The sequence below is a fragment of the Engystomops pustulosus genome, unplaced genomic scaffold (genome assembly GCF_040894005.1).
Source record: "Engystomops pustulosus unplaced genomic scaffold, aEngPut4.maternal MAT_SCAFFOLD_199, whole genome shotgun sequence".
Lineage (NCBI taxonomy): Eukaryota > Metazoa > Chordata > Amphibia > Anura > Leptodactylidae > Engystomops > Engystomops pustulosus.
The window spans coordinates 142,410-204,037 of record NW_027285079.1 but is presented as its reverse complement, the minus strand read 5'-3'; the positions used below and the strand labels follow the sequence as shown (position 1 = coordinate 204,037).

The following is a 61,628-nucleotide window of genomic DNA, read 5'->3' as shown; positions in this document are numbered from 1 at the left end:
ATAGGATCTGTATACAATTATACACAGGGGGAATGTACAGCAGTGATCAGTATATGGATACAATGTACAGGTTATAGGATCTGTATACAATTATACACAGGGGGGAATGTACAGCAGTGATCAGTATATGGATACAATGTACAGGATATAGGATCTGTATACAATTATACACAGAGGGGAATGTACAGCAGTGATCAGTATATGGATACAATGTACAGGATATAGGATCTGTATACAATTATACACAGAGGGGAATGTACAGCAGTGATCAGTATATGGATACAATGTACAGGTTATAGGATCTGTATACAATTATACACAGGGGGGAATGTACAGCAGTGATCAGTATATGGATACAATGTACAGGATATAGGATCTGTATACAATTATACACAGGGGAGAATGTACAGCAGTGATCAGTATATGGGATACAATGTACAGGTTATAGGATCTGTATACAATTATACACAGGGGAGAATGTACAGCAGTGATCAGTATATGGATACAATGTACAGGTTATAGGATCTGTATACAATTATACACAGGGGAGAATGTACAGCAGTGATCAGTATATGGATACAATGTACAGGTTATAGGATCTGTATACAATTATACACAGGGGGGAATGTACAGCAGTGATCAGTATATGGATACAATGTACAGGTTATAGGATCTGTATACAATTATACACAGAGGGGAATGTACAGCAGTGATCAGTATATGGATACAATGTACAGGATATAGGATCTGTATACAATTATACACAGGGGGAATGTACAGCAGTGATCAGTATATGGATACAATGTACAGGATATAGGATCTGTATACAATTATACACAGGGGGGAATGTACAGCAGTGATCAGTATATGGATACAATGTACAGGATATAGGATCTGTATACAATTATACACAGAGGGGAATGTACAGCAGTGATCAGTATATGGATACAATGTACAGGATATAGGATCTGTATACAATTATACACAGGGGGGAATGTACAGCAGTGATCAGTATATGGATACAATGTACAGGATATAGGATCTGTATACAATTATACACAGGGGGAATGTACAGCAGTGATCAGTATATGGATACAATGTACAGGATATAGGATCTGTATACAATTATACACAGGGGGAATGTACAGCAGTGATCAGTATATGGATACAATGTACAGGTTATAGGATCTGTATACAATTATACACAGGGGGAATGTACAGCAGTGATCAGTATATGGATACAATGTACAGGATATAGGATCTGTATACAATTAAATACACAGAAAGAGAGGGAATGTACAGCAGTGATCAGTATATGGATACAATGTACAGGATATAGGATCTGTATACAATTATACACAGGGGGAATGTACAGCAGTGATCAGTATATGGATACAATGTACAGGATATAGGATCTGTATACAATTATACACAGAGGGGAATGTACAGCAGTGATCAGTATATGGATACAATGTACAGGTTATAGGATCTGTATACAATTATACACAGAGGGGAATGTACAGCAGTGATCAGTATATGGATACAATGTACAGGTTATAGGATCTGTATACAATTATACACAGGGGGAATGTACAGCAGTGATCAGTATATGGATACAATGTACAGGATATAGGATCTGTATACAATTATACACAGAGGGAGAATGTACAGCAGTGATCAGTATATGGGATACAATGTACAGGTTATAGGATCTGTATACAATTATACACAGGGGAGAATGTACAGCAGTGATCAGTATATGGATACAATGTACAGGATATAGGATCTGTATACAATTATACACAGGGGGAATGTACAGCAGTGATCAGTATATGGATACAATGTACAGGATATAGGATCTGTATACAATTATACACAGGGGGAATGTACAGCAGTGATCAGTATATGGATACAATGTACAGGTTATAGGATCTGTATACAATTATACACAGAGGGGAATGTACAGCAGTGATCAGTATATGGATACAATGTACAGGATATAGGATCTGTATACAATTATACACAGGGGGAATGTACAGCAGTGATCAGTATATGGATACAATGTACAGGATATAGGATCTGTATACAATTATACACAGAGGAGAATGTACAGCAGTGATCAGTATATGGATACAATGTACAGGATATAGGATCTGTATACAATTATACACAGAGGGGAATGTACAGCAGTGATCAGTATATGGATACAATGTACAGGATATAGGATCTGTATACAATTATACACAGAGGGGAATGTACAGCAGTGATCAGTATATGGATACAATGTACAGGATATAGGATCTGTATACAATTATACACAGGGGGAATGTACAGCAGTGATCAGTATATGGATACAATGTACAGGATATAGGATCTGTATACAATTATACACAGGGGGAATGTACAGCAGTGATCAGTATATGGATACAATGTACAGGATATAGGATCTGTATACAATTATACACAGGGGAGAATGTACAGCAGTGATCAGTATATGGATACAATGTACAGGATATAGGATCTGTATACAATTATACACAGAGGAATGTACAGCAGTGATCAGTATATGGATACAATGTACAGGTTATAGGATCTGTATACAATTATACACAGGGGGGAATGTACAGCAGTGATCAGTATATGGATACAATGTACAGGATATAGGATCTGTATACAATTATACACAGAGGAGAATGTACAGCAGTGATCAGTATATGGATACAATGTACAGGATATAGGATCTGTATACAATTATACACAGAGGGGAATGTACAGCAGTGATCAGTATATGGATACAATGTACAGGATATAGGATCTGTATACAATTATACACAGAGGGGAATGTACAGCAGTGATCAGTATATGGATACAATGTACAGGATATAGGATCTGTATACAATTATACACAGAGGGGAATGTACAGCAGTGATCAGTATATGGATACAATGTACAGGATATAGGATCTGTATACAATTATACACAGAGGGGAATGTACAGCAGTGATCAGTATATGGATACAATGTACAGGATATAGGATCTGTATACAATTATACACAGGGGGAATGTACAGCAGTGATCAGTATATGGATACAATGTACAGGATATAGGATCTGTATACAATTATACACAGAGGGGAATGTACAGCAGTGATCAGTATATGGATACAATGTACAGGATATAGGATCTGTATACAATTATACACAGAGGGGAATGTACAGCAGTGATCAGTATATGGATACAATGTACAGGATATAGGATCTGTATACAATTATACACAGAGGGGAATGTACAGCAGTGATCAGTATATGGATACAATGTACAGGATATAGGATCTGTATACAATTATACACAGGGGAGAATGTACAGCAGTGATCAGTATATGGATACAATGTACAGGATATAGGATCTGTATACAATTATACACAGAGGGGAATGTACAGCAGTGATCAGTATATGGATACAATGTACAGGATATAGGATCTGTATACAATTATACACAGAGGGGAATGTACAGCAGTGATCAGTATATGGATACAATGTACAGGATATAGGATCTGTATACAATTATACACAGGGGGAATGTACAGCAGTGATCAGTATATGGATACAATGTACAGGATATAGGATCTGTATACAATTATACACAGGGGGAATGTACAGCAGTGATCAGTATATGGATACAATGTACAGGATATAGGATCTGTATACAATTATACACAGGGGAGAATGTACAGCAGTGATCAGTATATGGATACAATGTACAGGTTATAGGATCTGTATACAATTATACACAGGGGGGAATGTACAGCAGTGATCAGTATATGGATACAATGTACAGGTTATAGGATCTGTATACAATTATACACAGAGGGGAATGTACAGCAGTGATCAGTATATGGATACAATGTACAGGATATAGGATCTGTATACAATTATACACAGAGGGGAATGTACAGCAGTGATCAGTATATGGATACAATGTACAGGATATAGGATCTGTATACAATTATACACAGGGAGAATGTACAGCAGTGATCAGTATATGGATACAATGTACAGGATATAGGATCTGTATACAATTATACACAGAGGGGAATGTACAGCAGTGATCAGTATATGGATACAATGTACAGGATATAGGATCTGTATACAATTATACACAGGGGGAATGTACAGCAGTGATCAGTATATGGATACAATGTACAGGATATAGGATCTGTATACAATTATACACAGAGGGGAATGTACAGCAGTGATCAGTATATGGATACAATGTACAGGATATAGGATCTGTATACAATTATACACAGAGGGGAATGTACAGCAGTGATCAGTATATGGATACAATGTACAGGGTATAGGATCTGTATACAATTATACACAGGGGGGAATGTACAGCAGTGATCAGTATATGGATACAATGTACAGGATATAGGATCTGTATACAATTATACACAGAGGGGAATGTACAGCAGTGATCAGTATATGGGATACAATGTACAGGATATAGGATCTGTATACAATTATACACAGGGGAGAATGTACAGCAGTGATCAGTATATGGATACAATGTACAGGATATAGGATCTGTATACAATTATACACAGAGGGGAATGTACAGCAGTGATCAGTATATGGATACAATGTACAGGATATAGGATCTGTATACAATTATACACAGGGGGGAATGTACAGCAGTGATCAGTATATGGATACAATGTACAGGATATAGGATCTGTATACAATTATACACAGGGGGGAATGTACAGCAGTGATCAGTATATGGATACAATGTACAGGATATAGGATCTGTATACAATTATACACAGGGGAATGTACAGCAGTGATCAGTATATGGATACAATGTACAGGATATAGGATCTGTATACAATTATACACAGGGGAATGTACAGCAGTGATCAGTATATGGATACAATGTACAGGATATAGGATCTGTATACAATTATACACAGAGGAGAATGTACAGCAGTGATCAGTATATGGGATACAATGTACAGGATATAGGATCTGTATACAATTATACACAGGGGAATGTACAGCAGTGATCAGTATATGGATACAATGTACAGGATATAGGATCTGTATACAATTATACACAGAGGGGAATGTACAGCAGTGATCAGTATATGGATACAATGTACAGGATATAGGATCTGTATACAATTATACACAGGGGGGAATGTACAGCAGTGATCAGTATATGGATACAATGTACAGGATATAGGATCTGTATACAATTATACACAGGGGGGAATGTACAGCAGTGATCAGTATATGGATACAATGTACAGGATATAGGATCTGTATACAATTATACACAGGGGGGAATGTACAGCAGTGATCAGTATATGGATACAATGTACAGGATATAGGATCTGTATACAATTATACACAGGGGGAATGTACAGCAGTGATCAGTATATGGATACAATGTACAGGATATAGGATCTGTATACAATTATACACAGGGGAGAATGTACAGCAGTGATCAGTATATGGATACAATGTACAGGTTATAGGATCTGTATACAATTATACACAGGGGAGAATGTACAGCAGTGATCAGTATATGGATACAATGTACAGGATATAGGATCTGTATACAATTATACACAGGGGGGAATGTACAGCAGTGATCAGTATATGGATACAATGTACAGGATATAGGATCTGTATACAATTATACACAGGGGGGAATGTACAGCAGTGATCAGTATATGGATACAATGTACAGGATATAGGATCTGTATACAATTATACACAGGGGGGAATGTACAGCAGTGATCAGTATATGGATACAATGTACAGGATATAGGATCTGTATACAATTATACACAGGGGGGAATGTACAGCAGTGATCAGTATATGGATACAATGTACAGGATATAGGATCTGTATACAATTATACACAGAGGAGAATGTACAGCAGTGATCAGTATATGGGATACAATGTACAGGTTATAGGATCTGTATACAATTATACACAGGGGAATGTACAGCAGTGATCAGTATATGGGATACAATGTACAGGTTATAGGATCTGTATACAATTATACACAGAGGGGAATGTACAGCAGTGATCAGTATATGGATACAATGTACAGGATATAGGATCTGTATACAATTATACACAGAGGAGAATGTACAGCAGTGATCAGTATATGGGATACAATGTACAGGTTATAGGATCTGTATACAATTATACACAGGGGAATGTACAGCAGTGATCAGTATATGGGATACAATGTACAGGTTATAGGATCTGTATACAATTATACACAGAGGGGAATGTACAGCAGTGATCAGTATATGGGATACAATGTACAGGTTATAGGATCTGTATACAATTATACACAGGGGGGAATGTACAGCAGTGATCAGTATATGGGATACAATGTACAGGTTATAGGATCTGTATACAATTATACACATGTAGTATACAACCTGCCCCCATGTAGCATGCAGCCAGCCCCCATGTAGTATACAGCCTGCCCCCATGTAGTATACAGCCAGCCCCCATATAGCATACAGCCAGCCCCCATGTAGCATACAGCCAGCCCCCGTGTAGCATACAGCCAGCCCCTGTGTAGTATACAGCCAGCCCTACGTAGTATACAGCCAGCCCCCATGTAGTATACAGCCAGCCCCCATGTAGTATACAGCCAGCCCCCATGTAGTATACAGCCAGCCCCCATGTAGTATACAGCCAGCCCCCTTGCAGTGTGCAGCCAGCCCCTGTGTAGTATACAGCCAGCCCCCATGTAGTATACAGCCTGCCCCCATGTAGTATACAGCCTGCCCCCATGAAGTATACAGGCTGCCCCCAGGTAATATACAGCTTGCCCCCATGTAGTATACAGCCTGTCCCCAGGTAGTATACAGCCAGCTCCCATGTAGTATACAGCCTGTTCCCATGTAATATACAGCCTGCCCCCATGTAATATACAGCCTGCCCCCATGTAATATACAGCCTGCCCCCATGTAATATACAGCCTGCCCCCATGTAATATACAGCCTGCCCCCATGTAATATACAGCCTGCCCCCATGTAATATACAGCCTGCCCCCATGTAGTATACAGCCTGCCCCCATGAAATATACAGGCTGCCCCAGGTAATATACAGCCAGCCCCCATGTAGTATACAGCAAGCCGCCATGTAGTATACAACCAGCCCCCATGTAGTATACAGTTAGCCCCCATGTAGTATACAGCCAGTCAGCCCCCATGTAGCATACAGCCAGCCCCCGTGTAGTATACAGCCAGCCCCCGTGTAGCATACAGCCTGCCCCCATGTAGTATACAGCCTGCCCCCATGTAGCATACAGCCAGCCCTCATGTAGCATACAGCCAGCCCCCATTTAGCATACAGCCAGCCCCCATGTAGCATGCAGCCAGCCCCCATTTAGTATACAGCAAGCCCCCATATAGCATACAGCCAGCCCCCATGTAGCATACAGCCAGCCCCCATGTAGTATACAGCCAGCCAGCCCTCATGTAGTATACAGCCAGCCCCCATGTAGCATACAGCCAGCCCCCATGTAGTATACAACCAGCCCCCATGTAGTATACAGCCAGCCCCTATGTAGTATACAAACAGCCAGCCCCCATGTAGCATACAGCCAGCCCCCATGTAGCATACAGCCAGCCCCCGTGTAGTATACAGCCAGCCCCCGTGTAGCATACAGCCTGCCCCCATGTAGCATACAGCCTGCCCCCATGTAGCATACAGCCTGCCCCCGTGTAGCATACAGCCAGCCCCCGTGTAGCATACAGCCAGCCCTCATGTAGCATACAGCCAGCCCCCATGTATCATGCAGCCAGCCCCCATGTAGTATACAGCAAGCCCCCATATAGCATACAGCCAGCCCCCATGTAGCATACAGCCATCCCCCATGTAGTATACAGCCAGCCCCCATGTAGTATACAACCAGCCCCCATGTAGTATACAGCCAGCCCCCATGTAATATACAGCCAGCCAGCCCCCATGTAGCATACAGCCAGCCCCCATGTAGCATACAGCCAGCCCCATGTAGTATACAGCCAGCCGCCATATAGCATACAGCCAGCCCCCATGTAGTATACAGCCAGCCCCCATGTAGCATACAGCCAGCCCCCATGTAGCATACAGCCAGCCCCCATGTAGTATACAGCCAGCCCCCATGTAGCATACAACCAGCCCCCATGTAGTATACAGCCAGCCCCCATGTAGCATACAGCCAGCCCCCATGTAGCATGCAGCCAGCCCCCATGTAGCATACAGCAAGCCCCCATATAGCATACAGCCAGCCCCCATGTAGCATACAGCCAGCCCCCATGTAGCATACAGCCAGCCCCCATGTAGCATACAGCCAGCCCCCATGTAGCATACAGCCTGCCCCCATGTAGTATACAGCAAGTCCCCATGTAGTATACAGCCTGCCCCCATGTAGTATACAGCCAGCCCCCATGTAGCATGCAGCCAGTCCCCATGTAGTATATAGCCAGCCCCCATATAGCATACAGCCAGCCCCATGTAGCATACAGCCAGCCCCCATGTAGCATACAGCCAGCCCCCATGTAGTATACAGCCGCATGTAGCATGCAGCCAGCCCCCATGTAGTATATAGCCAGCCCCCATATAGCATACAGCCAGCCCCATGTAGCATACAGCCAGCCCCCATGTAGCATACAGCCAGCCCCGTGTAGCATACAGCCTGCCCCGTGTAGTATACAGCCAGCCCTCATGTAGTATACAGCCAGCCCCCATGTAGTATACAGCTTGCCTGCTTGCAGTGTACAGCCAGTCCCATGTAGCATACAGCCAGCCCCGTGTAGCATACAGCCAGCCCCCGTGTAGTATACAGCCAGCCTTATGTAGTATACAGCCAGCCCTATGTAGTATACAGCCTGCCCCCATGTAGTATACAGCCAGCCCCCATGTAATATACAGCCAGCCCCCATGTAGTATACAGCCAGCCCCCTTGCAGTGTGCAGCCAGCCCCTGTGTAGTATACAGCCAGCCCTATGTAGTATACAGCCTTCCCCATGTAGTATACAGCCTGCCCCCATGAAGTATACAGGCTGCCCCCAGGTAATATACAGCCAGCCCCCATGTAGTATACAGCTTGCCCCAATGTAGTATACAGCCTGTCCCCAGGTAGTATACAGCCAGCTCCCATGTAGTATACAGCCTGTCCCCATGTAATATACAGCCTGCCCCCATGTAATATACAGCCTGCCCCCATGTAGTATACAGCCTGCCACCATGAAGTATACAGGCTGCCCCAGGTAATATACAGCCAGCCCCCATGTAGTATACAGCCTGCCCCCATGTAGTATACAGCCTGTCCCCATGTAGTATACAGGCTGTCCCCAGGTAGTATACAGCCAGCTCCCATGTAGTATACAGCCTGTCCCTATGTAATATACAGCCTGCCCCCATGTAATATACAGCCAGCCCTATGTAGTATACAGCCTGCCCCCATGTAGTATATAGCCAGCCCCCATGTAGTATACAGCCTGCCCTCATGTAGTATACAGCCTGCCCCTATGTAGTATACAGCCATCCCCCATGTAGTATACAGCTTGCCCCCTTGCAGTGTACAGCAGCCCCCATGTAGCATACAGCCAGCCCCCGTGTAGCATACAGCCAGCCCCCATGTATTATACAGCCAGCCCCCGTGTATTATACAGCTAGCCCCCATGTAATATACAGCCAGCCCCCATGTAGTATACAGCCAGCCCCCATGTAGTATACAGCCTGCCCCCAGGTAGTATACAGCCAGCTGCCATGTAATATACAGCCAGCCCTATGTAGTATACAGCCTGCCCCCATGTAGTATATAGCCAGCCCCCATGTAGTATACAGCCTGCCCTCATGTAGTATACAGCCTGCCCCTATGTAGTATACAGCCATCCCCCATGTAGTATACAGCTTGCCCCCTTGCAGTGTACAGCCAGCCCCCATGTAGCATACAGCCAGCCCCCGTGTAGCATACAGCCAGCCCCCATGTATTATACAGCCAGCCCCCGTGTATTATACAGCTAGCCCCCATGTAATATACAGCCAGCCCCCATGTAGTATACAGCCAGCCCCCATGTAGTATACAGCCTGCCCCCAGGTAGTATACAGCCAGCTGCCATGTAGTATACAGCCTGCCCCCATGTAATATACAGCCAGCCCCCCAGGTAATATACAGCCAGCCCCCATGTAGTATACAGCCAGCCCCCATGTAGCATACAGCCAGCCAGCCCCCATGTAGTATACAGCCAGCCCCCATGTAGCATACAGCCTGCCCCCATGTAGCATACAGCCAGCTCCCATGTAGTATACAGCCTGCCCCCAGGTAATATACAGCCAGCCCCCATGTAGTATACAGCCAGCCCCCATGTAGCATACAGCCAGCCAGCCCCCATGTAGTATACAGCCAGCCCCCATGTAGCATACAGCCTGCCCCCATGTAGCATACAGCCAGCTCCCATGTAGTATACAGCCTGCCCCCATGTAGCATACAGCCTGCCCCCATGTAGCTTACAGCCAGCCCCCATGTAGTATACAGCCTGCCCCCATGTAGTATACAGCCAGCCCCCATGTAATATACAGCCAGCCCCCATGTAGTATACAGCCAGCCCCCGTGTAGTATACAGCCAGCCCTATGTAGTATACAGCCTGCCCCCATGTAGTATACAGCCTGCCCCCATGAAGTATACAGGCTGCCCCCAGGTAATATACAGCCAGCCCCCATGTAGTATACAGCTTGCCCCCATGTAGTATACAGCCTGTCCCCAGGTAGTATACAGCCAGCTCCCATGTAGTATACAGCCTGTCCCCATGTAATATACAGCCTGCCCCCATGTAATATACAGCTGCCCCCATGTAGTATGCAGCCTGCCACCATGTAGTATACAGCCTGCCCTCATGTAGTATACAGCCTGCCCCTATGTAGTATACAGCCATCCCCCATGTAGTATACAGCCTGCCCCCTTGCAGTGTACAGCCAGCCCCCGTGTAGCATACAGCCAGCCCCCGTGTAGCAGACAGCCAGCCCCCGTGTATTATACAGCCAGCCCCCGTGTATTATACAGCTAGCCCCCGTGTAATATACAGCCAGCCCCCATATAGTATACAGCCAGCCCCCATGTAGTATACAGCCTGCCCCCAGGTAGTATACAGCCAGCTGCCATGTAGTATAAAGCCTGCCCCCATGTAATATACAGCCAGCCCCCAGGTAATATACAGCCAGCCCCCATGTAGTATACAGCCAGCCCCGATGTAGCATACAGCCAGCCAGCCCCCATGTAGTATACAGCCAGCCCCCATGTAGCATACAGCATGCACCCATGTAGCATACAGCCAGCTCCCATGTAGTATACAGCCAGCCCCCATGTAGTATACAGCCAGCACCCATGTAGCATACAGCCAGCCCCCATGTAGCATACAGCCTGCCCCCATGTAGCATACAGCCAGCCCCCATGTAGCATACATCCTGCCCCCATGTAGCATACAGCCAGCCCCCATGTAGCATACAGCCAGCCCCCATGTATTATACATCCTGCCCCCATGTATTATACATCCTGCCCCCATGTAGCATACAGCCTGCCCCCATGTAGCATACAGCCTGCCCCCATGTAGCATACAGCCTGCCCCCATGTACCATACAGCCTGCCCCCATGTACCATACAGCCTGCCCCATGTAGCATACAGCCTGCCCCCATGTAGCATACAGCCAGCTCCCATGTAGCATACAGCCTGCCCCCATGTAGCATACAGCCTGCCCCCATGTAGCATACAGCCTGCCCCCATGTAGCATACAGCCTGCCCCCATGTAGCATACAGCCTGCCCCCATGTAGCATACAGCCTGCCCCCATGTAGCATACAGCCTGCCCCCATGTACCATACAGCCAGCCCCCATGTACCATACAGCCAGCCCCCATGTACCATACAGCCAGCCCCCATGTACCATACAGCCAGCCCCCATGTACCATACAGCCAGCCCCCATGTAGCATACAGCCAGCTCCCATGTAGCATACAGCCTGCCCCCATGTAGCATACAGCCTGCCCCCATGTAGCATACAGCCTGCCCCCATGTAGCATACAGCCAGCCCCCATGTAGCATACAGCCTGCCCCCATGTAGCATACAGCCAGACTCCATGTAGCATACAGCCAGCCCCCATGTAGTATACAGCCAGACCCCATGAAGCATACAGCCAGACCCCATGTAGCATAGCCAGACCCCATGTAGCATACAGCCAGCCCTATCTAGTATACAGCCAGCCCCCATGTAGTATACAGCCAGCCCCATGTAGTATACAGCCAGCCCCCATGTAGCATACAGCCAGCCCCCATGTAGCATACAGCCAGCCCCCATGTAGCATACAGCCTGCCCCCATGTAGCATACAGCCAGCCCCCATGTAGCATACAGCCAGCCCTATCTAGTATACAGCCAGCCCCCATGTAGTATACAGCTTGCCCCCTTGCAGTGTACAGCCAGCCCCCATGTAGCATACAGCCAGCCCCCATGTAGCATACAGCCAGCCCCCATGTAGCATACAGCCAGCCCCCATGTAGCATACAGCCAGCCCCCATGTAGCATACAGATTAAAAAAAAATGAATTTAATACTCACCCTCTGGTGTTCCCGATGTTCGTCGCTTCTTCCGGCGGCTTCTTCTCTAGGCGGCAGATCGCATGGACGGGACTAGAGAAGATAGAAGAAGCCGCCGGGAGCCGCGACCAGGATCAGGGACACCAGAGGGTGAGGACTAAGTTTATTTTTACTATTTTATTATTGACTCGTGTACATTTTTCGTGCTTATACACGAGTATATAAGGTCATCTGAACTTTTTATATTTTATTAACTTTTCACATTTTTTAAACTTTTTTTTCACTATTTTTAGACCCTGTGGGTACATTAACCCTCGATAGTCAGATCATTACTTCCATATACTGTATTATAAATGTATTGCAGTATATTGCGTTTTTGCATATGGTTAATTACAATGAGCCTTTAGCTCATTTCTGCAGACTCCGCCCCCTTATGATTTAATTTAGTCTGAAACAACTTGCCAATCATAGGGGGGTGTATAGTGAGGTGTATGAGGTATGGGGGGGGGGGTGTATAGTGAGGTGTATGAGGTATGGGGGGGGGGGTGTATAGTGAGGTGTATGAGGTATGGGGGGGGGGTGTATAGTGAGGTGTATGAGGGGGGTGTATAGTGAGGTGTATGAGGTATGGGGGGGGGTGTATAGTGAGGTGTATGAGGTATGGGGGGGGGGTGTATAGTGAGGTGTATGAGGTATGGGGGGGGTGTATAGTGAGGTGTATGAGGTATGGGGGGGGTGTATAGTGAGGTGTATGAGGTATGGGGGGGGGTGTATAGTGAGGTGTATGAGGTATGGGGGTGGTGTATAGTGAGGTGTATGAGGTATGGGGGTGGTGTATAGTGAGGTGTATGAGGTATGGGGGTGTATAGTGAGGTGTATGGGGGGGTGTATAGTGAGGTGTATGGGGGGGTGTATAGTGAGGTGTATGAGGTATGGGAGGTGTATAGTGAGGTGTATGAGGTATGGGAGGTGTATAGTGAGGTGTATGAGGTATGGGAGGTGTATAGTGAGGTGTATGGGGTATGGGGGGGGTGTATAGTGAGGTGTATGGGGTATGGGGGGGGTGTATAGTGAGGTGTATGGGGTATGGGGGGGGTGTATAGTGAGGTGTATGAGGTATGGGAGGTGTATAGTGAGGTGTATGAGGTATGGGAGGTGTATAGTGAGGTGTATGAGGTATGGGGGGGGTGTATAGTGAGGTGTATGAGGTATGGGGGGGGTGTATAGTGAGGTGTATGAGGTATGGGGGGGGTGTATAGTGAGGTGTATGAGGTATGGGGGGGGGGTGTATAGTGAGGTGTATGAGGTATGGGGGGGGGGTGTATAGTGAGGTGTATGAGGTATGGGGGGGGGTGTATAGTGAGGTGTATGAGGTATGGGGGGGGTGTATAGTGAGGTGTATGAGGTATGGGGGGGGGGTGTATAGTGAGGTGTATGAGGTATGGGGGGGGGGTGTATAGTGAGGTGTATGAGGTATGGGGGGGGGGTGTATAGTGAGGTGTATGAGGTATGGGGGGGGTGTATAGTGAGGTGTATGAGGTATGGGGGGGGTGTATAGTGAGGTGTATGAGGTATGGGGGGGGTGTTGTATAGTGAGGTGTATGAGGTATGGGGGGGGTGTATAGTGAGGTGTATGAGGTATGGGGGGGGGGTGTATAGTGAGGTGTATGGGGGGGTGTATAGTGAGGTGTATGAGGTATGGGGGGGGTGTATAGTGAGGTGTATGAGGTCTGGGGAGGGGGTGTATAGTGAGGTGTATGAGGTATGGGGGGGGGTGTATAGTGAGGTGTATGAGGTATGGGGGGGTGTATAGTGAGGTGTATGAGGTATGGGGGGGTGTATAGTGAGGTGTATGAGGTATGGGGGGGGTGTATAGTGAGGTGTATGAGGTATGGGGGGGGTGTATAGTGAGGTGTATGAGGTATGGGGGGGGTGTATAGTGAGGTGTATGAGGTATGGGGGTGTATAGTGAGGTGTATGAGGTATGGGGGGGTGTATAGTGAGGTGTATGAGGTATGGGGGGGGTGTATAGTGAGGTGTATGAGTATGGGGGGTGTATAGTGAGGTGTATGAGGTATGGGGGGGGGTGTATAGTGAGGTGTATGAGGTATGGGGGGGAGGTGTATAGTGAGGTGTATGAGGTATGGGGGGTGTATGTGAGGTGTATGAGGTATGGGGGTGTATAGTGAGGTGTATGAGGTATGGGGGGAGGTGTATAGTGAGGTGTATGAGGTATGGGGGTGTATAGTGAGGTGTATGAGGTATGGGGGTGTATAGTGAGGTGTATGAGGTATGGGGGGGTGTATAGTGAGGTGTATGAGGTATGGGAGGGTGTATAGTGAGGTGTATGAGGTATGGGAGGGTGTATAGTGAGGTGTATGAGGTATGGGGGTGTATAGTGAGGTGTATGAGGTATGGGGGGTGTATAGTGAGGTGTATGAGGTATGGGGGGGGTGTATAGTGAGGTGTATGAGGTATGGGGGGTGTATAGTGAGGTGTATGAGGTATGGGGGGTGTATAGTGAGGTGTATGAGGTATGGGGGGTGTATAGTGAGGTGTATGAGGTATGGGGGGGTGTATAGTGAGGTGTATGAGGTATGGGGGGGTGTATAGTGAGGTGTATGGGGGGTGTATAGTGGAGGTGTATGAGGTATGGGGGGTGTATAGTGAGGTGTATGAGGTATGGGGGGGTGTATAGTGAGGTGTATGAGGTATGGGGGGTGTATAGTGAGGTGTATGAGGTATGGGGGGTGTATAGTGAGGTGTATGAGGTATGGGGGGTGTATAGTGAGGTGTATGAGGTATGGGGGGTGTATAGTGAGGTGTATGGGGGGGTGTATAGTGAGGTGTATGAGGTATGGGGGGGTGTATAGTGAGGTGTATGAGGTATGGGGGGTGTATAGTGAGGTGTATGAGGTATGGGGGGGTGTATAGCTGAGGTGTATGAGGTATGGGGGTGTATAGTGAGGTGTATGAGGTATGGGGGGTGTATAGTGAGGTGTATGAGGTATGGGAGGGTGTTTATAGTGTATGAGGTATGGGGGGTGTATAGTGAGGTGTATGAGGTATGGGGGGTGTATAGTGAGGTGTATGAGGTATGGGGGGGGTGTATAGTGAGGTGTATGAGGTATGGGGGGGGTGTATAGTGAGGTGTATGAGGTATGGGGGGTGTATAGTGAGGTGTATGAGGTAATGGGAGGGTGTATAGTGAGGTGTATGAGGTATGGGGGGGGTGTATAGTGAGGTGTATGAGGTATGGGGGGGTGTATAGTGAGGTGTATGAGTATGGGGGGTGTATAGTGAGGTGTATGAGGTATGGGAGGGTGTATAGTGAGGTGTATGAGATATGGGGGGGGTGTATAGTGAGGTGTATGAGGTATGGGGGGGTGTATAGTGAGGTGTATGAGGTATGGGAGGTGTATAGTGAGGTGTATGAGGTATGGGGGGGTGTATAGTGAGGTGTATGAGGTATGGGGGTGTATAGTGAGGTGTATGAGGTATGGGGGGGTGTATAGTGAGGTGTATGAGGTATGGGGGGTGTATAGTGAGGTGTATGAGGTATGGGAGGTGTATAGTGAGGTGTATGAGGTATGGGGGGTGTATAGTGAGGTGTATGAGGTATGGGGGGTGTATAGTGAGGTGTATGAGGTATGGGGGGTGTATAGTGAGGTGTATGAGGTATGGGGGTGTATAGTGAGGTGTATGGGGTATGGGGGGGTGTATAGTGAGGTGTATGGGGTATGGGGGGGGTGTATAGTGAGGTGTATGAGGTATGGGGGTGTATAGTGAGGTGTATGAGGTATGGGGGGTGTATAGTGAGGTGTATGAGGTATGGGGGGTGTATAGTGAGGTGTATGAGGTATGGGGGGGTGTATAGTGAGGTGTATGAGGTATGGGGGGTGTATAGTGAGGTGTATGAGGTATGGGGGTGTATAGTGAGGTGTATGAGGTATGGGGGGTGTATAGTGAGGTGTATGAGGTATGGGGGGGTGTATAGTGAGGTGTATGAGGTATGGGGGGTGTATAGTGAGGTGTATGAGGTATGGGGGGTGTATAGTGAGGTGTATGAGGTATGGGGGGTGTATAGTGAGGTGTATGAGGTATGGGGGTGTATAGTGAGGTGTATGAGGTATGGGGGGGTGTATAGTGAGGTGTATGAGGTATGGGGGTGTATAGTGAGGTGTATGAGGTATGGGGGGTGTATAGTGAGGTGTATGAGGTATGGGGGGTGTATAGTGAGGTGTATGAGGTATGGGGGTGTATAGTGAGGTGTATGAGGTATGGGGGGTGTATAGTGAGGTGTATGAGGTATGGGAGGTGTATAAGTGAGGTGTATGAGGTATGGGGGGGGTGTATAGTGAGGTGTATGAGGTATGGGAGGTGTATAGTGAGGTGTATGAGGTATGGGGGGTGTATAGTGAGGTGTATGAGGTATGGGAGGTGTATAGTGAGGTGTATGAGGTATGGGGGGTGTATAGTGAGGTGTATGAGGTATGGGGGGTGTATAGTGAGGTGTATGGGTATGGGGGGGTGTATAGTGAGGTGTATGAGGTATGGGGGGTGTATAGTGCGGTGTATGAGGTATGGGGGGTGTATAGTGAGGTGTATGAGGTATGGGGGTGTATAGTGAGGTGTATGGGGTATGGGGGGGGTGTCTAGTGAGGTGTATGGGGTATGGGGGGGGTGTATAGTGAGGTGTATAGGTATGGGGTGTATAGTGAGGAGTATGAGGTATGGGGGGTGTATAGTGAGGTGTATGAGGTATGGGGGTGTACTAGTGAGGTGTATGGGGTATGGGGGAGGTGTATAGTGAGGTGTATGAGGTATGGGGGGGTGTATAGTGAGGTGTATGAGGTATGGGGGGGGGGTGTATAGTGAGGTGTATGAGGTATGGGGGTGTATAGTGAGGTGTATGAGGTATGGGGGGTGTATAGTGAGGTGTATGGGGTATGGGGGGGGTGTATAGTGAGGTGTATGAGGATATGGGGGTGTATAGTGAGGTGTATGAGGTATGGGGGGGTGTATAGTGAGGTGTATGAGGTATGGGGGGGGTTTTTATAGTGAGGTGTATATGAGGTAATAGAGTTGTATGGAGGTTCAAGCTTATACAACATTTATAGTGAGGTGTATGGGGTATGGGGGGGGTGTATAGTGAGGTGTATGAGGTATGGGAGGTGTATAGTGAGGTGTATGAGGTATGGGAGGTGTATAGTGAGGTGTATGAGGTATGGGGGGTGTATAGTGAGGTGTATGAGGTATGGGGGGTGTATAGTGAGGTGTATGAGGTATGGGGGGGGTGTATAGTGAGGTGTATGAGGTATGGGGGGGTGTATAGTGAGGTGTATGGGGGGGTGTATAGTGAGGTGTATGAGGTATGGGGGGTGTATAGTGAGGTGTATGGGGTATGGGGGGGGGTGTATAGTGAGGTGTATGAGGTATGGGAGGTGTATAGTGAGGTGTATGAGGTATGGGGGGGTGTATAGTGAGGTGTATGAGGTATGGGGGGGTGTATAGTGAGGTGTATGAGGTATGGGGGGTGTATAGTGAGGTGTATGGGGTATACGGAGCTGTACGTACGGCGCTATACACACGGTATATACGGACACGCACTGGCCGCTCTCCGGTCACTGTGACCTCTATCAGACAGAGCGCGCACCTCCCAGCATGCCCCGCGCCAGCAGCCAATAGGCGCCTGCGTGAGGTGATAGCAGCAGTCTCCGCCCCTCTGTCATTATCAGGAGAGGGCGTGGTCACAGCAGCCCCGCAGACAGGTGACTGGGCGTGACCATCACGGACAACGCTGCGGGTGGGAGGAGCTTACAGGAGTCGGCTGATTGGCCAGCTTCCCACGTGGACGTGAGCTTCCGGTTCAGGCCGGCATCTGGGGGCGGGCTTCCGCTGTGCAGGTGTAACACCAGAATCTGGGACGCAGAGGTAAGAGACGGGGAAACCGGGATACAGGGCACCGGGAGGAGGAGAGGGCGGGGACTGAGGGAGGAGCTAACGGGGACACCACAGGGAGAGGCCAAGTGTGAGGAGAAGAGGGGGGACACGACAGGGAGAGGCAAAGTGTGAGGAGAAGAGGGGGGACACCACAGAGAGAGGCCAAGTGTGAGGAGAAGAGGGGGGACACCACAGGGAGAGGCCAAGTGTGAGGAGAAGAGGGGGGACACCACAGGGAGAGGCCAAATGTCAGGAGAAGAGGGGGGACACCACAGGGAGAGGCCAAGTGTGAGGAGAAGAGGGGGGACACCACAGGGAGAGGCCAAGTGTGAGGAGAAGAGGGGGGACACCACAGAGAGAGGCCAAGTGTAAGGAGAAGAGGGGGGACACCACAGTGAGAGGCCAAATGTCAGGAGAAGAGGGGGGACACCACAGGGAGAGGCCAAGTGTGAGGAGAAGAGGGGGGACACCACAGTGAGAGGCCAAATGTCAGGAGAAGAGGGGGGGACACCACAGGGAGAGGCCAAGTGTGAGGAGAAGAGGGGGGACACCACAGGGAGAGGCCAAGTGTGAGGAGAAGAGGGGGGACACCACAGTGAGAGGCCAAATGTCAGGAGAAGAGGGGGGACACCACAGGGAGAGGCCAAGTGTAAGGAGAAGAGGGGGGACACCACAGGGAGAGGCCAAGTGTGAGGAGAAGAGGGGGGACACCACAGGGAGAGGCCAAGTGTGAGGAGAAGAGGGGGGACACCACAGGGAGAGGCCAAGTGTCAGGAGAAGAGGGGGGACACCACAGTGAGAGGCCAAATGTCAGGAGAAGAGGGGGGACACCACAGGGAGAGGCCAAATGTCAGGAGAAGAGGGGGGACACCACAGGGAGAGGCCAAGTGTGAGGAGAAGAGGGGGGACACCACAGGGAGAGGCCAAGTGTGAGGAGAAGAGGGGGGACACCACAGTGAGAGGCCAAATGTCAGGAGAAGAGGGGGGACACCACAGGGAGAGGCCAAATGTCAGGAGAAGAGGGGGGACACCACAGTGAGAGGCCAAATGTCAGGAGAAGAGGGGGGACACCACAAGGAGAGGCCAAGTGTGAGGAGAAGAGGGGGGACACCACAGAGAGAGGCCAAGTGTGAGGAGAAGAGGGGGGACACCACAGGGAGAGGCCAAGTGTGAGGAGAAGAGGGGGGACACCACAGGGAGAGGCCAAGTGTGAGGAGAAGAGGGGGGACACCACAGGGAGAGGCCAAGTGTAAGCAGAAGAGGGGGGACACCACAAGGAGAGGCCAAGTGTCAGGAGAAGAGGGGGGACACCACAGTGAGAGGCCAAATGTCAGGAGAAGAGGGGGGACACCACAGGGAGAGGCCAAGTGTGAGGAGAAGAGGGGGGACACCACAGTGAGAGGCCAAATGTCAGGAGAAGAGGGGGGCACCACAGAGAGAGGCCAAGTGTGAGGAGAAGAGGGGGGACACCACAGGGAGAGGCCAAGTGTGAGGAGAAGAGGGGGGACACCACAGTGAAAGGCCAAATGTCAGGAGAAGAGGGGGGACACCACAGGGAGAGGCCAAGTGTGAGGAGAAGAGGGGGGGACACCACAGGAAGAGGCCAAGTGTGAGGAGAAGAGGGGGGGACACCACAGGAAGAGGCCAAATGTCAGGAGAAGAGGGGGGACACCACAGTGAGAGGCCAAATGTCAGGAGAAGAGGGGGGACACCACAGGGAGAGGCCAAGTGTGAGGAGAAGAGGGGGGACACCACAGTGAGAGGCCAAATGTCAGGAGAAGAGGGGGGACACCACAGGGAGAGGCCAAATGTCAGGAGAAGAGGGGGGACACCACAGTGAGAGGCCAAATGTCAGGAGAAGAGGGGGGACACCACAAGGAGAGGCCAAGTGTGAGGAGAAGAGGGGGGACACCACAAGGAGAGGCCAAGTGTGAGGAGAAGAGGGGGGACACCACAGAGAGAGGCCAAGTGTGAGGAGAAGAGGGGGGACACCACAGGGAGAGGCCAAGTGTGAGGAGAAGAGGGGGGACACCACAGGGAGAGGCCAAGTGTGAGGAGAAGAGGGGGGACACCACAGGGAGAGGCCAAGTGTGAGGAGAAGAGGGGGGACACCACAGGGAGAGGCCAAGTGTAAGCAGAAGAGGGGGGACACCACAAGGAGAGGCCAAGTGTCAGGAGAAGAGGGGGGACACCACAGTGAGAGGCCAAATGTCAGCAGAAGAGGGGGGACACCACAGGGAGAGGCCAAGTGTGAGGAGAAGAGGGGGGACACCACAGTGAGAGGCCAAATGTCAGGAGAAGAGGGGGGCACCACAGAGAGAGGCCAAGTGTGAGGAGAAGAGGGGGGGACACCACAGAGAGAGGCCAAGTGTGAGGAAAAGAGGGGGGACACCACAGAGAGAGGCCAAGTGTGAGGAGAAGAGGGGGGACACCACAGGGAGAGGCCAAGTGTGAGGAGAAGAGGGGGGACACCACAGGGAGAGACCAAATGTCAGGAGAAGAGGGGGGGCACCACAGAGAGAGGCCAAGTGTGAGGAGAAGAGGGGGGACACCACAGGGAGAGGCCAAGTGTGAGGAGAAGAGGGGGGACACCACAGAGAGAGGCCAAGTGTGAGGAGAAGAGGGGGGACACCACAAGGAGAGGCCAAGTGTCAGGAGAAGAGGGGGGGACACCACAGGAAGAGGCCAAATGTCAGGAGAAGAGGGGGGACACCACAGTGAGAGGCCAAATGTCAGGAGAAGAGGGGGGACACCACAGTGAGAGGCCAAATGTCAGGAGAAGAGGGGGGACACCACAGTGAGAGGCCAAGTGTGAGGAGAAGAGGGGGGGACACCACAGGGAGAGGCCAAGTGTGAGGAGAAGAGGGGGGGACACCACAGGAAGAGGCCAAATGTCAGGAGAAGAGGGGGGACACGACAGGGAGAGGCCAAGTGTGAGGAGAAGAGGGGGGACACCACAGGGAGAGGCCAAGTGTGAGGAGAAGAGGGGGGGACACCACAGAGAGAGGCCAAGTGTGAGGAGAAGAGGGGGGACACCACAGGGAGAGGCCAAGTGTGAGGAGAAGAGGGGGGACACCACAGGGAGAGGCCAAGTGTGAGGAGAAGAGGGGGGACACCACAGGGAGAGACCAAATGTCAGGAGAAGAAGGGGGGCACCACAGAGAGAGGCCAAGTGTGAGGAGAAGAGGGGGGACACCACAGAGAGAGGCCAAGTGTGAGGAGAAGAGGGGGGACACCACAGAGAGAGGCCAAGTGTGAGGAGAAGAGGGGGGACACCACAGAGAGAGGCCAAGTGTGAGGAGAAGAGGGGGGACACCACAGAGAGAGGCCAAGTGTGAGGAGAAGAGGGGGGACACCACAGGGAGAGGCCAAGTGTGAGGAGAAGAGGGGGGACACCACAGGGAGAGACCAAATGTCAGGAGAAGAGGGGGGGCACCACAGAGAGAGGCCAAGTGTGAGGAGAAGAGGGGGGACACCACAGGGAGAGGCCAAGTGTGAGGAGAAGAGGGGGGACACCACAGAGAGAGGCCAAGTGTGAGGAGAAGAGGGGGGACACCACAGAGAGAGGCCAAGTGTGAGGAGAAGAGGGGGGACACCACAGAGAGAGGCCAAGTGTGAGGAGAAGAGGGGGGACACCACAGGGAGAGGCCAAGTGTGAGGAGAAGAGGGGGGACACCACAGGGAGAGACCAAATGTCAGGAGAAGAGGGGGGGCACCACAGAGAGAGGCCAAGTGTGAGGAGAAGAGGGGGGACACCACAGGGAGAGGCCAAGTGTGAGGAGAAGAGGGGGGACACCACAGAGAGAGGCCAAGTGTGAGGAGAAGAGGGGGGGCACCACAAGGAGAGGCCAAGTGTGAGGAGAAGAGGGGGGACACCACAGAGAGAGGCCAAGTGTGAGGAGAAGAGGGGGGGCACCACAAGGAGAGGCCAAGTGTGAGGAGAAGAGGGGGGACACGACAGGGAGAGGCCAAGTGTGAGGAGAAGAGGGGGGACACGACAGGGAGAGGCCAAGTGTGAGGAGAAGAGGGGGGACACGACAGGGAGAGGCCAAGTGTGAGGAGAAGAGGGGGGACACGACAGGGAGAGGCCAAGTGTGAGGAGAAGAGGGGGGACACCACAGGGAGAGGCCAAGTGTGAGGAGAAGAGGGGGGACACCACAGAGAGAGGCCAAGTGTGAGGAGAAGAGGGGGGGGACACCACAGGGAGAGGCCAAGTGTGAGGAGAAGAGGGGGGACACCACAGGGAGAGGCCAAGTGTGAGGAGAAGAGGGGGGGACACCACAGGGAGAGGCCAAGTGTGAGGAGAAGAGGGGGGGACACCACAGGGAGAGGCCAAGTGTGAGGAGAAGAGGGGGGACACGACAGGGAGAGGCCAAGTGTGAGGAGAAGAGGGGGGACACGACAGGGAGAGGCCAAGTGTGAGGAGAAGAGGGGGGACACCACAGGGAGAGGCCAAGTGTGAGGAGAAGAGGGGGGACACCACAGGGAGAGGCCAAGTGTGAGGAGAAGAGGGGGGGGGACACCACAGGGAGAGGCCAAGTGTGAGGAGAAGAGGGGGGGGACACCACAGGGAGAGGCCAAGTGTGAGGAGAAGAGGGGGGGACACCACAGGGAGAGGCCAAGTGTGAGGAGAAGAGGGGGGGACACCACAGGGAGAGGCCAAGTGTGAGGAGAAGAGGGGGGACACCACAGGGAGAGGCCAAGTGTGGGCCGTGGTTGCCGTTGATCGAGTTACTGCAGTGGTCACACAACGTTCATGTACAGGCAGTGCCCCGGTTACGTACAGAATCATTTCCGTAGTGTTGTTCATAAGTTGAATTTGTATGCAAGTCATAACTTTATATTTTATAGTTGTAGTTCCAGGCAAAAAATTTTTGCCCCAGTGACAATTGTTTTTTCAAATGTTTTTGCTGTAATGGAACCAAGGATTATGAATAAAGCTTGATGACATACACGTGACAGCTGATCACTGCACCTGGGACTATAGTAACATCCAGAGGTCACAGGGGGCAGAGGGGTCGTTGGGTGTCCTTATGTAGGGGACCGTCTGTATCCAGGTTTGAGTGTTTCGAGCTCATTCCACTGTCTTTTCTTATTTCCCTGTATCGTTGGAGCCGTGGATTGGTGGTGGTGGTGGCATTATCCACCCTCGGTGCACATGATGGGATTTATGGAGCCTACGGTTCCTGTGTGATTGGGATTGTTTCTCGTGTAGACCATATAAGTTTTTTATGTCCTCAGAATAACAACATAGCACATTCTCTAATTCACCGTTACTAACATAAATCCAGCATCTGAGATAAGTCCAGCCTGTCTCTATCAGTCCTGCTGGACACAATTTCAGGTGCCCCTATACACGACCCTGTAACTTCTGATTTCAGGTCGGTGACGCCATCTTGGATTTTTTGTGTAACAGCCTTGCAGCAGTTTGTCTCCCTCTGCTCTGTGCCTCTAGCCCCGCCCCTTGCAGTACAGCACGGCGCTCACACTGACACCCGCTGATTCACTTCCTGCCAGCCCATTGTGAGCAGAGAGGAGCTACAAGCTACAGGCAGATAAGTGATCCAGGGGAGGCAGGCGCATATCTGTGAGATGTTGCACATTGTAAAAAGCTACAAGATAAGTGATCCAGGGGAAGGGGGAGGCAGGAGCATATCTGTGAGAACAGAGAGGTAGCAGAGGGGACTGTGTAAAAGTCTGTGGCACCTCTGTCTGTCTCGTCTCTCTTTCTATGTGTTAGTACAATGTCAGACACCAGATGAGAGTGTATATACACCTGTACCCGGATGTAACGACATTGTCACCCCACAGAACTAGATGGATTATAATGTGTCTGCTTAGAGAGGCCCCGCCCACACCCAGGGATTTTACACTGAGCAGCCTAGGGAGTGATAGGAGCTAAAACAGCAATAACACTGAGTAACATTGTAAAGTAAGGGGTTAAATGATCTTTATTGTGTAACATCACTGGGGGATTGAAATGTGAGAATTTTAGTGGGAGAACTCCATGAATTAGGTGCTTGTTGGTTTTAAATGTCTGATTATGTCTTTATGTACATTGCCATTATTAAGAGCCTCAGCTTAAAACACGCAGGCTCTACCATTTGCACCTACCTACCTGCCTATCTACCTACCTACCTACCTGCCTGCCTGCAATGCTTTTAGAATATACACAATAAAGCAAAGAAGTTTTAATTGGAAATGTTTTCCTTATCGCCGTGTGCGAAGGCTGGATCGGCTGGATCCGTTCACCTGGCAGCCATGTTGAATTCTGGAGGAGATGTTCCTGGGAAATCTTTTTGGTATGTAGGCTTTAGCACCTGGACCAGGCGGGAAACATTTCGGGACGTTGGATCTGGCAGGCTCAGGTCCCAGACGGGAACATCAGGCCGAGGCTTTGCTGGACCCGGCCAGGGGTTTTGGTTCTGTGGAATGGCTTTACATTCGTGCAGTACTGGAGAGATTTGGATTTGGGCCCCTGTTATGGTTGGTTTCCATGTTGTATAGTTGGTCTTGTGCTGCTGTCAGTTCCTTCTCCATCCATAGAGCCGGCAGGAGACCTCTCCCCACTCCCTCGTGCGGTATAAAGCCCCTTGCCGGTTGTACAATGAGGCGTATTCCAAGATGTTAGAACTGGAAGAACGGAATCTGCTTGTATGCGGACAATTCGTCTTTATACATGACTACTCCTTCCGCAGCTGAGAGAGATGGATATGGGTGGGGATCGGAGGACCCGCCTGCTCTTTCTTTCTCGTTATTGCACAATTGGTGACCCATCTTGGTGATAAAGTCCTGGCTTGGAAGCTGGTGCATACATGTGCTAGCGTTGCTTGTGCTCTTGAGGATACTGATGTCCGGTTTTCTCCCTGCTGGATTTTACTTTGTTCATCGGGGTAGTAGGTGGGCGAAGCCCCTCTTTCCCCTTTGCACTGACCTAAGATGTTATCAGGCCGGACAGCAATGTTATAATCGCACATGGGTGGCCACAGATTCAACGCCCAACCAGTGTAGGAACCCTTAGATCGTAAGCCTGGACATCTTCCACTTGGCTACATCTCAGGATGGACCTTACTGGACTGACAAGAGTTTAGTCCGTGTCTCGCAGCTTCTTGGAGGATGGAGAGATTGCGGCGCGTGTTTAGTAGTCTGCCGTTACTGCTTTCTTGGATCATTTCTCTATTGCGGAGACTCTTCTCCCTCTTATGGGGTTACTTTGCTGTCATGGTTTTGTCAGATGTTTGGTGGCTTCCCCTTCCTTCAGGAGATGTTAGGAGTCTCTAATACTCTTCGTCTGATGAGGCCGGGGGGGGGGGGTTGTTCTGGAGTCCAGTTTCTTCTGTAGCTAACAATAAGGCAATTCAGTTATTTATAATTCATCAGTGTCACATAACACCTGTAAGGTGCGTAGATTCCCCCTCCTCTGGTGACCGGGCTGGTTCTGTACACATTACATAGGCCTGTGATCTCCATAATATTCCATTCTGAATAAGGAGGTCCCCACCTCTGGGAATAACCCTGCAGGATGACTGGACTCCTTATGAAGCCACTTTTTTTCCAAGCCGTAAATAGTGGATAGCTCCTGGAGGTAAAGGCCCCGGTGACAGTGGGTTTTTTTTTTTTTGTTTGTTTTTTTAACTGTATTTATTGAATTTTCAATTTTATGAAACACAAAAAAAAAAAAAACGAACATCGGGTCTTCAATAGAAATGGGGGGAAGAGGAAAGAGGGGGAAGGAAAGAAAAGGAAAATTAGGTTATCGGAATATATTTAGTTCCGGTTATCATCTTTAGTCCTCTCTTGAGTCCTTATCCAATTTGGCCGGTGACAGTTTTTAAAAATGAGCTTGGGATTCCAGCAGATGGAGATGCCGGAGGCAGAGATGGGGTTGTAATGAAGGAACCTGTTGGATCTGCGCTCCCATCGATCCCCGTGATCACACACTCCCCTCTACTAGGGGTTTGTTCCAGAGGCTCGTTTCTGTGTCACCTCTGCGAGCGCTCAATAGCCTAAGGTGAGGGCAATTTTTTTTAAAAACCCCATCGAGCTACTCCTAGGCCAGTTATGGCCATCTTCTCGGTCACCTCTGTACTGTCCAGGCTACTACCCAGTAATGGCCTCTGAGAGCCTTTATGTAGCACATTGGTGGCAAGACCCGCTGTCTACTCCGACCACGGCTGAAATCGAGGCTGTATCGCCTGAGACGTTATCGGTTTGCATCTTTTAGACACTTTTTTATATTTGTCACTGAGTGTGTGCTGTAAGTGGGTGACGTGTTTCAGTCCTCGCCCTCTCTCTCTGTTTGCTCATTAATCAGATTATCAGATTTGCGTTCCTCCTCTTTTGGTCGTGGTTATTTATTTGGTTGTTTCGTGCTCAGGAGACGATTTTCATGATTTGGTGAATTCCACCAGTTGACGTCACATTGTTTTCAGAGCCGCGATGGGGGGTGGGGGTTACAAGGGGCGATCTGTCCTGTCTAGGCTTCTGCTGACCCGGCAGATCTGTCCCTCACAGGCTTAATCCCAAGGGATTGTCCGGCTTTAGTGAGAATCTCACCTGTCACGCCTGGTGAATATAGGAGAAGAAGAATCTGCAACAGCTTTACCCCCAAAAAGACTCGACTGTTCGTGGAATAACGACCCCTCATCGTAGGGTTTACAGGACCCTTGTTACCTGTGATCGGGACGGACTGGAGACCTGAAGTGACCCAGAGCCTATACGGATTATAGTCGTCATGTGAATGTGGTGTCACCGCTGCAGTCTTGTGGTCAGTACTGAGCAGCCTGAAGCTCCCGTCCTGGACTTTACTTCAGCGAGATACTGATCTTTGACCAGAATGTTGGCCAATCAGTCTGCCGTCTGCCTGTTTTCTGGGGTGTGCGCCACCTTGTTTGCCCTGGCTCTGGTGTACTACCTGTACTGGTGAGTGACCGCTAGTAGTGTCAATCTCTAGGCTCACATTCACCAATCCTCCAGCTCCCTGACCTCGGTGCCTGGGGTAGCTGACCTGGTCCTGCAGTCCAACGCCCCCTCCCATAATCCTTGTTTTTATGGTACCACTAGGGTCATCTTGGGTCCTCTATTATGGTTCTGATTATGTGGCTGGACGCTGCAGATTATTCTGTATCAGGTCCACTCCATCCTCTGGGATTCCCAGTAAAGGATGGATCTAGTCCTAGAGGGGACCATGTGTTTTCCTGACCCAACCACATTATTTGATAGGTGTCCCCTGGAAACCTTTGAGGACCTTGTAGACCTCAGGTTACAAATAAGTCGCAGGATGTTGTCATTTTTGGTCATTGTAATTATATATGTAGTCATACATGGTGGCCATCAGTCGTGTCACACGATATCTGTGTTATCTGAGAAGAAGTCCCTATACTTCAGTCTGTGTCCTGTACCTCGGCTTCACTCGCCACCGCTCTCGAATTTTAGTTTGGAGATAATTTCTTCAGACATGGTAGACCTCAGGATCAACTCTCTCCCTTCTACCTCGGGGTGCGGTCACACGTCGCGTTTACTGACGCATTGCTACAGCTGAAGGGGTATTTCCCTCATTAAACAGCTGTTACCGCTTGCGTTTACAAAACGCATGTGTTAACATCGCGGTTAACGTATGCGTTAACAATGTGTTAACAACCGCATGCGTTAACCGCAATGTTAACGCATTCGTTAACAATACGTTAATGCTTGCGTTTTGTAAACGCAAGCGTTAACAGCTGTTTAATTAGGGAAATACCCCTTCAGCTGTAGCAATGCGTTTTTAAACGCATGCAGTAAATGCGACGTGTGACAGCACCCTCAGGGTGCGTTCACACGTTCAGTTTTTCAGATGCAGTTTCCAATGTCTAAACCATCTTCTCTCAATGACATGTTCTCACTGCATGTGAAAACCTGAAGGTGTGAACGCAGCCTGAGGCTCCCCTCGTTTTTTCACTCCTCATTTGGCAGTTATTTCAGTGGGCGGAGTAATGAGCACGACCTAACATGATTGGCAGCTCTCCTAGCCAAGCTTGGTTGACCTGTGCTCCAATACAATCCATTAAACAATATACAAAAGAAGGTCGAAAAAACTGAGTTCAGATGAGAATAAGCCATAAATCCTCCCCCTTGCAGCCTGACTTCCAAGTCGTAAAGTAAATGCAGATGATGTGGCCGCTAGTTCTGTGTGATGCGAGGCTGTGATGAGGACGTAGAATTGCACTTTTTCCCCCTTTTTGTACATTGCTCGGGAATTGGGTTAAAATGGACCGACTCCAAAAAAGTATAATAAGTTTATACAGTTTGATCAATGCAATGTGTGCGGAATATTCTCATAAGAATTTGGCAAAATATGAAATGCCCCTTGTCTATTTCTATGTTCTATTCCTGATCTAAGGACTTGCAGCAGGCGGTGATGGCCCTGGGGACCCCGGAGCAGACGATGATGGCCCTGGGGACCCCGGAGCGGGCGGTGATGGCCCTGGGGACCCCGGAGCGGGCGGGGACGGCCCTGGGGACCCCGGAGCGGGCGGGGACGGCCCTGGGGACCCCGGAGCGGGCGGGGACGGCCCTGGGGACCCCGGAGCGGGCGGGGACGGCCCTGGGGACCCCGGAGCGGGCGGGGACGGCCCTGGGGACCCCGGAGCGGGCGGGGACGGCCCTGGGGACCCCGGAGCAGACCAAAATAAATAACTCTCCTTTCCTGGCTGCTCTTGTGCTCCTGGCACTACACTGTGGCAGCTTCTCTCCTCCATGTGGCACTCTGTTCTGTGTCCTTAGTCCTGATACTGGTTCCTGCGCTGGCACTGCTGTTCAGTCAGTAGACGCAAAGACCGTGCTTATATTTTGGTTTAATGCAAGGACTCCCCTTCTGTATAAGGTGTGGAATAAGGTCCATTTCCACGGCCTAAATCTGACACGGCTGGTAAAATAAGTCGGCAAGTAAATGTTTTTGTGAAGCTGCTGCTGACAGGAAATTGTTACCAGATTACAATCCATCCATTCCACACTGTAAGAGAAATCAACTTTCTTTTAATTATTTTGTCTCATTACACAAAATTCAAGAACATCTGTGGTGAAAAGTCATGACACCAGCTGAGATCTGTCAGTAATTAGAAAGCAATCCTGACACTTGGTGATACATAATATCATCTTCTTCACCTGATAATTATAAAAAGTCTCATTACCGAGGAGCCTCTTGTAATGTGTAACACCAGGGAGTAACATTGTTTCACCATAAACCGGCCTCGGCCAGGAGCTCCTCACAAGATTTCACACGGAGGAGTGAAGAGAATTTCCAGAAGAGTTGTCCAAGAGCCAAGGACCATGTGTGGAGCTTGAGCTCCGGAAAGTCCTGGAATGGGCAGCTACAACAATAAGTAATGCCCTCACCCTCCATGGCCTGTAAGCGCACTCAAGAACTGCCATCTACCAGTAAGGGGGTCCTTGTAGCAAGACCATAGAAGAAGCCCACCAACCTTCGGGATGTGGAGAGTGGTCCAGAGTCCCCCGGAGGAGGTCACTAGTGTCTCCATGCACCAGGCGTCTTGTACACAATGTTACGTACATGTAATTTGTTCAAGATTTTCATTGTTCAAACCATTTGTGGAATCTCTGGTGGAGTTTCTCTTTCTGGATCTGATGAGAATATTATGTGTGTATCAGCCTTATCTATAGATTTATTGGTGGCGTTCTTTCCCTAGCTGTACAAGGGGGAAGGGTATATAGTCTCCATTACTCTCCTAGAGGTCCATGTGGGGTTGCACTGCTCCTGTTCTTCATCCTCTTCCTCTTCTGTTTCTTCTCAGGACGGTGGCTTTGAGTGAGGGTCCGTGTAAGCGGCACTGAATGTTGGCTCCACAATGGGGTTTTGGGGGTTCCTGAAGACGCAGTTTGTGGTTCACCTCTTGATTGGCTTTGTCTTTGTTGTGAGCGGCCTTGTCATCAATTTCCTGCAGCTGTGCACCCTCCCACTATGGCGCTACGACAAGCAGCTGTACCGCAGGATCAACTGCCGTCTTTCCTACTCACTGTGGAGCCGTAAGTAGCCTCGGTCAGTGTGCACTCAGCCCAAGCTGGGCCTGTGCTCATCCCTTGTGTCCTTTCCCTCTCTCAGAGCTGGTGATGCTGCTAGAGTGGTGGTCCGGCACACAGTGCACCCTCTTCAGTGACCAGAAGGCCGTGGATCACTTTGGGAAGGAGCATGTCATCATCATCCTCAATCACAACTTTGAAATTGACTTCCTGTGTGGCTGGACCATGTGTGAGCGCTTTGGAGTCTTAGGGGTGAGTGCAGGTTGTAACTTGCCCTAGAAGGTATGCCTCATTACATTTGTCTTCTGGAATCCTCCTCTACGAGGGCAGAGACCTTCACCTGTAGCATGACTCATGACCGTATCATGTGCTGTCCATGCCTTGGTCACGGAGGTCTCCATCATCTGCTGTTATTGCATTTATTTTTCATACTCTTTATTTTTACTTTCCCTTCAGAGCTCAAAAGTTCTCGCAAAGAAAGAGCTGCTGATGGTTCCCCTGATCGGATGGACCTGGTACTTCCTGGAAATTGTCTTCTGTAAACGCAAATGGGAAGAAGATCGTGACACAGTCATCCAAGGACTGCAGAGCCTGCGTGACTACCCGGAGTACATGTGGGTGAGTGCATGAGATGTTGCCCTTCCTCATGGGTCTCTGCTGCTATCATGTAGATGCACTCCTGGATGTGGCTGCAGGAGGATCTATAGGACCTTTGTCTTCTCTCTGTGGTGTCCTTATCTATGATGTGACCTTTCCCCCTCGTCATCCATGCTCGGTCATTGACTTTTGCCCCTTCCTCCTCCTAGTTCCTGCTCTACTGTGAAGGGACGAGATTTACAGAAACGAAGCATAAGATCAGCATGGAGGTGGCGGATAAGAAGGGTCTAGCCCGCCTGAAGCATCACCTGCTGCCACGAACTAAAGGCTTTACCACGGCGCTCCAGTGTCTCCGGGGAACAGGTGATCATCGTGTAATAACCCTCGCCTTAAGGAGCCCATGAGATGAGTACATGACCTCCACCTCATGAGCAGTGCACTTGTAGGAGGGTGAGGGTGCACCAGACACTTCAGGACGGCTCCGGCACTGTAGTTTTTACACTGCATTGTCTCCCTGCAGTTTCTGCCGTGTATGACGTGACCCTGAATTTCCGTGAAAACAAGAATCCATCTTTACTTGGAATTCTGTATGGAAAGAAATATGAAGCGGACATGTGTGTGAGGTGAGCTGCAAACATTCACAGATTCCCGTATCCTAACCTGCTTCCTGGCATCCATGATTGTCACCGCTTCTGTCCTCTCAGGCGTTTTCCTGTGGAGGAGATCCCAGAGGACGAGCAGGAGGCTGCAGCCTGGCTACACAAGCTCTACCAGGAGAAGGTGAGCAGATAGTAGTGCAGCCTGGCTACACAAGCTCTACCAGGAGAAGGTGAGCAGATAGTAGTACAGCCTGGCTACACAAGCTCTACCAGGAGAAGGTGAGCAGATAGTAGTGCAGCCTGGCTACACAAGCTCTACCAGGAGAAGGTGAGCAGATAGTAGTACAGCCTGGCTACACAAGCTCTACCAGGAGAAGGTGAGCAGCTAGTAGTACAGCCTGGCTACACAAGCTCTACCAGGAGAAGGTGACCAGATAGTAGTACAGCCTGGCTACACAAGCTCTACCAGGAGAAGGTGAGCAGATAGTAGTGCAGCCTGGCTACACAAGCTCTACCAGGAGAAGGTGAGCAGATAGTAGTACAGCCTGGCTACACAAGCTCTACCAGGAGAAGGTGAGCAGATAGTAGTACAGCCTGGCTACACAAGCTCTACCAGGAGAAGGTGAGCAGATAGTAGTACAGCCTGGCTACACAAGCTCTACCAGGAGAAGGTGAGCAGATAGTAGTACAGCCTGGCTACACCAGCTCTACCAGGAGAAGGTGAGCAGCTAGTAGTACAGCCTGGCTACACAAGCTCTACCAGGAGAAGGTGAGCAGATAGTAGTACAGCCTGGCTACACAAGCTCTACCAGGAGAAGGTGAGCAGATAGTAGTACAGCCTGGCTACACAAGCTCTACCGGGAGAAGGTGACCAGATAGTAGTACAGCCTGGCTACACAAGCTCTACCAGGAGAAGGTGACCAGCTAGTAGTGCAGCCTGGCTACACAAGCTCTACCAGGAGAAGGTGAGCAGATAGTAGTACAGCCTGGCTACACAAGCTCTACCAGGAGAAGGTGAGCAGATAGTAGTACAGCCTGGCTACACAAGCTCTACCAGGAGAAGGTGAGCAGATAGTAGTACAGCCTGGCTCTACCAGGAGAAGGTGAGCAGATAGTAGTACAGCCTGGCTACACAAGCTCTACCAGGAGAAGGTGAGCAGATAGTAGTGCAGCCTGGCTCTACCAGGAGAAGGTGAGCAGATAGTAGTACAGCCTGGCTACACAAGCTCTACCAGGAGAAGGTGACCAGCTAGTAGTGCAGCCTGGCTACACAAGCTCTACCAGGAGAAGGTGATCAGATAGTGTTACAGCCTGGCTACACCAGCTCTACCAGGAGAAGGTGACCAGATAGTAGAACAGCCTGGCTACACAAGCTCTACCAGGAGAAGGTGACCAGATAGTAGTACAGCCTGGCTACACAAGCTCTACCAGGAGAAGGTGACCAGATAGTAGTACAGCCTGGCTACACAAGCTCTACCAGGAGAAGGTGACCAGATAGTAGTACAGCCTGGCTACACAAGCTCTACCAGGAGAAGGTGAGCAGATAGTAGTACAGCCTGGCTACACAAGCTCTACCAGGAGAAGGTGAGCAGATAGTAGTACAGCCTGGCTACACAAGCTCTACCAGGAGAAGGTGACCAGATAGTAGCACAGCCTGGCTCTACCAGGAGAAGGTGACCAGATAGTAGTACAGCCTGGCTACACAAGCTCTACCAGGAGAAGGTGAGCAGATAGTAGTACAGCCTGGCTACACAAGCTCTACCAGGAGAAGGTGACCAGATAGTAGTACAGCCTGGCTACACAAGCTCTACCAGGAGAAGGTGACCAGATAGTAGTACAGCCTGGCTACACAAGCTCTACCAGGAGAAGGTGAGCAGATAGTAGTACAGCCTGGCTACACAAGCTCTACCAGGAGAAGGTGAGCAGATAGTAGTACAGCCTGGCTACACAAGCTCTACCAGGAGAAGGTGACCAGATAGTAGCACAGCCTGGCTCTACCAGGAGAAGGTGACCAGATAGTAGCACAGCCTGGCTCTACCAGGAGAAGGTGACCAAATAGTAGTACAGCCTGGCTACACAAGCTCTACCAGGAGAAGGTGAGCAGATAGTAGTACAGCCTGGCTACACAAGCTCTACCAGGAGAAGGTGAGCAGATAGTAGTACAGCCTGGCTACACCAGCTCTACCAGGAGAAGGTGAGCAGATAGTAGTACAGCCTGGCTACACCAGCTCTACCAGGAGAAGGTGAGCAGATAGTAGTACAGCCTGGCTACACAAGCTCTACCAGGAGAAGGTGACCAGATAGTAGTACAGCCTGGCTACACAAGCTCTACCAGGAGAAGGTGAGCAGATAGTAGTACAGCCTGGCTACACCAGCTCTACCAGGAGAAGGTGAGCAGATAGTAGTACAGCCTGGCTACACAAGCTCTACCAGGAGAAGGTGACCAGATAGTAGTGCAGCCTGGCTACACAAGCTCTACCAGGAGAAGGTGAGCAGATAGTAGTACAGCCTGGCTACACAAGCTCTACCAGGAGAAGGTGACCAGATAGTAGTACAGCCTGGCTACACCAGGAGAAGGTGAGCAGATAGTAGTACAGCCTGGCTACACCAGGAGAAGGTGAGCAGATAGTAGTGCAGCCTGGCTACACAAGCTCTACCAGGAGAAGGTGAGCAGATAGTAGTACAGCCTGGCTACACCAGCTCTACCAGGAGAAGGTGACCAGATAGTAGTACAGCCTGGCTACACAAGCTCTACCAGGAGAAGGTGAGCAGATAGTAGTACAGCCTGGCTACACAAGCTCTACCAGGAGAAGGTGAGCAGATAGTAGTACAGCCTGGCTACACCAGCTCTACCAGGAGAAGGTGACCAGATAGTAGTACAGCCTGGCTATACAAGCTCTACCAGGAGAAGGTGACCAGATAGTAGTACAGCCTGGCTACACAAGCTCTACCAGGAGAAGGTGACCAGATAGTAGTACAGCCTGGCTACACAAGCTCTACCAGGAGAAGGTGAGCAGATAGTAGTACAGCCTGGCTACACAAGCTCTACCAGGAGAAGGTGACCAGATAGTAGTACAGCCTGGCTACACAAGCTCTACCAGGAGAAGGTGACCAGATAGTAGTACAGCCTGGCTACACAAGCTCTACCAGGAGAAGGTGAGCAGATAGTAGTGCAGCCTGGCTACACAAGCTCTACCAGGAGAAGGTGACCAGATAGTAGTGCAGCCTGGCTACACAAGCTCTACCAGGAGAAGGTGACCAGATAGTAGCACAGCCTGGCTACACAAGCTCTACCAGGAGAAGGTGAGCAGATAGTAGTACAGCCTGGCTACACCAGCTCTACCAGGAGAAGGTGACCAGATAGTAGTACAGCCTGGCTACACCAGCTCTACCAGGAGAAGGTGACCAGATAGTAGTACAGCCTGGCTACACAAGCTCTACCAGGAGAAGGTGACCAGATAGTAGTACAGCCTGGCTACACAAGCTCTACCAGGAGAAGGTGAGCAGATAGTAGTACAGCCTGGCTCTACCAGGAGAAGGTGACCAGATAGTTGTACAGCCTGGCTACACAAGCTCTACCAGGAGAAGGTGAGCAGATAGTAGTACAGCCTGGCTACACAAGCTCTACCAGGAGAAGGTGACCAGATAGTAGTACAGCCTGGCTACACAAGCTCTACCAGGAGAAGGTGACCAGATAGTAGTACAGCCTGGCTACACAAGCTCTACCAGGAGAAGGTGACCAGATAGTAGTACAGCCTGGCTACACAAGCTCTACCAGGAGAAGGTGAGCAGATAGTAGTACAGCCTGGCTACACAAGCTCTACCGGGAGAAGGTGACCAGATAGTAGTACAGCCTGGCTACACAAGCTCTACCAGGAGAAGGTGACCAGCTAGTAGTGCAGCCTGGCTACACAAGCTCTACCAGGAGAAGGTGAGCAGATAGTAGTACAGCCTGGCTACACAAGCTCTACCAGGAGAAGGTGAGCAGATAGTAGTACAGCCTGGCTACACAAGCTCTACCAGGAGAAGGTGAGCAGATAGTAGTACAGCCTGGCTCTACCAGGAGAAGGTGAGCAGATAGTAGTACAGCCTGGCTACACAAGCTCTACCAGGAGAAGGTGAGCAGATAGTAGTGCAGCCTGGCTCTACCAGGAGAAGGTGAGCAGATAGTAGTACAGCCTGGCTACACAAGCTCTACCAGGAGAAGGTGACCAGCTAGTAGTGCAGCCTGGCTACACAAGCTCTACCAGGAGAAGGTGATCAGATAGTGTTACAGCCTGGCTACACCAGCTCTACCAGGAGAAGGTGACCAGATAGTAGAACAGCCTGGCTACACAAGCTCTACCAGGAGAAGGTGACCAGATAGTAGTACAGCCTGGCTACACAAGCTCTACCAGGAGAAGGTGACCAGATAGTAGTACAGCCTGGCTACACAAGCTCTACCAGGAGAAGGTGACCAGATAGTAGTACAGCCTGGCTACACAAGCTCTACCAGGAGAAGGTGACCAGCTAGTAGTGCAGCCTGGCTACACAAGCTCTACCAGGAGAAGGTGAGCAGATAGTAGTACAGCCTGGCTACACCAGCTCTACCAGGAGAAGGTGAGCAGATAGTAGTACAGCCTGGCTACACCAGCTCTACCAGGAGAAGGTGAGCAGATAGTAGTACAGCCTGGCTACACAAGCTCTACCAGGAGAAGGTGACCAGATAGTAGTACAGCCTGGCTACACAAGCTCTACCAGGAGAAGGTGACCAGATAGTAGTACAGCCTGGCTACACCAGCTCTACCAGGAGAAGGTGAGCAGATAGTAGTACAGCCTGGCTACACAAGCTCTACCAGGAGAAGGTGACCAGATAGTAGTGCAGCCTGGCTACACAAGCTCTACCAGGAGAAGGTGAGCAGATAGTAGTACAGCCTGGCTACACAAGCTCTACCAGGAGAAGGTGACCAGATAGTAGTACAGCCTGGCTACACCAGGAGAAGGTGAGCAGATAGTAGTACAGCCTGGCTACACAAGCTCTACCAGGAGAAGGTGAGCAGATAGTAGTACAGCCTGGCTACACAAGCTCTACCAGGAGAAGGTGAGCAGATAGTAGTACAGCCTGGCTACACAAGCTCTACCAGGAGAAGGTGAGCAGATAGTAGTACAGCCTGGCTACACCAGCTCTACCAGGAGAAGGTGACCAGATAGTAGTACAGCCTGGCTATACAAGCTCTACCAGGAGAAGGTGACCAGATAGTAGTACAGCCTGGCTACACAAGCTCTACCAGGAGAAGGTGACCAGATAGTAGTACAGCCTGGCTACACAAGCTCTACCAGGAGAAGGTGAGCAGATAGTAGTACAGCCTGACTACACAAGCTCTACCAGGAGAAGGTGACCAGATAGTAGTGCAGCCTGGCTACACAAGCTCTACCAGGAGAAGGTGACCAGATAGTAGTACAGCCTGGCTACACCAGCTCTACCAGGAGAAGGTGAGCAGATAGTAGTACAGCCTGGCTACACAAGCTCTACCAGGAGAAGGTGACCAGATAGTAGTACAGCCTGGCTACACAAGCTCTACCAGGAGATGGTGACCAGATAGTAGTACAGCCTGGCTACACAAGCTCTACCAGGAGAAGGTGACCAGATAGTAGTACAGCCTGGCTACACAAGCTCTACCAGGAGAAGGTGAGCAGATAGTAGTAAAGCCTGGCTACACAAGCTCTACCAGGAGAAGGTGAGCAGATAGTAGTACAGCCTGGCTACACAAGCTCTACCAGGAGAAGGTGAGCAGATAGTAGTACAGCCTGGCTACACAAGCTCTACCAGGAGAAGGTGAGCAGATAGTAGTGCAGCCTGGCTACACAAGCTCTACCAGGAGAAGGTGAGCAGATAGTAGTGCAGCCTGGCTACACAAGCTCTACCAGGAGAAGGTGAGCAGATAGTAGTGCAGCCTGGCTACACAAGCTCTACCAGGAGAAGGTGACCAGATAGTAGCACAGCCTGGCTACACAAGCTCTACCAGGAGAAGGTGAGCAGATAGTAGTACAGCCTGGCTACACCAGCTCTACCAGGAGAAGGTGACCAGATAGTAGTACAGCCTGGCTACACCAGCTCTACCAGGAGAAGGTGACCAGATAGTAGTACAGCCTGGCTACACAAGCTCTACCAGGAGAAGGTGACCAGATAGTAGTACAGCCTGGCTACACAAGCTCTACCAGGAGAAGGTGAGCAGATAGTAGTACAGCCTGGCTCTACCAGGAGAAGGTGACCAGATAGTAGTACAGCCTGGCTACACAAGCTCTATCAGGAGAAGGTGACCAGATAGTAGTACAGCCTGGCTACACAAGCTCTACCAGGAGAAGGTGACCAGATAGTAGTACAGCCTGGCTACACAAGCTCTACCAGGAGAAGGTGAGCAGATAGTAGTACAGCCTGGCTCTACCAGGAGAAGGTGACCAGATAGTAGTACAGCCTGGCTACACAAGCTCTATCAGGAGAAGGTGACCAGATAGTAGTACAGCCTGGCTACACAAGCTCTACCAGGAGAAGGTGACCAGATAGTAGCACAGCCTGGCTACACAAGCTCTACCAGGAGAAGGTGACCAGATAATAGTGCAGCCTGGCTACACAAGCTCTACCAGGAGAAGGTGACCAGATAGTAGTACAGCCTGGCTACACAAGCTCTACCAGGAGAAGGTGAGCAGATAGTAGTACAGCCTGGCTCTACCAGGAGAAGGTGACCAGATAGTAGTACAGCCTGGCTACACAAGCTCTATCAGGAGAAGGTGACCAGATAGTAGTACAGCCTGGCTACACAAGCTCTACCAGGAGAAGGTGACCAGATAGTAGCACAGCCTGGCTACACAAGCTCTACCAGGAGAAGGTGAGCAGATAGTAGTACAGCCTGGCTACACAAGCTCTACCAGGAGAAGGTGAGCAGATAGTAGTACAGCCTGGCTACACCAGCTCTACCAGGAGAAGGTGACCAGATAGTAGAACAGCCTGGCTACACCGGCTCTACCAGGAGAAGGTGAGCAGATAGTAGTACAGCCTGGCTACACAAGCTCTACCAGGAGAAGGTGAGCAGATAGTAGTACAGCCTGGCTACACAAGCTCTACCAGGAGAAGGTGAGCAGATAGTAGTGCAGCCTGGCTACACAAGCTCTACCAGGAGAAGGTGAGCAGATAGTAGTACAGCCTGGCTACACAAGCTCTACCAGGAGAAGGTGAGCAGATAGTAGTACAGCCTGGCTACACAAGCTCTACCAGGAGAAGGTGAGCAGATAGTAGTACAGCCTGGCTACACCAGCTCTACCAGGAGAAGGTGAGCAGATAGTAGTACAGCCTGGCTACACAAGCTCTACCAGGAGAAGGTGACCAGATAGTAGTACAGCCTGGCTACACAAGCTCTACCAGGAGAAGGTGACCAGATAGTAGTACAGCCTGGCTACACAAGCTCTACCATGAGGTGAGCAGATAGTAGTACAGCCTGGCTACACAAGCTCTACCAGGAGAAGGTGACCAGATAGTAGTACAGCCTGACTACACAAGCTCTACCAGGAGAAGGTGAGCAGATAGTAGTACAGCCCGGCTACACAAGCTCTACCAGGAGAAGGTGACCAGATAGTAGTACAGCCTGGCTACACAAGCTCTACCAGGAGAAGGTGACCAGATAGTAGTACAGCCTGGCTACACAAGCTCTACCAGGAGAAGGTGACCAGCTAGTAGTGCAGCCTGGCTACACAAGCTCTACCAGGAGAAGGTGAGCAGATAGTAGTACAGCCTGGCTACACAAGCTCTACCAGGAGAAGGTGAGCAGATAGTAGTACAGCCTGGCTACACAAGCTCTACCAGGAGAAGGTGACCAGATAGTAGTACAGCCTGGCTACACAAGCTCTACCAGGAGAAGGTGACCAGATAGTAGTACAGCCTGGCTACACAAGCTCTACCAGGAGAAGGTGACCAGATAGTAGTACAGCCTGGCTACACAAGCTCTACCAGGAGAAGGTGACCAGATAGTAGTACAGCCTGGCTACACAAGCTCTACCAGGAGAAGGTGAGCAGATAGTAGTACAGCCTGGCTACACAAGCTCTACCAGGAGAAGGTGAGCAGATAGTAGTACAGCCTGGCTACACAAGCTCTACCAGGAGAAGGTGACCAGATAGTAGTACAGCCTGGCTACACAAGCTCTACCAGGAGAAGGTGAGCAGATAGTAGTACAGCCTGGCTACACAAGCTCTACCAGGAGAAGGTGAGCAGATAGTAGTACAGCCTGTCTACACCAGCTCTATTAGGAGAAGGTGAGCAGATAGTAGTACAGCCTGGCTACACAAGCTCTACCAGGAGAAGGTGAGCAGATAGTAGCACAGGCTGGCTACACCAGCTCTACCAGGAGAAGGTGAGCAGATAGTAGTACAGCCTGGCTACACAAGCTCTACCAGGAGAAGGTGACCAGATAGTAGTACAGCCTGGCTACACCAGGAGAAGGTGACCAGCTAGTAGTACAGCCTGGCTACACAAGCTCTACCAGGAAAAGGAGAGCAGATAGTAGTACAGCCTGGCTACACAAGCTCTACCAGGAGAAGGTGACCAGATAGTAGTACAGCCTGGCTACACCAGCTCTACCAGGAGAAGGTGAGCATATAGTAGTACAGCCTGGCTACACAAGCTCTACCAGGAGAAGGTGAGCAGATAGTAGTACAGCCTGGCTACACAAGCTCTACCAGGAGAAGGTGACCAGATAGTAGTACAGCCTGGCTACACAAGCTCTACCAGGAGAAGGTGAGCAGATAGTAGTGCAACCTGGCTACACAAGCTCTACCAGGAGAAGGTGAGCAGATAGTAGTACAGCCTGGCTACACAAGCTCTACCAGGAGAAGGTGACCAGATAGTAGTACAGCCTGGCTACACAAGCTCTACCAGGAGAAGGTGAGCAGATAGTAGTGCAGCCTGGCTACACAAGCTCTACCAGGAGAAGGTGAGCAGATAGTAGTGCAGCCTGGCTACACAAGCTCTACCAGGAGAAGGTGACCAGATAGTAGTACAGCCTGGCTACACAAGCTCTACCAGGAGAAGGTGAGCAGATAATAGTGCAGCCTGGCTACACAAGCTCTACCAGGAGAAGGTGACCAGATAGTAGTACAGCCTGGCTACACAAGCTCTACCAGGAGAAGGTGACCAGATAGTAGTACAGCCTGGCTACACAAGCTCTACCAGGAGAAGGTGACCAGATAGTAGTGCAGCCTGGCTACACAAGCTCTACCAGGAGAAGGTGACCAGATAGTAGTACAGCCTGGCTCTACCAGGAGGAGGTGACCAGATAGTAGTACAGCCTGGCTACACAAGCTCTACCAGGAGAAGGTGACCAGATAGTAGTACAGCCTGGCTACACAAGCTCTACCAGGAGAAGGTGAGCAGATAATAGTGCAGCCTGGCTACACAAGCTCTACCAGGAGAAGGTGACCAGATAGTAGTACAGCCTGGCTACACAAGCTCTACCAGGAGAAGGTGACCAGATAGTAGTGCAGCCTGGCTACACCAGCTCTACCAGGAGAAGGTGACAGATAGTAGTGCAGCCTGGCTACACCAGCTCTACCAGGAGGTGACCAGATAGTAGTGCAGCCTGGCTACACAAGCTCTACCAGGAGAAGGTGAGCAGATAGTAGTACAGCCTGGCTACACCAGCTCTACCAGGAGAAGGTGACCAGATAGTAGTACAGCCTGGCTACACAAGCTCTACCAGGAGAAGGTGAGCAGATAGTAGTACAGCCTGGCTACACAAGCTCTACCAGGAGAAGGTGAGCAGATAGTAGTACAGCCTGGCTACACAAGCTCTACCAGGAGAAGGTGACCAGATAGTAGTACAGCCTGGCTATACAAGCTCTACCAGGAGAAGGTGACCAGATAGTAGTACAGCCTGGCTACACAAGCTCTACCAGGAGAAGGTGACCAGATAGTAGTACAGCCTGGCTACACAAGCTCTACCAGGAGAAGGTGACCAGATAGTAGTACAGCCTGGCTACACAAGCTCTACCAGGAGAAGGTGACCAGATAGTAGTACAGCCTGGCTACACAAGCTCTACCAGGAGAAGGTGACCAGATAGTAGTACAGCCTGGCTACACAAGCTCTACCAGGAGAAGGTGACCAGATAGTAGTACAGCCTGGCTCTACCAGGAGAAGGTGACCAGATAGTAGTACAGCCTGGCTACACAAGCTCTACCAGGAGAAGGTGACCAGATAGTAGTACAGCCTGGCTACACAAGCTCTACCAGGAGAAGGTGAGCAGATAGTAGTGCAGCCTGGCTACACAAGCTCTACCAGGAGAAGGTGACTAGATAGTAGTGCAGCCTGGCTATACAAGCTCTACCAGGAGAAGGTGACCAGATAGTAGTGCAGCCTGGCTACACCAGCTCTACCAGGAGAAGGTGAGCAGATAGTAGTACAGCCTGGCTACACAAGCTCTACCAGGAGAAGGTGAGCAGATAGTAGTACAGCCTGGCTCTACCAGGAGAACGTGAGCTGATAGTAGTACAGCCTGGCTACACCAGCTCTACCAGGAGAAGGTGAGCAGATAGTAGTACAGCCTGGCTACACAAGCTCTACCAGGAGAAGGTGACCAGATAGTAGTACAGCCTGGCTACACAGCTCTACCAGGAGAAGGTGAGCAGATAGTAGTACAGCCTGGCTACACAAGCTCTACCAGGAGAAGGTGAGCAGACAGTAGTACAGCCTGGCTACACAAGCTCTACCAGGAGAAGGTGACCAGATAGTAGTACAGCCTGGCTACACAAGCTCTACCAGGAGAAGGTGACCAGATAGTAGTACAGCCTGGCTACACAAGCTCTACCAGGAGAAGGTGACCAGATAGTAGTACAGCCTGGCTACACAAGCTCTACCAGGAGAAGGTGACCAGATAGTAGTACAGCCTGGCTACACAAGCTCTACCAGGAGAAGGTGACCAGATAGTAGTACAGCCTGGCTACACAAGCTCTACCAGGAGAAGGTGAGCAGATAGTAGTGCAGCCTGGCTACACAAGCTCTACCAGGAGAAGGTGAGCAGATAGTAGTGCAGCCTGGCGACACCAGCTCTACCAGGAGAAGGTGACAGATAGTAGCACAGCCTGGCTCTACCAGGAGAAGGTGACCAGATAGTAGCACAGCCTGGCTCTACCAGGAGAAGGTGAGCAGATAGTAGTACAGCCTGGCTACACAAGCTCTACCAGGAGAAGGTGACCAGATAGTAGTACAGCCTGCCTACACAAGCTCTACCAGGAGAAGGTGAGCAGATAGTAGTGCAGCCTGGCTATACAAGCTCTACCAGGAGAAGGTGAGCAGATAGTAGTGCAGCCTGGCTATACAAGCTCTACCAGGAGAAGGTGAGCAGATAGTAGTACAGCCTGGCTACACAAGCTCTACCAGGAGAAGGTGAGCAGATAGTAGTGCAGCCTGGCTCTACCAGGAGAAGGTGACCAGATAGTAGTACAGCCTGGCTACACAAGCTCTACCAGGAGAAGGTGACCAGATAGTAGTACAGCCTGGCTACACCAGCTCTACCAGGAGAAGGTGAGCAGATAGTAGTACAGCCTGGCTACACAAGCTCTACCAGGAGAAGGTGACCAGATAGTAGTACAGCCTGGCTACACAAGCTCTACCAGGAGAAGGTGACCAGATAGTAGTGCAGCCTGGCTACACAATCTCTACCAGGAGAAGGTGAGCAGATAGTAGTACAGCCTGGCTCTACCAGGAGAAGGTGACCAGATAGTAGTACAGCCTGGCTACACAGTCTCTACCAGGAGAAGGTGAGCAGATAGTAGTGCAGCCTGGCTACACCAGCCCCTACCAGGAGAAGGTGAGCAGATAGTAGTACAGCCTTGCTACACAAGCTCTACCAGGAGAAGGTGAGCAGATAGTAGTACAGCCTGGCTACACAAGCTCTACCAGGAGAAGGTGAGCAGATAGTAGTACAGCCTGGCTACACAAGCTCTACCAGGAGAAGGTGACCAGATAGTAGTACAGCCTGGCTACACAAGCTCTACCAGGAGAAGGTGACCAGATAGTAGTACAGCCTGGCTACACAAGCTCTACCAGGAGAAGGTGAGCAGATAGTAGTACAGCCTGGCTACACAATCTCTACCAGGAGAAGGTGAGCAGATAGTAGTACAGCCTGGCTACACAAGCTCTACCAGGAGAAGGTGAGCAGATAGTACAGCCTGGCTACACAAGCTCTACCAGGAGAAGGTGACCAGATAGTAGTACAGCCTGGCTACACCGGCTCTACCAGGAGAACGTGAGCAGATAGTAGTACAGCCTGGCTACACAAGCTCTACCAGGAGAAGGTGAGCAGATAGTAGTGCAGCCTGGCGACACCAGCTCTACCAGGAGAAGGTGACAGATAGTAGCACAGCCTGGCTCTACCAGGAGAAGGTGACCAGATAGTAGCACAGCCTGGCTCTACCAGGAGAAGGTGAGCAGATAGTAGTACAGCCTGGCTACACAAGCTCTACCAGGAGAAGGTGACCAGATAGTAGTACAGCCTGCCTACACAAGCTCTACCAGGAGAAGGTGAGCAGATAGTAGTGCAGCCTGGCTATACAAGCTCTACCAGGAGAAGGTGAGCAGATAGTAGTGCAGCCTGGCTATACAAGCTCTACCAGGAGAAGGTGAGCAGATAGTAGTACAGCCTGGCTACACAAGCTCTACCAGGAGAAGGTGAGCAGATAGTAGTGCAGCCTGGCTCTACCAGGAGAAGGTGACCAGATAGTAGTACAGCCTGGCTACACAAGCTCTACCAGGAGAAGGTGACCAGATAGTAGTACAGCCTGGCTACACCAGCTCTACCAGGAGAAGGTGAGCAGATAGTAGTACAGCCTGGCTACACAAGCTCTACCAGGAGAAGGTGACCAGATAGTAGTACAGCCTGGCTACACAAGCTCTACCAGGAGAAGGTGACCAGATAGTAGTGCAGCCTGGCTACACAATCTCTACCAGGAGAAGGTGAGCAGATAGTAGTACAGCCTGGCTCTACCAGGAGAAGGTGACCAGATAGTAGTACAGCCTGGCTACACAGTCTCTACCAGGAGAAGGTGAGCAGATAGTAGTGCAGCCTGGCTACACCAGCCCCTACCAGGAGAAGGTGAGCAGATAGTAGTACAGCCTTGCTACACAAGCTCTACCAGGAGAAGGTGAGCAGATAGTAGTACAGCCTGGCTACACAAGCTCTACCAGGAGAAGGTGAGCAGATAGTAGTACAGCCTGGCTACACAAGCTCTACCAGGAGAAGGTGACCAGATAGTAGTACAGCCTGGCTACACAAGCTCTACCAGGAGAAGGTGACCAGATAGTAGTACAGCCTGGCTACACAAGCTCTACCAGGAGAAGGTGAGCAGATAGTAGTACAGCCTGGCTACACAATCTCTACCAGGAGAAGGTGAGCAGATAGTAGTACAGCCTGGCTACACAAGCTCTACCAGGAGAAGGTGAGCAGATAGTACAGCCTGGCTACACAAGCTCTACCAGGAGAAGGTGACCAGATAGTAGTACAGCCTGGCTACACCGGCTCTACCAGGAGAACGTGAGCAGATAGTAGTACAGCCTGGCTACACAAGCTCTACCAGGAGAAGGTGAGCAGATTGTAGTGCAGCCTGGCTCTACCAGGAGAAGGTGAGCAGATAGTAGTACAGCCTGGCTACACCAGCCCCTACCAGGAGAAGGTGAGCAGATAGTAGTACAGCCTGGCTACACAAGCTCTACCAGGAGAAGGTGACCAGATAGTAGTACAGCCTGGCTCTACCAGGAGAAGGTGAGCAGATAGTAGTACAGCCTGGCTACACCAGCCCCTACCAGGAGAAGGTGACCAGATGGTAGTACAGCCTGGCTACACAAGCTCTACCAGGAGAAGGTGACCAGATAGTAGTGCAGCCTGGCTACACCAGCCCCTACCAGGAGAAGGTGACCAGATAGTAGTACAGCCTGGCTACACCAGCTCTACCAGGAGAAGGTGACCAGATAGTAGTGCAGCCTGGCTACACCAGCTCTACCAGGAGAAGGTGAGCAGATAGTAGTGCAGCCTGGCTACACCAGCCCCTACCAGGAGAAGGTGACCAAATAGTAGTACAGCCTGGCTACACCAGCTCTACCAGGAGAAGGTGACCAGATAGTAGTACAGCCTGGCTACACCAGCTCTACCAGGAGAAGGTGACCAGATAGTAGTACAGCCTGGCTACACAAGCTCTACCAGGAGAAGGTGAGCAGATAGTAGCACAGCCTGGCTACACAAGCTCTACCAGAAGAAGGTGACCAGTTAGTAGCACAGGCTGGCTACACTAGCTCTACCAGGAGAAGGTGACCAGATAGTAGTACAGCCTGGCTACACCAGCTCTACCAGGAGAAGGTGAGCAGATAGTAGTACAGCCTGGCTACACAAGCTCTACCAGGAGAAGGTGACCAGATAGTAGTACAGCCTGGCTACACAAGCTCTACCAGGAGAAGGTGACCAGATAGTAGTGCAGCCTGGCTACACAATCTCTACCAGGAGAAGGTGAGCAGATAGTAGTACAGCCTGGCTCTACCAGGAGAAGGTGACCAGATAGTAGTACAGCCTGGCTACACAAGCTCTACCAGGAGAAGGTGAGCAGATAGTAGTACAGCCTGGCTACACAAGCTCTACCAGGAGAAGGTGACCAGATAGTAGTACAGCCTGGCTACACAAGCTCTACCAGGAGAAGGTGACCAGATCGTAGTACAGCCTGGCTACACAAGCTCTACCAGGAGAAGGTGAGCAGATAGTAGTACAGCCTGGCTACACAAGCTCTACCAGGAGAAGGTGACCAGATAGTAGTACAGCCTGGCTACACAAGCTCTACCAGGAGAAGGTGAGCAGATAGTAGTACAGCCTGGCTACACCAGCCCCTACCAGGAGAAGGTGACCAAATAGTAGTACAGCCTGGCTACACCAGCTCTACCAGGAGAAGGTGACCAGATAGTAGTACAGCCTGGCTACACCAGCTCTACCAGGAGAAGGTGACCAGATAGTAGTACAGCCTGGCTACACAAGCTCTACCAGGAGAAGGTGAGCAGATAGTAGCACAGCCTGGCTACACAAGCTCTACCAGAAGAAGGTGACCAGATAGTAGCACAGGCTGGCTACACTAGCTCTACCAGGAGAAGGTGAGCAGATAGTAGTACAGCCTGGCTACACAAGCTCTACCAGGAGAAGGTGAGCAGATAGTAGTACAGCCTGGCTACACAAGCTCTACCAGGAGAAGGTGAGCAGATAGTAGTACAGCCTGGCTACACAAGCTCTACCAGGAGAAGGTGACCAGATAGTAGTACAGCCTGGCTACACAAGCTCTACCAGGAGAAGGTGAGCAGATAGTAGTACAGCCTGGCTACACCAGCTCTACCAGGAGAAGGTGAGCAGATAGTAGTACAGCCTGGCTACACCAGCTCTACCAGGAGAAGGTGACCAGATAGTAGTACAGCCTGGCTACACAAGCTCTACCAGAAGAAGGTGACCAGATAGTAGTACAGCCTGGCTACACCAGCTCTACCAGGAGAAGGTGACCAGATAGTAGTACAGCCTGGCTACACAAGCTCTACCAGAAGAAGGTGACCAGATAGTAGTACAGCCTGGCTACACAAGCTCTACCAGGAGAAGGTGACCAGATAGTAGTACAGCCTGGCTACACAAGCTACCAGGAGAAGGTGACCAGATGGTAGTACAGCCTGGCTATACCAGCTCTAGCAGGAGAAGGTGAGCAGATAGTAGTGCAGCCTGGCTATACAAGCTCTACCAGGAGAAAGTGACCAGATAGTAGTACAGCCTGGCTACATAAGCTCTTTCAGGAGAAGGTGACTAGATAGTAGCACAGTGTGGCTCTACCAGGAGAAGGTGAGCAGATAATAGTACAGCCTGGCTACACCAGCTCTACCAGGAGAAGGTGAGCAGATAGTAGTACAGCCTGGCTACACCAGCTCTACCAGGAGAAGGTGAGCAGATAGTAGTACAGCCTGGCTACACAAGCTCTACCAGGAGAAGGTGACCAGATAGTAGCACAGCCTGGATAAACCAGCTCTACCAGGAGAACGTGAGCAGATAGTAGTACAGCCCGCCTACACCAGCTCTACCATGAGAAGGTGACCAGATAGTAGTACAGCTTGGCTCTCTAGGAGAAGGTAACCAAATAGTAGTAAAGCCTAGCTACACCAACTCTACCAGGAGAAGGTGAGCAGATAATAGTGCAGCCTGGCTACACCGGCTCTACCAGGAGAAGGTGACCAGATAGTTGCACAGCCTGGCTATACCAGCTCTACCAGGAGAACGTGAGCAGATAGTAGTACAGCCTGGCTACACAAGCTCTACCAGAAGAAGGTGACCAGATAGTAGTACAGCCTGGCTACACCGGCTCTACCAGAAGAAGGTGAGCAGATAATAGTGCAGCCCGGCTACACCAGCTCTACCAGGAGAAGGTGAGCAGATAGTAGTGCAGCCTGGCTACACAAGCTCTACCAGGAGAAGGTGACCAGATAGTAGTGCAGCCTGGAGAAGGTGAGCAGATAATAGTGCAGCTCGGCTACACCAGCTCTACCAGGAGAACGTGAGCAGATAATTTTGCAGCCTGGCTACACCAGCTCTACCAGGAGAAGGTGACCAGATGGTATTACAGCCTGGCTACACTAGATCTACCAGGAGAAGGTGAGCAGATAGTAGTGCAGCCGGGCTCTACCAGGAGAAGGTGACCAGCTAGTAGTACAGCCTGGGTCTACCAGGAGAAGGTGAGCAGATAGTAGCACAGTCTGGCTCTACCAGGAGAAGGTGAGCAGATAGTAGTGCAGCCTGGCTACACAAGCTCTTCCAGAAGAAGGTGAGCAGATAGTAGTGCAGACCGGCTTTTCCAGGAGAAGGTGAGCAGATAGTAGTACAGCCTGGCTACACAAGCTCTACCGGGATAAGGTGACCAGATAGTAGTACAGCCTGGCTACACCAGCTCTACCAGAAGAAGGTGAGCAGATAATAGTGCAGCCCGGCTACACCAGCTCTACCAGGAGAAGGTGAGCAGATAGTAGTACAGCCTGGCTACACCAGCTCTACCAGGAGAAGGGGAGCAGATAGTAGTACAGCCTGACTACACCAGCTCTACCAGGAAAAGGTGAGCAGATAGTAGTACAGCCTGGCTATACAAGCTCTACCAGGAGAAGGTGACCAGCTAGTAGTACAGCCTGGCTACACAAGCTCTACCAGAAGAATGTGACCAGATAATAGTACAGCCTGGCTCTACCAGGAGAAGGTGAGCAGATAGTAGTAAAGCCTGGCTACACAAGCTCTACAAGGAGAAGGTGAGCAGATAGTAGTACAGACTGGCTACACAAGCTCTACCAGGAGAAGGTGAGCAGATAGTAGTAAAGCCTGGCTACACCAGCTCTACCAGGAGAAGGTGACCAGATAGTAGCACAGCCTGGCTACACAAGCTCTACCAGAAGAAGGTGACCAGATAATAGTACAGCCTGGTTTTACCAGGAGAAGGTGAGCAGATAGTAGTACAGCCTGGCTACACAAGCTCTACCAGGAGAAGGTGAGCAGATAGTAGTACAGACTGGCTACACAAGCTCTACCAGGAGAAGGTGACCAGATAGTAGTACAGCCTGGCTACACAAGCTCTACCAGGAGAAGGTGAGCAGATAGTAGTACAGCCTGGATACACCAGCTCTACCAGGAGAAGGTGACCAGATAGTAGCACAGCCTGGCTACACAAGCTCTACCAGGAGAAGGTGACCAGATAATTGTGCAGCCTGGCTCTCCCTGCAGAAGGTGAGCAGATAGTAGTACAGCCTGGCTACACTAGCGCTACCAGAAGAAGGTGACCAGATAGTAGTACAGCCTGGCTACACAAGCTCTACCAGGAGAAGGTGAGCAGATAGTAGTACAGCCTGGCTACACCAGCTCTACCAGGAGAAGGTGACCAGATAGTAGCACAGCCTGGCTACACAAGCTCTACCAGGAGAAGGTGAGCAGATAATTGTGCAGCCTGGCTCTCCCTGCAGAAGGTGAGCAGATAGTAGTACAGCCTGGCTACACTAGCGCTACCAGAAGAAGGTGACCAGATAGTAGTACAGCCTGGCTACACCAGCTTTACCAGGAGAAGGTGACCAGATAGTAGCACAGCCTGGCTACACAAGCTCTACCAGGAGAAGGTGAGCAGATAATTGTGCAGCCTGGCTCTCCCTGGAGAAGGTGAGCAGATAGTAGTACAGCCTGGCTACACTAGCGCTACCAGAAGAAGGTGACCAGATAGTAGTGCAGCTTGGCTACACAAGCTCTACCAGAAGAAGGTGACCAGATAGTAGTGCAGCCTGGAGAAGGTGAGCAGATAATAGTGCAGCCCGGCTACACCAGCTCTACCAGAAGAAGGTGACCAGCTAGCAGCACAGCCTGGCTACACCAGCTCTACCAGGAGAAGGTAACCAGATGGTAGTACAGCCTGGCTCTACCAGGAGAAGGTGACCAGCTAGTAGTGCAGCCGGGCTCTACCAGGAGAAGGTGACCAGCTAGTAGTACAGCCTGGCTCTACCAGGATATGGTGACCAGATAGTAGTGCAGCCTGTCTACACCAGCTCTACCAGAAGAAGGTGACCAGATAGTAGTACAGTCTGGCTCTACCAGGAGAAGGTGAGCAGATAGTAGTACAGCCTGGCTCTACCAGGAGAAGGTGAGCAGATAGTAGTACAGCCTGGCTACACAAGCTCTACCAGGAGAAGGTGACAGATAGTAGTACAGCCTGGCTACACAAGCTCTACCAGGAGAAGGTGAGCAGATGGTAGTACAGCCGGGCTTTACAAGCTCTACCAGGAGAAGGTGAGCAGATAGTAGTACAGCCTGGCTACACAAGCTCTTCTAGGAGAAGGTGACCAGATAGCAGCACAGCCTGGCTACACAAGCTCTTCTAGGAGAAGGTGACCAGATAGCAGCACAGCCTGGATAAACCAGCTCTACCAGGAGAAGGTGAGCAGATAGTAGCACAGCCTGGATAAACCAGCTCTAGCAGGGAAAGGTGAGCAGATAGTAGTACAGCCTGGCTACACAAGCTCTTCCAGGAGAAGGTGAGCAGATAGTAGTACAGCCTGGCTACCCAAGCTCTACCAGGAGAAGGTGAGCAGATAATAGTGCAGCCCGGCTACACCGGCTCTACCAGGAGAAAGTGACCAGATAGTAGTGCAGCCTGTCTACACCAGCTCTACCAGGAGAAGGTGAGCAGATAGTAGTACAGCCTGGCTACACAAGCTCTACCAGGAGAAGGTGAGCAGATAGTTGTACAGCCTGGCTACACAAGCTCTACCAGGAGAAGGTGACCAGATAGTAGTACAGCCTGGCTCTACCAGGAGAAGGTGAGCAGATAATAGTGCAGCCCGGCTACACCGGCTCTACCAGGAGAAAGTGACCAGATAGTAGTACAGCCTGGCTACACCAGCTCTACCAGGAGAAGGTGAGCAGATAGTAGTACAGCCTGGCTACACAAGCTCTACCAGGAGAAGGTGACCAGATAGTAGTGCAGCCTGGCTACACAAGCTCTACCAGGAGAAGGTGAGCAGGTAGTGTTACAGCCTGGCTACACCAGCTCTACCAGGAGAAGGTGACAGATAGTAGTACAGTCTGTCTACACAGCTCTACCAGGAGAAGGTGACCAGATAATAGTGCAGCCTGGCTACACAAGCTCTACCAGGAGAAGGTGAGCAGATAGTAGTACAGCCGGGCTACACAAGCTCTACCAGGAGAAGGTGAGCAGATAGTAGTACAGCCTGGCTCTACCAGGAGAAGGTGAGCAGATAGTAGTGCAGCCTGGCTACACCTGCTCTACCAGGAGAAGGTGACCAGATAGTAGTACAGCCTGGCTACACAAGCTCTACCAGGAGAAGGTGAGCAGATAGTAGTACAGCCTGGCTACACAAGCTCTACCAGGAGAAGGTGAGCAGATAGTAGTACAGCCTGGCTCTTCCAGGAGAAGGTGAGCAGATAGTAGTGCAGCCTGGCTACACCTGCTCTACCAGGAGAAAATGAGCAGATAGTAGTACAGCCTGGCTCTACCAGGAGAAGGTGAGCAGATAGTAGTACAGCCTGGCTCTACCAGGAGAAGGTGAGCAGATAGTAGTACAGCCTGGCTACACAAGCTCTACCAGGAGAAGGTGACCAGCTAGTAGTACAGCCTGGCTACACAAGCTCTACCAGGAGAAGGTGAGCAGATAGTAGTGCAGCCTGGCGACACCAGCTCTACCAGGAGAAGGTGACAGATAGTAGCACAGCCTGGCTCTACCAGGAGAAGGTGACCAGATGGTAGTACAGCCTGGCTACACAAGCTCTACCAGGAGAAGGTGACCAGATAGTAGTACAGCCTGGCTACACAAGCTCTACCAGGAGAAGGTGAGCAGATAGTAGTACAGCCTGGCTACACAAGCTCTACCAGGAGAAGGTGAGCAGATAGTAGTACAGCCTGGCTACACAAGCTCTACCAGGAGAAGGTGAGCAGATAGTGTTACAGCCTGGCTACACCAGCTCTACCAGGAGAAGGTGAGCAGATAGTAGTACAGCCTGGCTACACAAGCTCTACCAGGAGAAGGTGACCAGATAGTAGTACAGCCTGGCTACACAAGCTCTACCAGGAGAAGGTGAGCAGATAGTAGTACAGCCTGGCTACACAAGCTCTACCAGGAGAAGGTGAGCAGATAGTAGTACAGCCTGGCTACACCAGCTCTACCAGGAGAAGGTGAGCAGATAGTAGTACAGCCTGGCTACACAAGCTCTACCAGAAGAAGGTGACCAGATAGTAGCACAGCCTGGCTACACAAGCTCTACCAGGAGAAGGTGACCAGATAGTAGTACAGCCTGGCTACACAAGCTCTACCAGGAGAAGGTGACCAGATGGTAGTACAGCCTGGCTACACAAGCTCTACCAGGAGAAGGTGACCAGATAGTAGTACAGCCTGGCTACACAAGCTCTACCAGGAGAAGGTGACCAGATAGTAGTACAGCCTGGCTACACAATCTCTACCAGGAGAAGGTGAGCAGATAGTAGTACAGCCTAGCTCTACCAGGAGAAGGTGAGCAGATAATAGTGCAGCCTGGCTACACAAGCTCTACCAGGAGAAGGTGAGCAGATAGTAGTACAGCCTGGCTATACCAGCTCTACCAGGAGAAGGTGAGCAGATAGTAGTACAGCCTGGCTATACAAGCTCTACCAGGAGAAGGTGAGCAGATGGTAGTACAGCCTGGCTACACAAGCTCTACCAGGAGAAGGTGATCAGATAGTAGTACAGCCTGGCTACACAAGCTCTACCAGGAGAAGGTGATCAGATAGTGTTACAGCCTGGCTACACCAGCTCTACCAGGAGAAGGTGACAGATAGTAGTACAGTCTGTCTACACAGCTCTACCAGGAGAAGGTGAGCAGATAGTAGTGCAGCCTGGCTACACCAGCTCTACCAGGAGAAGGTGACCAGCTAGTAGTACAGCCTGGCTACACCAGCTCTACCAGGAGAAGGTGACTAGCTAGTAGTACAGCCTGGCTACACAAGCTCTACCAGGAGAAGGTGACCAGATAGTAGTACAGCCTGGCTACACAAGCTCTACCAGGAGAAGGTGAGCAGATAGTAGTGCAGCCTGGCTACACCAGCTCTACCAGGAGAAGGTGACCAGCTAGTAGTACAGCCTGGCTACACCAGCTCTACCAGGAGAAGGTGAGCAGATAGTAGTACAGACTGGCTACACAAGCTCTACCAGGAGAAGGTGACCAGATAGTACAGCCTGGCTACACAAGCTCTACCAGGAGAAGGTGACCAGATAGTAGTACAGCCTGGCTACACAAGCTCTACCAGGAGAAGGTGACCAGATAGTAGTACAGCCTGGCTACACAAGCTCTACCAGGAGAAGGTGACCAGATAGTAGTACAGCCTGGCTACACAAGCTCTACCAGGAGAAGGTGACCAGATAGTAGTACAGCCTGGCTACACAAGCTCTACCAGGAGAAGGTGACCAGATAGTAGTACAGCCTGGCTACACAAGCTCTACCAGGAGAAGGTGACCAGATAGTAGTACAGCCTGGCTACACAAGCTCTACCAGGAGAAGGTGACCAGATAGTAGTACAGCCTGGCTACACAAGCTCTACCAGGAGAAGGTGAGCAGATAGTAGTGCAGCCTGGCTACACAAGCTCTACCAGGAGAAGGTGAGCAGATAGTAGTACAGCCTGGCTACACAAGCTCTACCAGGAGAAGGTGAGCAGATAGTCGTGCAGCTTGGCTACACAAGCTCTACCAGGAGAAGGTGAGCAGATAGTCGTGCAGCTTGGCTACATCAGCTCTACCAGGAGAAGGTGAGCAGATAGTAGTGCAGCCTGGCTACACCAGCCCCTACCAGGAGAAGGTGACCAGATAGTAGCACAGCCTGGTAATGGCAGGGGGTCTATCATGTTGCTCGTCCTGTATGATGTCATTGGTCTGGACGGTTTTTCTTTTGCTTCCAGCATTGGTGTAGACAATTGAGAGGACTGTTTCTGACACTTACAGGTCTTGTTTTTCAGGATGCTCTACAGGAGCAGTATATCCAGGAGGGCACCTTCCCGGGCACTCAGATTGTTCCCCCCCGCCGGCCTTGGGGGCTGCTGAACTTCCTGTTCTGGGCCACGCTTCTTCTGTCGCCACTTATCTCATTTGCTATTGGCATCTTTGCCAGCGGCTCCCCGCTGCTCATCCTGTCATTTATGGGGTTCATGTGGACAGGTAGTGTTGGCTGGGGCTTCCTTGGCTTTTTTCCTTCTCCTGGTGGTCTCCCGTCTCTCAATGACCTTGTTTTTTTGTATTTTCTCTGTAGCTTCCTTTGCTGTACGACGTCTGATTGGTGTGACGGAGATCGAGCGAGGCTCCAGTTATGGTAACAGTGCTGCGAAGAAGACAGAGTAGATGCGGGCGGCGTGATCCGGAGGCAGTCTGGACTTTATCTTGCTTTCTCTTTCGTACTAACATGAACTGAGGGGGAGGACCTGCCTTCTGCGACTGGCACCAAGAGCCAGTAGGAATCTGCCATTTCATGGGCACCAGAACAAGCTGCTCGGGCTGTGACACCGATGTCCTCAGCTCCTCACTTCTACACGCTGGTCCCCATGGTGCAAGCCTTCCATGCTTGTCTTCACCACCTATAGTATTACTGGCTGTTCTCCGCTTCTACCCCATAAGATTTTGAGTTTTTTGACCTTCACGTCTCTGCTGTCACAACATTGGCCTCATCACTGGAATTAAGACAAACTGAGCCGGCCACGGTGTGACATTACCCAGCCCTGCAATCATGTCTTCTGCTCCTTGTAGGTGGAGCTCTGCAGCCACGTGCACAACCCCCACACATTGCCCCGCAGCCACCTGCGCAACCCCCACACATCACGCACATTGCCCCGCAGCCACGTGCACAACCCCCACACATCACGCACATTGCTCTGCAGACAGAGACAGCTCTGTACACAGCAGCTACTGTGAATGTATTGTTCTGTACCTGCACAAATCACTCCATTATTTTATAAGTAATCACTGGACCCAGGTCATGGTCCTGAAGCTGAGGATCCGACCCACAGTCACCTCTGCTCTTCTTTTTCTTCTGGAGCTCTGTGTCTCCAGTACTTGAGGGGCCGTGTCATATCACGTGGCTGCCTCTACCAGGGACTATCAGTTTAGCTCTTAACATGTCAGTAGCATGTAACGGACCAGACGAGGCAGCTTCACATAATATCATGTATGAATCTTTCCCATAGGGAGGAGATACTAAGTGTAGGGCTAATCCTGTGTGCACAGAGCGGTCATCGGAGAGGCATCCTCCATGTCTCCAGCTGTCTGCTCTTCAGTGTCCACACACACAACATCTGTGTGTCATACACTGTAGTGATGCTTCCATGTTGTTGCCTGTCTGATCACCCCCCCCCCCTGTAAAGATAAACTAGGAGTAAATAAAGAGATGAAACCTGCGCTGATTTGTCACAATGAGTCCATGCTCGTTTGAGAACAATGTCTGATCACTTTATTTTTCAGAAATATTGTCATTTCTATTGATCAAGGCTTGATGCATTATCCAGAGGTTTTCTATTGGCTTAGATCATGTGGCCATGTCTTTGTTTCCTGGATGCGCTGGCTCTAGGTGTGATGGAGGTCATCTGGTGACTAGTGTAATACTCATCCCGTGGGTGCCTGCTGTGTTATGTATATGACTGAGGGTAGTGCATGCGCTGGCTCTAGGTGTGATGTGAAGTCATCTGGTGATGGTAGCTTAATATTCATCCGGTGGGTGGCTGCTGTGTCATATACAGTCATGGCCAAAAGTTCTGAGAATGATACAAATGTTAATTGTTACAAAGTCTTCTGCATCAGGTTTTATAATGGCAATCAGCTTAACAGCAATTCATTACAAAGTCAATATTTGCCTAGAAAATGAACGTTTTCCCTCCAAAACACATTTCCCCTTCATTGCAGGTGCCTTAGGCTGAGCAGCGGCCATGGTGTCAGTGATGTCTCCAGTAACACAGGTGCAGGGGCTGATGAGGACAGGGCTGGGGACAATGTGTCATGTGTAAGTAACAATCACCACTGGGCAGTATAATAGGAGCAGGTAACATGGTGTCAGTGATGTCCCCAGTAACACAGGTGCAGGGGCTGATGGGGACAGGGCTGGGGACAATGTGTCATGTGTAAGTAACAATCACCACTGGGCAGTATAATAGGAGCAGGTAACATGGTGTCAGTGATGTCCCCAGTAACACAGGTGCAGGGGCTGATGGGGACAGGGCTGGGGACAATGTGTCATGTGTAAGTAACAATCACCACTGGGCAGTATAATAGGAGCAGGTAACATGGTGTCAGTGATGTCTCCAGTAACACAGGTGCGGGGGCTGATGGGGACAGGGCTGGGGACAATGTGTCATGTGTAAGTAACAATCACCACTGGGCAGTATAATAGGAGCAGGTAACATGGTGTCAGTGATGTCCCCAGTAACACAGGTGCGGGGGCTGATGAGGACAGGGCTGGAGATCAATCTGCCAGGATTAAGTAACAATCTCACCGCTGGACACTTTACAAGGAGGCTGGTGCTTGGCATCATTGTTTCTCTTCTGTTACCCATGGTTATCTCTAAAGAAACACGAGCAGTCATCATTGCACTGCACAAAACTGGCCGAACAGGGAAGAGTATCGCAGCGAGAAAGATTTCCCCTCAGTCACCAATCTATCGCATCAGCAAGGAATCCAAGGAGAGAGGCTCCAGTGTTACCAAAAAGGCTCCAGGAGCCCAAGAAGGACCAGCAAGCACCAGGAGCGTCTCTTACAAGTGTCTCAGCTTGAGGATGGAGCTCCCAGCATCGCAGAGCTCAGGAATGGCAGCAGCAGGTGTGAGGCATCTGCACGCACTGTGACACTGCGGAGACTCCTGGAGCAAGGCCTGGTGTCCAGGAGGGCAGCACAGAAGCCGCTTCTCTCCAGAAACCATCAGGGACAGACGGATATTCTGCAGGAGGTGCAGGGAGTAGACGCTGAGGACTGGGGGAAAGGCATTGTCTCTGATGAATCCCCTTTCCGATTGTTGGGAGAAGACAAGGTGAGCGATGCCCCCAGTCCTGTCTCCTGCACCTGTAAAGCCTCCTGCAGCCATTCATGTGTGTGTGGGGGGGGGGCGGCTTCTCAGCCAAGGGAATTGGCCTAAAAACACCTCCATGAATAAAGAATGGAGCAGAATGTCCTCCAGGAGCCGCTTCACCCAACCCTCCAGGAGCAGATGGTGATGAGCAATGCCTCCTCCAGCATGATGGAGCACCTGCCATAAAGGGGAGAACTAAATGGTGCAGGGAACAGAACACAGAGATTCTGGGTCCATGGCCCGGGAACAGAACACAGAGATTCTGGGTCCATGGCTCCGGGAACAGAACACAGAGATTCTGGGTCCATGGCCCGGGAACAGAACACAGAGATTCTGGGTCCATGGCTCCGGGAACAGAACACAGAGATTCTGGGTCCATGGCTCCGGGAACAGAACACAGAGATTCTGGGTTCATGGCCCAGGAACAGAACACAGAGATTCTGGGTCCATGGCTCCGGGAACAGAACACAGAGATTCTGGGTCCATGGCCCGGAGACTCCCCCAGATCTTATCCCATTGAGAACTTGTGGTCAATCATCAGGAGACGGGGGACAAAGAAAACCCAACACATTGTGACAGAATGCAGCAGTGATTGTGCAGGAATGGACGGCGATCAGTCAGGATCTGGTGCAGGAGGTGAGTGAGAGCTGCCAGGGAGAATTGCAGAGGTCCTGAAGAAGGAGAGGTCCTGCAGATACTGACTGGCTGCAGTAACTCCTCCCACCTGACAATAAAAGCTTCTGCTCCCCATAATATGATTGCACTTGTATCTCTGTATGTGATAAACATCTGACAAACCAGAGGGACACATCATGTGACAAGAGGAGATTTGTGTCATTCTCAAAACGTTTGCCCATGACTGTATATGACTGAGGTTAGTGCAGGCGCTGGCTCTAGGTGTGATGTGTGAGGTCATCTGGTGACTGTAGTGTAATACTCATCGGGTTGGTGGCTGCTGTGTTATATATGACTGAGGGTAACACAAGTGCAGACTCTAGGTGTAATGTGAGGTCATCTGGTGACTAGTGTAATACTCATATGGTGGGTGGCTGCTGTGTTATATATATGACTGAGGGTAGTGCGTGGTTAGTTGTGATGTGAAGTTATCTAGTGCCTATAGTGTAAAACTCATCCGGTGGGTAGCGCATGCACTGAGGCCTCCTGTGCAGTGCAGGCGTATGAAGCATCGGAGGCCTTCTGTGCAGTGCAGGCGTATGGAGCCTCGGAGGCCTCCTGTGCAGCGCAGGCGTATGGAGCCTCGGCGGCCTCCTGTGCAGCGCAGGCGTATGGAGCCTCGGAGGCCTCCTGTGCAGCGCAGGCGTATGGAGCCTCGGAGGCCTCCTGTGCAGCGCAGGCGTATGGAGCCTCGGAGGCCTCCTGTGCAGCGCAGGCGTATGGAGCCTCGGAGGCCTCCTGTGCAGCGCAGGCGTATGGAGCCTCGGAGGCCTCCTGTGCAGCGCAGGCGTATGGAGCCTCGGCGGCCTCCTGTGCAGTGCAGGCGTATGGAGCCTCGGAGGCCTCCTGTGCAGTGCAGGCGTATGAAGCATCGGAGGCCTCCTGGGTTAGGGTGAGTCTTGGACATGTTTCGTGACCCTAAAGAACTGTAAAGTATAAAAACTTCAATGACTGGATCAGATCCCGCACACAGCGCTGGGTATGCAGGGAGACCCTTCTGCACAGGGATGGGGTGGTCTGCAGATAGAAGGCAGCTTCCACACACTTTAGTAAAAATCAGTAATTGAATATAAACTGTCTTTTGGGGAGGGGGGGGGGGTCCTCTCTGAGAGGTTTCACTGAATATATGTTTATTCCTATGTAGTTGTTTATGGTGTAGGTGGACATGTTGTAATATATCTTTGTGATGTAGTAGATTCCTGTGTGATGCATGGATCCAGTGCTCTGTGTCTCCTCCGCTCTGCACTACATCTTTGTACAAGCAGTAACACTGATTCTGTGTCCTGATTGGCTGAGCTGTTTGTGCATGTTCGTATGAATGCCCTCAATACTCTGGCCTCACTGCCCATATGTGATGTCACAACCAGGAGGTCCCGCCCACTTCAGGAGAAACGGAAAGGATTTTGCAGCGTGATAAACCCATTGGCTCTATCTTGAAGCTGGCAAGCTCTGCTAGGCCCATTTCTTGACAAGTCACTTTTACAGTTAAGCTTTGAATGGGTTGTACCGGCCTAGCATTGTGTAGGGCTCGCTGCACACCTGTGTTACCTTCTCTTAATAGCGATGCAGCTTGTGATACTGGATGGGTAATGGATGGTACCTAAAGTCTTAGGTGAAATGATGACCCAACAATCTTAATTTGTGTTCCTTTCTCCTTAAACGTAGAGAGTAAGCCCAGAGGCGGGTGTGAACTGGGCCTAAGGACAATAGATCTGCAGAGGACGTGGTCCTCATTATTTTTAGTTCTCCCTCCATTACTATGTAGCCGGGTGTCCATGTCGCCATTCCGTGTCAAATCAGATCTCGGCGAGAAATCTCCAGACCTTTGTGTCCACGGAACATTTGGACCTGTATCAGCTACACAAATCTGTGGGACCAAGGACTGGACAATGTGCCCTGGTCTTCCTCAAAGAGAGAATCTACACGAACAGGCGCAGTCCAACAGTGATAGGACCCTGAACTCTGTGCCACCGCTGGAGGGCGCTCGGGGTTCCCTGCACTTCATAGATGGTCTTCTAGCTTTTCTTCTCTTAGAAATCACAATCTGTGCTCCGAGACATTGTGTAAGAGCCTGAGAAAAAAGAATGGAAACCCAATGTGCAGTCCAGGACCTCACTGTCCAACATCCCCCACCGTGGCCTAGAACTCGTCGGTGGGAATCGGAGGCCTCGTCCATAGCCTGACAGGTCTCTGGCAGGTGGAATGTACAAGAACATGGAGGGAGAGGCTAAAGGTGGAGTTTTCTCTCTATGGCAGATAGGGATCCCTGATGAAAGAGAATGGGGCGGCCTTGGTGGTAAATAGCCTGCACAGGGATCACTCCGGGGCAACATTGGTAAAACATTCAACTTCCAGTCCTTTATTACAACTAGGCAACGGCCACAACAGCAGCAGCTTCAGCTGAATAGAGATGGATGCTTGGATCCACAGGAGCTCTCCGCCTGGCCAGGTGGCTTCAGCAGGATCAGACCGACTTCAGATGGTGGATATCTGCACACAGGCCAAGGGTGTCTTCTCCGGGAACTCTCCTGGACTGCTCTCTAGAAGACCTAGAACTTTCCACCCACTAGTGGGGTTATCATCTTCCCTTGTGTGGTGGCAGCTCGTTATCCAACCAGTGTCATACATTATGATGCAAATATACCTTGAGAATGCTGTAGCTACACTGATGCAGAAACATATCTTGTTTAATCCCTTGTTTTGCTGAAAAAAACTATTAACTGTCAGGACCTTGGGAAAGCTGTATTACATGCTGATAACAGTACATAAACACTGCTGTCTACAATGTCCAGAAAAGACTAATCAACCTGAGCTGGATGACTCATACACAGCAGCTGGGGGATGGTGCAGGGGTTGATTACTTCTTCCTGTCAGGTACAACGCTGTTACATCATCCTCTGGAGCAGGGCATAACTAATGTGAGAGGAGAAGCGCCGAAGCCCCAGCAAAGGAGTCAAATAGCCTTATTATCATCATTTTTATCATTGTTTTTTCAGCAAAACCATTCGGCTCCGGGTTAAACAAGATATGTTTCTGCATTAGTGTAGCTACATCACAACCAAAACCAAACCTAAATCATTAATTGTTCTGCACCATAGTGAGGTTTCAGACAGAAGTGGCGCTGGTATTAAACAGTCACAGAGAGACAGAGACTGGACGAGTCACAGAGAGACATCAGCAGGTTGTACCAGAGAGACAGAGACTGGACGAGTCACAGAGACATCAGCAGGTTGTACCAGAGAGACAGAGACTGGAAGAGTCACAGAGAGACATCAGCAGGTTGTACAGAGATACAGAGACTGGAAGAGTCACAGAGAGACATCAGCAGGTTGTACAGAGATACAGAGACTGGAAGAGTCACAGAGAGACATCAGCAGGTTGTACCAGAGATACAGAGACTGGAAGAGTCACAGAGAGGCATCAGCAGGTTGTACCAGAGATACAGAGACTGGAAGAGTCACAGAGACATCAGCAGGTTGTACAGAGATACAGAGACTGGAAGAGTCACAGAGAGACATCAGCAGGTTGTACCAGAGATACAGAGACTGGAAGAGTC

General features: G+C 50.5%; 1 protein-coding gene across 2 annotated transcripts; it reads left to right on the top strand.

Moving 5' to 3' along the window:
* Positions 1-18,405: 18,405 nt before the first annotated feature.
* LOC140108923 (1-acyl-sn-glycerol-3-phosphate acyltransferase gamma-like) lies at positions 18,406-55,738 on the top strand. 2 transcript variants are annotated; one of them, XM_072132009.1, is made up of 9 exons: positions 18,406-18,542; positions 30,341-30,572; positions 30,649-30,818; positions 31,023-31,184; positions 31,373-31,526; positions 31,684-31,786; positions 31,868-31,943; positions 54,311-54,509; positions 54,601-55,738. In XM_072132009.1, exons 2-9 carry the CDS (start codon positions 30,395-30,397, stop codon positions 54,687-54,689), a joined length of 1,131 nt encoding a protein of 376 aa, XP_071988110.1. In that variant the 5' UTR covers positions 18,406-18,542; positions 30,341-30,394; the 3' UTR covers positions 54,690-55,738. The 2 variants fall into 2 exon arrangements, with proteins under 2 accessions (XP_071988110.1, XP_071988109.1); XM_072132008.1 differs by lacking the exon at positions 18,406-18,542 and adding an exon at positions 26,925-27,473.
* The last annotated feature ends 5,890 nt before the right edge of the window (positions 55,739-61,628 follow it).

Bases quoted from the DNA above. Each gene is read 5' to 3' on its own strand.
- LOC140108923 (XM_072132009.1), top strand. From the start codon at position 30,395: ATGGGGTTTTGGGGGTTCCTGAAGACGCAGTTTGTGGTTCACCTCTTG. The intron at 31,944-54,310 runs GTGAGCAGATAG...CTTGTTTTTCAG, and splicing joins ACAAGCTCTACCAGGAGAAG to GATGCTCTACAGGAGCAGTA. The intron at 54,510-54,600 runs GTAGTGTTGGCT...TTTTCTCTGTAG, and splicing joins TATGGGGTTCATGTGGACAG to CTTCCTTTGCTGTACGACGT.